This window comes from Crotalus tigris, unplaced genomic scaffold, assembly GCF_016545835.1.
Source record: "Crotalus tigris isolate CLP2741 ecotype Arizona unplaced genomic scaffold, ASM1654583v1 scf7180000017742.2353718, whole genome shotgun sequence".
Classification (NCBI taxonomy): Eukaryota; Metazoa; Chordata; class Lepidosauria; order Squamata; family Viperidae; genus Crotalus; species Crotalus tigris.
In genome coordinates this window covers 2,243,223-2,314,939 of record NW_024096609.1, presented here as the reverse complement: position 1 = coordinate 2,314,939, position 71,717 = coordinate 2,243,223, and the positions used below count along the sequence as shown (strand labels likewise).

General features: G+C 42.6%; 2 protein-coding genes across 7 annotated transcripts; both read right to left on the bottom strand.

The window, feature by feature from the left end:
• Positions 1-32,604: 32,604 nt before the first annotated feature.
• On the bottom strand, positions 32,605-47,417 carry LOC120306659. Its single transcript, XM_039340275.1, has 9 exons — positions 45,708-47,417; positions 44,843-45,066; positions 38,162-38,250; positions 37,896-38,013; positions 37,512-37,613; positions 33,968-34,171; positions 33,610-33,698; positions 33,345-33,462; positions 32,605-32,858 (listed from the first exon to the last, which is right to left on the bottom strand). The coding sequence occupies exons 2-9, from the start codon at positions 44,970-44,972 to the stop codon at positions 32,731-32,733; spliced, it is 978 nt and encodes a 325-aa protein (XP_039196209.1). The 5' UTR covers positions 44,973-45,066; positions 45,708-47,417; the 3' UTR covers positions 32,605-32,730.
• Positions 47,418-47,551: 134 nt separating this feature from the next.
• ARAF (A-Raf proto-oncogene, serine/threonine kinase) lies at positions 47,552-68,270 on the bottom strand. Of its 6 annotated transcripts, none has more exons than XM_039340269.1 (16): positions 68,205-68,270; positions 61,805-62,036; positions 58,501-58,607; positions 57,267-57,369; positions 56,625-56,779; positions 56,428-56,514; positions 55,596-55,743; positions 54,713-54,740; positions 53,562-53,704; positions 53,070-53,272; positions 52,338-52,514; positions 51,044-51,090; positions 50,644-50,762; positions 50,352-50,483; positions 49,733-49,867; positions 47,552-48,607 (listed from the first exon to the last, which is right to left on the bottom strand). In XM_039340269.1, exons 2-16 carry the CDS (start codon positions 62,024-62,026, stop codon positions 48,515-48,517), a joined length of 1,899 nt encoding a protein of 632 aa, XP_039196203.1. In that variant the 5' UTR covers positions 62,027-62,036; positions 68,205-68,270; the 3' UTR covers positions 47,552-48,514. The 6 variants fall into 6 exon arrangements, with proteins under 6 accessions (XP_039196203.1, XP_039196208.1, XP_039196204.1 ...); XM_039340274.1 differs by having other exon boundaries at positions 53,070-53,269; XM_039340270.1 differs by lacking the exon at positions 68,205-68,270 and adding an exon at positions 68,042-68,156.
• Between the last annotated feature and the right edge of the window lie 3,447 nt (positions 68,271-71,717).

The following is a 71,717-nucleotide window of genomic DNA, read 5'->3' as shown; positions in this document are numbered from 1 at the left end:
AAGCTAGATACTAAATATTGGAAGTGGAGCAGATTTAATTTCTTGGATTACCTGATTAAGAATATCAGCAGACATGTCATCTATTCTTCTGCAGACAGTGTCGTTAGATAAGGAAATTGCACTCAATTTCATCACAAATTCATCTCCGATCATAAGTCGAACAATGTCTTTGGCTGCTGGCAACAGTAACTCCTCTGCAATGGTGTGAGGTTTCATAGCTTAGTGCCATCACATATGAAGCTTCAATGGCTGCCATGTTGTGTTTGTAGTACTTGCCACCAGTGTCAAGTCTGGCTTTCTTGAGTCCATCAGCCTTGCATCTAAAATATTTGGTATCCTTGCCAGCAAAGCTCAGATGCTTGCTCTCAAAATGTCGTTTCAGTTTGTTCGGCTTCATAGATTCAGCTGATAGGACTTCACAACAAATGACACATTGTGCTTTCTCATTTCCAGCTGCAATTATTGACGTAAAACCGTATTGTAGAAAATCCTCACTATATTTTCTTTTCTTCATGTTCTTCTCTACATGATCCATTGTCATGGGATGGTTTGCTAATGAAAGTAATATATAACAATAGCTTTAATAATACAAAAAATGATACATGGTGTAGTTCTGTCAATACAGTTCATTAAAGTTTCCTATGATTTACCATTCTCTGTGTTGTTATTTTTACATACCTGTTACTATAACCCAGTGTTTCTCAACCTTGACAATTTTAAGGCATGTGGACTTCAACTCCCAGAATTCCACAGCCAGCAATGTATAACCCAAAATAAATGCTTAAAGTGATGTTTGAATCCAGTCATTGCAAAGCAACATTTATGACATAGTGTATGTCTTAAATAAGTCAGTTTGGGGCATGCTCAGGAAACTATGGCCTAATAATATGTGTGAACTTATATAGAATATCCTCCCCTTCTGCTTGCAAGGAAATCTGATCTTAACTTGTACTGAGGAAAGCCCAAGTCTGATCCGGGCCTGACTCGGAAGCCCCTCGGACATCCCTGGAGCAGAGAAGCACCCAGCCACTTGTGGGAAGCTCAGCTTGGCCCCATGGGGGTCATCAGCCTCCCCTAACTCCCTTCAGGGTCTGGGTGGAGCCCTTAAAGCCTGGAGACTTTAGCAAGGTGGTCTCTCTCCACGGTCAGTGGTGCCGCTCGCCCCGGGCTGCCGAGAGATGCCCAAGAGAGGCCAGTTTTTGTTCGCGCCCCGGGAAGCCCAGCTTGGCTCGGCTGGGCTCCTGAGAGGGAACCCCCATCCAGCATTGTCAGCCCGGGAGGGGCACAGGTGGGGTCCCCTTGACGTCCCCCCAGCTTTGGCCACTCTCTGCTCAGCAGCAGCACCGCCGCCACTCTTCGGCAGAGCCTTTCCTCCCGTAGGGCATTGGCCGCGGCCCGGCACTTGCCTTCCTGCCTGCCTGCCTTCCTCCATCGGGGACTCACGGGAACCCAACCTGCGCCGTCAGCTCACCAGGACCGCGGCCCCGATGCTGCAGGCATGGATGATGCGGAGCTTGGCTGGCTGCTCACCCATCCGCCGTGCCCCATGCACACCGCCTTCCCACCCAGCACCTGCTGCTGCCCCACCAGCACCACCTCCGCCACCGCCTGTCCCGTGAAGCCCCACTATGTGAAGCAGGCCCCACAGTTCCCATTGTGCCACCCGCACGCCACACGATGGCGCAGCGCTTGCATTTTCCGAGCCAGATGCCAGTGGGGGGGGGGGCGGCAGGAGGGTGCGAATGGCAGGCAGGCCCAGGCGGCAGCAGGCGTTGCGGGCCAGGCACTCTCAGGCGGCCATGTAGGCACAGGATGAGGCAGCGGCAGCACAGGTCCAGCACCGGCCAGGCCACCAACTGGCCCGGCCCAAGGAAGGTCAGGCATCTGCCGTGCTCCATGCGTGCCACCTTTGCACCCAGAGTCAGCCGCTTCCCCACCAGCACCATCTCCGCCTCCGCCTGTCCCACAGAGCCCCGCTGTGTTAAGCAGGCCCCGCGGCTACCACGACACCACCCACACACCACACCGATGGTGCACGAGGTGAGCACGAGGCAGGAGTGCACATGGACTCAGGATTAATAATAGGTTAAAACAGGATAAAAATAGGTAGGTTAAAAATGCAGTGTTAAAAGGGATTAAAAAGTTAAAATAAAAATAAAAGACCCCGTGAAAGAAAATTTAAAAAGACGTAGATGATCAATTTTTTTATGCTGGTGTAACAAATTAGAACAAGGCACTGTACCCAAGACTGGACAGGTGCAAGAAGAGGATACTATTAGATTTGAGATCTCAGTGGATTATGTTCTTAATGTAAAGGTAACTGAGGGCAAAAGATAATGAGTTATGACTATGTTTTCTTTACATAATCATTCTTTGGTGTGCCCCTCATTTCTCTGTGTGCTTGGCCTGCATCTATGTTGGGGAATAGATTATATGGAGTAAGCGGTTCTTTTTCTTTTTTCTTTTTCTTTTTGCTGATTCAGGCACCTCATCATTCTCTCTTGTATCAGTTTGATTTCTCAGAGCTCAGACCCCATGAATATAAATGTTGGTTCCCAGGTTATGACTTCTTGTTCAGCAACCATTTAAACTTGTGGCAGCATTGGGCAAAGGGTCCTGGTGATGGGTCTTTAGTATTCCAGCCATTGCAATGTCCCAGCGGTCAAGTGATTGCAAGTAAGTCTCTTTCTGATTACAGCCTTACATATTAGCAGAAGAATCCTTTTGCTACCTATCCTTGTATTCAGTTCTCTCTCCTTAGAAGCCTCGGTGCACAGGTTCCATATATCCTTCAGAAAGACAGCTCAGTTGCTTATTGAATGTTTGCACTAAATTGCACTGCTGAATTTTCATTGTACCTTGGATGCCCTTGTAGACATTCTTCAGATGTTCCAATGTTACAGTAGATACAGAAAAGGAGATCTCCCTTTCTTTGCTGCCAGTAGCTGGGACACGATGACACATGGAAGGAGACTGCGATACGCCCCCTCTTTAAGAGCCACAGCCCACATCTGGCCCATTAGAAAACCACCCCATCAGAAGCATTCCTTTGTGGGTGTAAATACTGACAAGGCAACCACAAAACTCTGGAGAAACTGCATTTTTGGGAGGGTCCCTTTCAGTCAGGATTTATTTCCAGGCTGGGGACAGGAACAACATTGGTTTTATAGTTAATGACCTTTTCCAGGACTTTGTTTGGGGTAGTTCCCCACTTCTAGTACTGTTGTATTGCTCATTAGCTTGGGTTATTATCAGCCTGCTATCCTTTAGATCACCTGCAAAGTTTGGGACTGTTTTACAATAGTTTAACTCCTATCTTAGGCAGTTGCCGTGAGAGGGTAATGTGTTCAATGCCCTGCACAAATTACTGATAATTTTCTGAGTGAAAATCCAAGGACTGGTTTTGTCTAGTAGAGCCCCACATGGTTGGTGTTGTGTCCTGAGCCTGCAAAGGCAGGCTCGGGACGTTGCAATGGTCCTGGGCAGTTGCAAGCTGCCCGGGACCAGACTGAGTGGCGCCGGCTTCGCGCGCATGCATGAGGTGCAGAAGCACACCAGAATGTTACCTTTTTGTGCAGGGATTCTATTAAAGGCGTCAGAGAGGCCTGCGAGTCTCAGAGCTGTGACGGAGAGAGAACTACTGAAATAAAGGGCTGTTGGAATTACAGAATGTTCTCTATTCATTCATCGTTGACTCGAGGATACAACACTGGCGACGAAGGTGGGATGGCTTACAAAAACAAAAAAGAAAAATTGTAAGTTTACCCCCAAGAGTCCTGGAGAGAAGATGGCGTTAAACTTAGCACCTGGCCTGCCAGTGCAGCGTTGCTGGAGGTAAGCTGGCTGATAGACCCCTTCCTAGCATAGAAGCAAGAGTGGCGAAGATAGTGAGACTGTCTGAATTCGATGTCACTCACCCAGAAAGATGGGAGTCTTATGTGGCCAGAGTAGAAAATTACTTTAGAGTAAATCAAGTAAGAGAAGATGGCTTGAAGGCCGCTATTTGCTGTGTGTTTGTGGTCAAGATGCATTTGAATTTGGAGAAAATTTGGCAGCCCCTGCTCCTCTTGAATCTGTCACTTACACAGATTTTAAAAAATTATTGAAGGAACATTTTCAGCCCATGTTGTCTGTTATTGCGTGGAAACACACTTTTGAACAGAGGGATCAAAGAGCTGGTGAATCAGCTAAAGAATACATTGCAGCCTTGAGAAGAGCAGCTGAGCCTTGTGATTTTAAAGATTTAGAAGAAAGGTTGAGAAACCGATTTGTATGTGGGCTTAGGAACAGAGACTTGCAACAGAGACTCTTTGCAAAGGAGGACATTTCATTCCAAGATGCCTTGAGAGAGGTCACTGCAGAAGAGGCAGCAAGTAGGGCAGTCAAGAACATTAGGCCTATCAGGAACAACCCAGAAGCCATCTCCATGCACCATGAGGGAGTCCAGGAGAGCTCGGAAGAAGATCCTGAAGATGAGGTGGATCATCTTTACCCAGCCAAAGAAAGAAAGCAGAAGGAAGGCAAAGAAAAGTCTTCAGCTGTACCCAAGTGCTTCGGGTGTGGAGGTCGCCACAAGAGGACTGACTGCAGGTTCCGTTCTGCAACCTGTAGAGCATGTGGAAAGCAAGGCCACATAGCAGCTGTGTGTCTGGGCCGTCAGAAGGTACAACCCCGAGAAGAATTGCGCCTGAAAGGTACCTGGGTCCCCAGCCAAAACAGGGTGGGTTTTTGTGCTTCACGAAGAAGCATTTATAGGACAGGCACACATAGGCCACTTAAAAAGAAACTGTCACTTAAGGTGAAGTTGCAAGGAGTTCCATTGGTTATGGAACTAGACACTGGGTCTACACTTTCAATTATCTTCATTCACACATTCAGAAAGATTTGCTCTAGCAGTGGGTTCCAGGCCAAGCTTAGGCCATCCAATATAGTCTTAACGGACTTCCAAAATTCCAAGGTATGTGTTAAGGGGGAGGCCACCCTTAAAGTACAATACAAGGATTTTGAAGGTCCATTAGATGTATTGGTAGTTGGGGGTGAACGAACGAGTCTCATTGGACTCGATTGGTTTGAGGCCTTGGGAATACAAGTTACACAATTTGCAAACATTAGGTCTACAAGAAGTCTGCAAAGAATTTGCAGATGTCTTCAGCCCCCAGCTGGGAGAATACAAAGGCCCCCCAGTTTCCTTGAGACTGGACCCCACTGTCACTCCCATTAGGGTGAAAGCAAGGAGTACCCTTTGCTTTGAAAGGAAAAATTGATGCTGAATTGGACAAATTGATTTAGTAAGGTGTTTTAGAACCTGTTGACTCAAGCCCATGGGAAACTCCCATAGTCACGCCTCTCAAGGCTAATGGGGACATTCGCATCTGTGCAGATTACAAATGCACACTAAATAAGGCATTGCAACAGCATGCATATCCTGTACCTGTAGTCAGCCACATTTTGGCCTCCCTCAAAGGGGGGGGGGGCGTGTTTTTGCAAAGCTGGATTTAGCACAGGCTTATCAACAGTTACCTGTTGATGAAGCTGCTGCTGAAGCACAGAGTATTGTAACCCATAGGGGAGCATTCAAGGTCAAAAGACTACAATTTGGAATAAATGTAGCTCCTGGAATTTTCCAAAGTGTAATGGAAAACACTCTGAGAGGTATACCAGGGGTTTGCCCCTATTTTGATGATGTCCTGATAGCAGGACAATCCACTCAAAATTTAGCTGAGAGATTGAGGGCTGTTCTGCTGGGTTTCAGGAAAACAGGTCTAAAACTTAAAAAAGACAAATGCAAAATTGGATTGTCTTCTACAGATTTCCTGGGATTCAGAATAGATGCCAGGGGTATTCACCCTGCTGTGTCTAAATTAAAGGCTATACTGCAAGCTCCTAGGCCTAAGTCTAAAGCTGAGTTACAAGCTTTTCTGGGCCTCTTGAATTTTTACAATGCATTCATACCTGATAAAGCTAATGTAGCAGAGCCACTTCATAGATTCTTAGACAAACAGGCAGTGTGGCAGTGGTCACAAGCACATGAAGAAAGGTTCAATGAGGTCAAGGCCTTACTTACATCAAATGATGTGCTTGCACATTTTAATGAAACTCTTCCTATGTGCATCGCTTGTGATGCTTCCCCTTATGAGGTGGGGGCTGTACTTAGCCATTTAAGAACTGATGGAACTCAAGTTCCAATTGCATATTACTCCAGAACTTTGTCCTCTGCTGAGCGAAACTACGTTCAGATAGACAGAGAAGCCTTGGCCATTGTTGCTGGAATTAAAAAATTCCATGATTTTCTATATGGCAGACACTTCACGATCTATACTGACCATAAGCCTCTGTTGGGGTTGTTTACTACAAACAAACAAACTCCCCATATCATTTCTCCTAGAATGCTGAGATGATCCATCTTTCTGTCAGCCTATGACTTTTCTTTGGTTCACAAACCTGGCAAGGAAATGGGCCACGCTGATGGTTTTAGTAGATTACCTTTACAAATAGTAGAGGCTGACCCTGCCCCTGCCATCAACATTCTTTCCATTCAGGCGGTGCCTGAGTCACCCTTAAATGCCAGGGATGTGACTACTGAATCAGCCACGGATCTCATACTCACTCATGTATTGTCCTGGGTTTTGTCTGGATGGCCTGAGAGTTGTTCAGGTACTGAGTTTCAGAGTTTCTGGCTCAAGAAGCATGAGTTATCCACTTTTCAGGGTTGTCTGTTGTGGGGCAGCAGAGTTGTTATTCCTACCTCAATGAGACCTAGGGTCTTGGCTTCCCTTCATGAGGGTCATCCTGGCATTGTCAGAATGAAGGTGCTTGTGCATACCCATTTATGGTGGCCAGGGTTAGACAGGGAAATAGAGGCTCAAGTGCATGAATGCCACTTGTGTCAGCGCTCACGCCCTGAAATGCCTCAGGCTCCTGTGCATAGATGGGAGGATACACAGTCACCTTGGACTAGGGTGCATGTAGATTACGCTGGGCCCTTTCAGGGTCAATTCTTCTTGGTCCTTGTTGACAGCTATTCAAAGTGGCTTGAGGTTGTACCTGTCTCTTCCACCACTGCTGCCAAGACCATTCAAGTACTGAGAGGGATTTTTGCTGCACATGGGCTCCCAGATTTCCTGGTGTCTGACAATGGTCCTCAATTCACTTCTTTCGAGTTTCAGGCTTTTCTTGCAGGCCAACATGATTTGTCATGCCACCTCTGCACCATTCCATCCTTCCACCAACGGTATGGCTGTGCGGATGGTCCGCATCATGAAGGATGCTTTAAAGAAACTGACCTACGGGGACTGGCACCACAGGTTGGCAGACTTTCTTCTTGCTTACCGCACCACACCTTCAACTTCCACTGGGAAGAGCCCAGCTGAACTCCATTGGAAGCACAAACTGATCACTAAACTTGACAGGTTGCACCCGGACAGACTGCCTCCTAAGGTCACCCAACCCAGGGCACCACAGTGTCTGCAAGTGGGTGCCCCCATATGGACCCGGAACTATGGGCCCGGTCACTTGTGGGTTCCTGCTGTAGTATGCAAGGTCACTGGTCCATTGTCCTACGAGGTCTCCTTGGACGACGGTCGTGTCCTTTGGTGGCATATCGATCAGCTGCGTACGAGACTGGACTTACCCTCTTCAACTCCTGGGCTTTCTGCAGGGGGGGAGGGGGACCACTATGGGCAACGGGAAGGGTGTTGGCAGCAGCCGGGGCCAAACGGAGAGGCCGAAGAAGGCCTGTTCCAGGGTTCCGCAAGTGTTCCAAACAGGAATTCAGGGGAACAAGAAATAATACAGGCACCAGTGCCTACTCCAGCCAGGGAGTCACCCAGGGGGCATACTCATCACTCACAACTACCATTCATCACTCCAATCAGGGAGAATAACCGGGAGCATCCAAATAACCCAAACATTGCAAGAGAACTGGCACATAAACAGTCAAGCTGGCCCAGTACTGCTACTGCTTCCAAAAGGAAGTCTTCACACAGGAAAGGTAGTCAGAGAGGCAAATCCTGATTCTGGCACCTCCGGCATAGAATGGGGGGCAACTGAGTATTGGGGCACTGCAGAAACCCCAGACAATCCCATTACGGGGCTTGGGAGTGAAGGGATGCATTCCCTTGATAGGTCCATTATGGACTTGGAGAATTCTACAGCAATGCCAAACATTGGCAGGCATATAGAGGGGCCCGAGAGCCTACAGTTAGGCAGGTCAACCAGGTTCAGTGGGGAGCAAAGTCCTGGTCTGACGAGCCCAGTGGGCAAGCAAGCAGACCAGGCAACACAACACAGTTCATGGGGACTACCAGGGTTTGAAAGAGGGGGCAACTCCACTCCATCCGCTGCACAAGAGGAAGTAGGGGGTTCTCAGAATCTGAGGAGGTCACAGAGAGTAAAAAGATCTCCCAAGTACCTTGAGAACTTTGTAACCCTGTTGTCAAAGCAAGGAAAGTGAGATGGTACCTGCCGTTGTTGGAAAACTGGGAGTGTGAGTATTGGGCAATTAATTCCAAAACAATAGCCCGGTACCATTCTGTGGTATGGCTAGTGAACAGCTGCAACAGATGTGCAGGTTCTTGGGTTGGCACACCACGCTTGTGTTGAGGTCGCGTATAACTACCTATATAGTTAATAAGTCTCATCCGGGGGGGAAGGGGTGTTGTGTCCTGAGCCTGCAAAGGCAGGCTCGGGATGTTGCAACGGTCCCGGGCAGTTGCAAACTGCCCGGGACCAAACTGAGTGGCGCCGGCTTCGTGCCCATGCGTGAGGCGTGGAAGCACGCCATAATGTTACCTTTTTGCCCAGGGATTCTATTAAAGGAGTCAGAGAGGCCTTCGAGCCTCAGAGCTGTGACGGAGAGAGAACTACTGAAATAAAGGGCTGTTGGAATTACAGAATGTGCTGTATTCATTCGCCGTTGACTAGAGGACTCAACAGCTGGCACTACAGTATCTTCAGGACCACCTTCTCCAACCAGGATTGACATCTACAATACATAGATCATAATCACAGCAATCCCAGATTTCTATGAAGTAAATGGGACTGAGGGGAGATTAGGAGATTATGTCTTTCCATCATAGCACCAATCCTAGGGAACATTTTCCCTTTGGAGAAAAGATGGTTTCTCCTACTTCACCCTTACAGAAAGTGATAAAACTGAGCTGTTCCATACTTGAATGGCACCTTGCTATTCAATTAACTTGTGAGTTGTTGGGAAATTATCATAGTATTGCTGTATTTCAGAAAACTATTTTTAAGATAATAAATTGTACAGTGTTTGTTTACCTGCCTTATCAATGATATTTACTCTGGATGTTTTATCATTTGTATATAACAAGCTGGAACAACATTAAGAACATACACATCTGATAAATAAATGACACTCTTAAATCAATATTTTTTTCATTTCATTTATTAGATATATTTGCTGCCCATCTTGTTTAGAACATTTGCTTTCTTTTTTTTTTTATTAAAGAGTTTTATAAATTTTACAGAAAATAAAAGACAATACAAAAACAAAAAACAACATATACAAATAAAAAACAAACATTACCCAACAAAACCCCCCTTCCCCCACCCCTACCCAAACCCCCCCTTCCCCCCCCAGGGCCTCCCAGAGCAGAATATAGGCTTAATTAAAAAAGTTAAAAAAATTTATATTTATAAAAAAAAGAATATAAAATAGAAAATATATATATATATAAGTTAAAAATTATGAAAAAACTATATAGTATTTTTTATATCAAATTTAAATTGTATGAATTTTATCCATTTATCCCAAACAGCAAGAAATTTCTCTTGCGTTTGACCCTTTAAGAAAGCCGAAATCTTTGCCATTTCCGCCAAATGAGACACTTTAAGAAACCATTCCTGCAATGTAGGCAAAGATTCCTTCTTCCAATATTGTCCTACTAACAGCCTCGCAGCTGTAATCAAATTTAACATCAATATAACCTCCTTTGTATCACAATCAATAACTATACCTAACAAAAATAATTGTGGAGTAAATTTTACCCTCCTTTTAAAAATTCTCTGGATATTCCACCATATCTTAATCCAGAATGCTTTTATCTCTCTGCACGACCACCAAATATGATAATAAGTAGCGTCCATACAACCACATCTCCAACATTTAGGTTGTAAGTCAGGGTACATAAAAGACATTTTTTGTGGATCAAGGTGCCATCTATAAAACATTTTATAAAAATTCTCCCTTAAGTTCTGTGCTTGTGTAAATTTGACATTTCTCACCCAAATAGTTTCCCAGGTGTCCAATGGAACTGGCTCACCAAAATTCTGCGCCCATCTAATCATACAATCTTTAATTAGTTCCGTTTCTGAATCCAATTCAACTAAAACCCATAAATCCTCTTAATGTGGGTTTGTCTTTGATCCTTCACTTGCTTAATAAGATTTTCATCTTCTCTGAGAAAACCCACCTTACAGTCCATCTTCCATCTGTCTAATAATTGCCTATATTGGAACCAAGAATAAATAATATTTTCTTGTGCTAACTCTTCCCGTGATTTTAACTGCCAGTTTTGTCCATCCCATTTAAGTAACTGTCTATAGGACACCATATCCATTTTAACCCCTCTTTTTATTCCTTCTATTGCATGCCAAGGTATAGCCCATAATGGTACTTTGAAATCACTTTTATAATATTTTCTCCAAACCCTAAGTAAAGAAATTCTTAAGATATGAGATTTAAAAGCCCAATCCATTTTTTTATTAAATATTAAATAGGCATGCCACCCAAAAAGTAAATTCCATCCCTCTAAGTGAAGTATATCAGAATTTGTCAAATTTACCCAGTCACTAACTAATGTTAAAACCACCGCATCATAATATAATTTCAAATTCGGCACCTTGAGTCCTCCCCTCTCACGGAAATCTTGCATAATTTTAAACTTAACCCTTGGCTTTTTCCCTGCCCAAATAAATTTATTAAGGCCTTTCTGCCACTCAGTTAAATTGATCTCATTCTTCAAAATCGGTATCATTTGGAACAAAAAGAGAAACTTGGGTAGAATATTCATTTTTATCACTGCAATTCTTCCCATGAGGGATAATTGCAACTTTTCCCAATTCTTCAAGTCTCTCTGTACCCTAACCCACAACCTTTCATAATTATTTTTAAATAATTTTGCATTAGAAACAGATAGCATCACCCCCAAATATTTTACCTTATTAACAATTTCAAAACCCGTCAAATTAACCAAAGTCTGCTTCTCCCGACTAGTCATATTTTTAGGTAAAATTTTAGTCTTATTAACATTAATCTTAAAACCCGAAACCAAACCATAATTATGAATCAACTGTAATAATTTTACTACAGAATAAGTAGGTTGCGACAAAGTGATAACCAAGTCATCCGCAAAAGCTCTTAACTTATACTCTTTTTTATTAACTTCTATTCCTTTAATTTCCTGCGACTCTCGAATTTTGATCAACAGTATTTCCAGTGTTAAGACAAACAGCAACGGTGATAATGGGCAGCCCTGTCTAGTACCTTTCTCTATTGTAAAAACCTCTGACAAACCTCCATTAACGATAAGTTGTGCCGTTTGTTTTTGATATATTACCATAAGAGCTTGCAATATCTTTTCACCAAAATTCATCTCTTCCATTACTCTTAACATAAAATGCCAATTCAATTGATCAAAGGCTTTTTCAGCATCTAAAAATATCAGCCCTGCAGGAACTTGGTTATTTTTATCTAAATATTCTAATAAATTAATAATTTGTCTGACATTATTTTTCATGTACCTTCCAGTTATGAACCCAGATTGATCTTTATGCACAAGGTGGTGCACCACCCTCATAAGCCTATTTACTAAGATTTTTACAAATATCTTATAATCCACATTTAAAAGAGATATAGGCCTATAATTCTTTGGTAAAGTAAGATCTTGATCTTCCTTTGGAATCAATGATATAAAAGCAGTACGCCATGAGGGAGGAATCTCTTGACCCTGTAAAATGCCATTGAAAAGATCACCTAATGGTTGAATCATCTCCTCCAATAAGGCTTTATAATAAACAGCTGTTGGCCATCTCCCTTGGCCCGCAGCCTGGAGAAGACACCTTGGAGATCTGAAATTGCAACATGTGTTGCATGACTCTTGGGTCTTGCTCCTCCCACCAGCGGTGATACATTTCCAGGAGAAATCTCTTTGGCCTCTTTCTTACGTTGCTCCTTCTCTTTACGTTTATAAGCTACACGAGTCATTCTCTGCTCTTTAACCTCTGTCTGGCGTTGCCCTTCAGCTTGCAGCATCCCAGCAGAAACCAAACCGAATGCCTCAGACTGCTGCTCCGCCTCTTTGCCACTCAGGGATTTCTGAACAGGTAAAGTTGAGCCTGCACCTAGGACTGAAGTATAGAATTCTCTAGCTTTATCAACCGTATTCAATCTATAACGTGTCCCTGCATGGCTCAAAACAATACCCATCGGGATTTCCCATCTAAATGGCATCGATCTAGCTTTAAGCTCATTAGCTAAGAAAGCAAAATCTTTCCTGATTCTTAAAATTTTTGATGGGATTTCCTTTAGTATGATGACATCTTGGGCAGCTATCTGAAATCTTTTATTATAAAAGGCTTGTATGATCTCATTACGCAGAGACTTCTTCGTAAAATAAATCACCACATCTCTAGGCAAATTCTTCTGCTTAGCAATCCAAGAGTTAAGCCTGTACACTTTTTCAACTTCTCTGCGTAATTCTCCTTTATCCATATCCAAAACCACAGCCAAATCAGTAAGGACCACCTCCATCAGATCTTGATTCATATCTTCCTTGAGGCCTCTAATCCTCAAGGCATATTCCATCTGCCTATACTGAAACATCAGAATATCTTCTTGTGAAGTCTCCACCTTCCTTTCCACATCTTGAATTTTGTCATCAAAGGAATCAACTTTATCTTCAACTTCCTCGAGTCTTGCATCCAACTTAACCACCACTGTAGCCAAACCTGAGACTGCTGCAAGTATATCTTGTCGCAAAATATTATTGTTATTTTCCAATTGATCCTTTATCCCACTTATCTCTTCTTTGAAGTCAGATTTAATTTCTGATTTAAGCTGTATAGAAAATTGCTTCATTTCCTCTCTCATTTGAGCTACAGCCTCTCCCATTATACCTCTAACCTCTTGTGCTGAAAGTCCAGGCAAAGGAGGGGAGGGTGGTGGCTGTGCCGGTGGTGCATGTTTAAGTTGTTGTTGTGGTTGTGCAGTAGAAGTTATAGGAGAGGAAATCACCTTGGATGTTGTAGAAGGCGGCTGTCTCTTTGAAGCCATTTTAAATGACACAGTTCTCACTTCCCTTCCCCCCCCCCAAAAAAAAGAAATGAGGGGGAAAGAGAAAAATTTTTACTTTTAAAAGAGGCAGCAAAAACACTATAATCCTTGAAAATCCAGAGAAAAAAGACCAAGAAGAAAAAATCAAAAAAGAGAATTCAATACCAAAAGCGAAAGTAAAGTCCAGTCCTTAAAAGGAGAAAGTAAAACAAAAGACAAGGGAAAAAAAACTCCGTCACTTTCAAAACGCCATCTTAATTCCTTCTCCACAGTAATAAAAAGAAAAAAAAGGAGAAATAATCAAAACTAAATAAAAAAATAAACACCTAAATTATATAAGAAAAAATCCTTTAAACTGCTCTGTCCAGTTTTTTAGGAATTACTCACCAACTCTCTATAAGCACGGAGATAGAAGCGGCAGTTTCTTTTGCTTCCTAGGAAGCAAAAACAGCTGGGAGGCGGAGACAACAAGAGCTCCGAGGGAACACTCCTTTCACCCCCTCTAGAATTAAATCCAGAGAGGGTTCAGGGGTTCTACCTCTACTCTTGTACTCTCTGTCCCTTCCCTTTGCCCGGGAAGGGAATTCAGAGCCGCGGGCCAGCTGATGCGCGCTGCGCTCCGCGGCTCTAACACTTTCCCAGCTGGACGGCTAAAGGATAGCCGCCATCGCTGTCGCTCCGTACCGGAAGCCCCGAACATTTGCTTTCTTGTAAGAAGCATTCAGCTTCATTTGTTTTATTGTCTTTCTCCAAGCATTGGCATATTGACAGCGATGGCCTTGAAGTTTATAAGTTTGCACAACTTGTACTGCAATCCCTACCAGAGAGGGATTCCTTTTCTGTTTACCACTTACTTGATCCCACGGTTTTGCAAAGCTGCACATTGAGATTTCAAGACGATTTTCATAAACTGTCCCTTTTGAAATAGAAAAGATACATAAAAATGGAGTCAATATGTGACTAAAGATTTGTTCACAGTGACTTGTCAAAACCTCTTGAAAATTTGTTGGTGTTTGCTCTACATGTTAAGTAGGGAATGATGTCAGTTCCAAATAAGCCAAATTGCTCCTTTTCTCAACATTTATTATTTGTTTAGCATATGGCATACAATGTCAGGGAAATCTACGCATACTAGACTCAATGTAGGCCTGGCAGCTTAGATTGCTAGCTCATCTATTTGATGCTTGAGTGCATATCCTTGGTGGCAAACTAGCTTTACACCAGCAAAGAAGCAGTGCTCGGGTTGCTGGCTCTTCTGGGCTCATCCATTGGTCTCGCCTCACCTCATGTCACAATGGCTTGCATCTGGCCAGGTCCAGCTTTGACTTCTGCTTTCTGCACACAGAAATGCAGGTTTCCCACTGAATGTTGTACACTTTTGAATGGCTGGGTGTGAAGGAGCTAGGGATCTAGTTATGGGATCTCACTCTGTCTCACAGAGCTGGACTCTAACCACCGGAGTGCAGACCATTTCTGGCCAGCAGTTCCAGTGTCATTAAACCACTGTGCCACCCCATCCACTTCTCTCAGAAAATCTGTAGTCTTGTAAAGCAAGCTTCATATCTCTACAAGAACTGACAATACCTCACTGACACTTGCTTATCCCTCCAAAAATGGGATGGAAAGTGACCAAGAAATAACATAGACTAGATTAGGAATAATGATAATGTTGAAAGTATTGGTATGCAATGTGCCATCCTTTTTAATTTATATATGTATTAATTGTGTTGTTACTAGTTTATTGGTATTCTCTACCTGAAATTAGGTAGTCATCTTCTTGGAACGGACCATCATGTATATATCCACACAAAGAATCTGATTCTGGCGAGTAGAGAACCCGTGCATTTACTGCTCTCCCTGAATCCTTGAATACCTTCAGAAAGAAAAATAATTCAGGGCAAGAGTAAGTCAAGAGAATTTGTCATGAGAGGGACAATATCCCTTCACAAAAGATTGAATATCTGCCAACTTGCTCTTCGTCATATGTTTCAGGAAGATGAGAGGCTTACCTGAACAGGCCGAATAGAAAATTTATTTATGTCTATATACGAAGGAGAGTCAGGATCCCGCTGGACACCCATAAATAGGACCCTCATCACTAGAGAAGGAAGGAGAGAGAGAGTGTGTGAGAGAGATTTTCCCGTAAGAGGTTTTAAATTGCAGATTTTTCAATACAGAACAAACTCATTGGTGCTGGTTAGTCTTATTCACAAAGGATTCTGAAATAAGAAAAATATTCGGCTTTCATGACATAGGAATGATTTTGCTACAACTGGAAGAATTTATGTTGTCAGCAAAACCTACAAAGTAGAGAAATGGGGAGTGATAAGGGATGGGAGAAAAATATTCATTTTCAAAACTCACCAAAGTCATGTTGGCAACATGCTTTCCGCAGACTTAGTGGCGCACATGTACAGGCCTCAGTGAGATCACCCAAGAGCATGAGGACAAGGAAGCTCGCTAGGAAAAATCCATATGATTTTGTAGTATCCATTTCTTGCTTTGCATGAAGCCTCTCGCTTAGGACAGAGGTAATGTTTCCTTTCTGCAGCAGTCTTTCTGGAAGAGCGTTGAATGAGAGAGCACCAACTACAGATTAAAGACAAATTGTGACTCCTAGTTGAAAATGGTCCTACAACTGGTCATAGAACAGGATGATTCAAGTCCTAAAATATAAGGGAAGGTCATGGGTGTTTCATCCTGTGGAACAACTTCAGATTTAAAGGTTTGGCCCTTAGCAGAACCAAAACACCAAGTCTGAGTTGTAAAGAAGAAAAGTGAGACAAGTTAGGCTCAAGGACACATCAACTCTCAACAAAAGCAGAGCTTCCTATGCCAGCCCAGGAAAGACAGTTTTGCTACTTACGTCTTCCTAGGGCAGGGGTAGGCAACCCAAAACACTCAAAGAGCCACTTGGACCCGTTTCCCACCAAAAACAAAACACCGGGAGCTGCAAAACCCTTTTGATATCTAAAATGAAGATAACACTGCATATATCCTTTTTTACCTTTATTATAGGTGTGTGTGTGTGTGTGTGTATGTGTGTGTGCATGCGTGTGTGTATGTATGTATGTATATGTATGTATGTGTATACACACACACACACACACACACACATTAAAAATAAAAGTAAAAATATGACTCTTGGGAATATCCATACTATTAAAACAATGATCACCAAGAGAATGCTTTAAGAGAATAAAATTACATACACACAAAGGTAAAAAAAGGATATATGCGGTGTTATCTTCATTTTAGATGTCAAAAGGGTCTCTCCCTCCCTCTCTATCTACCCTTGGTCTGCCACTCCTCTTCCCCCACTCTCTTTCTTTCTCTCTCTCTCTCTCCCCTCCCTCCCTCTTTCTCTCTCTCTCTCTTTCCCCCCCCCTCTTATCTGCTGCTCACCTGGCAAGCTTCAAGCTGTTGTCCAACAAGCTCAGGGGTAAGCAACCTCGTCTCTTTTATGACTCATGGACTTCAACTCCCAGAATTCCTGAGTCAGCCTAGCTGGGCTAGCTAGCACTCTCCTGCCCTTCCTGCTTCCTGCTTCCTGCAGAGATGCAGCAAAGGGAGGAGCTCCGCCCAGTAAGCTTTTCAGCTCCTCGGAGAACACTGTGAGTGCACTCTCTTTTACACACACACACATACACACAGAGAGAGAGACAGAGAGAGGGAGAGAAGCAGGGAAGCGCAATTGCCTCTCTCTGTCTCTGTCTCTTTCTGCAAAGGCAGAGGAGGCTGGGAGCCACAGGGAAGGCTCAAAGAGCCGCATGCGGCTCCGGAGCCGCAGGTTGCCGACCTGTGTCCTAGGGCATTATTTTATTTCTTTATTTATTTTGTGTCCAAAGCAAACCTTAAACTACACCTTTTTAGTTTTCTTGTTTGCCAGGAACAAATCTCTTTTGGTGCACTCTATTGGTAGTAATGGACACAACAACAAATGGACCAGATTCTTGTCTCCCCCATTCACACTGCGTGTTGTTATCCTGCTGCAATCTCTATTTGAGCATATTGGTCTTACATTTAGGCACTCCCATCCTCAGCCTATTCAATGTCCTCCAAGTAACATAAGGGATATCCTACCTACTTTGCCCACTACACCAAACTGGCACCCCTAGAGAGTTTGCTACAAAAGAAATTGGCTGTTTTTTCCTCACCTTATTCTCTGTTGCTCCTGGGTCCTTCTCCAGAGGCAAACTTTGTTCCCTAGTGTATTCTCCTGGTATTTAAAGCTTCCCCTCACCCCTTCGCCCAAATTTTCTCTTGCCTTCATGTTAATAGTTGCCATTCAAACTGGCCACACTTGATTTCTCAAAGAACTGGCAGCATAATATGTCCCCATTTGGTTTGCTGAATAGATTAGATTTCTGGAAGACAGGTTTGGACACAGCACATCTTACCTTATCTGACCATAAAAATCAGCCATTTGTGTTTCTGGCATCAGTTCTTCTTTTCAGTAACTATTGGGGTGGGGGGAGGATGAGGAAAAAATATCTCTGCTAGAGAGAAGTTCCCTGTGTCCGAAAGCTTGAAAGATTAACCCTCTGCTCCCAGTGACTGAGCCAGATGGGATCCTGCAACATTATCCCGGGACACGTACATTCACCTTCATTAAAAAATATACGGTAACTGTCCAAAACTTTTTCAGACTTCATGATATAGGGATCTTGGCTGCCAAACCTATTTCTTTATTAACAGATGAGCAGTTATGTTTTAATCCCAAATCATATGAGAAACTGAAGTTGTGGAATAACCAGATTTGAAAATGACAGAGAGGTTTTGCTAGAAATCTTGGCCTAAATAAGAGATCAAAATCAGTTGATTTCGAATGTTTTAACAGTTTGAGTGATTCTGAGTTGAATATTATCTACTGTACAATCTTTGCTTGGCTAGATATGCAGCTGAAACATAAGCATTGAACAGTATGGCCCAGATCTTTAAATAGCCACTTGCAACTTTAGAAGCCTTAAGAAAATTTAAAAAGACATAGATGATCAATTATTTTCATACTGGTGTTGTCATAAATCAGGTAACTAATTCATTAAAGTTCCTTTTAAAAGGCTCTGTACCCAAGGCTGGACAATTGCAAGAAGAGGCTACTATTAGATTTGAGATCCCGGTGGATTATATTCTTAGCATGAAGGTAACTGGGGGGAAAAGATAATGAGTTATGACTATGTTTTCTTATCATAATCATTCTTAGGTGTGCCCCTCATTTCTCTGTGTGCTTGGCCTGCATCTATGATGGGGAATAGATTATATGGAGTAAGTGGGGTTTTTTTTCTTGCTAATTTAGGCACCCACCATTCTCTGTTGTATCAGATCAATTTCTCAGAGTTCAGATCCCTTGAATATAAACATGGTTCCCAGGTTATGTCTTCTTGTTCATAAGGTGACCAACCGTCCTCTTTTAGGGAGGACAGTCCTCCTTTTGTAAGTTCTGTCCTCCCTCAAAAAGTTTCCTCCTTCATGTCCTCCTTTTCGATATTTGAAGACTAATCTGCAGGGTTTTTTTTTTCCCTCATAGAACACTCAGAACGGCATTCCGGCACCTGTTTTTGATGGTTTTTTTTTTTCAATTTTTGCATGAGCTGTGCTACTCCCACTATTGGCTTTCGAAAGCCAACAAGAATTGCTGGTGAGCGCGCCAAAACACCCGGCTGGCAAACTTTGCATATGCACGTTGTCTGTATTATTGTTGCAATGAATAAAATGTTTCTTTTATTTACAATTTTTTTTCTTCAATTTATTTGTGTCCTCCTTTTCATTGTAAAAAAGTTGGTCACCTTATTGTTCAGCAACTGTTTAAACTTGTGGCAGCATTGGGCAAAGGGTCCTGGGGATGGGTCCTCAGCATTCCAGCCATTGCAATATCCCAGTGGTCATGTGATTGCAACTAAATCTCTTTCTGATTATGACCTTACATATTAGCAGAAGAATCCTTTTGCTACCTATCCTTGTACTCAGTTCTCTCTCCTTAGAAGCCTCGGTGCACAGGTTCTGTATATCCTTCAGAAAGACAGCACAGTTGCTTATTGAATGTTTGAACTGAATTGCACTGCTGAATTTTCATTGTACCATGGATGCCCTTGTAGACATTCTTCAGATGTTCCAATGTTACAGTAGATACAGAAAAGGAGATCTCCCTTTCTTTGCTGCCAGTAGCTGGGACACGATGACACATGGAAGGAGACTGCAATATGCCCCCTCTTTAAGAGCCACAGCCCACATCTGGTCCATTGGAAGACCACCCCATCAGAAGCCTTCCTTTCTGGGAGAAGGTACTGACAAGACAACCACAAAACTCTGGAGAAACTGCATTTTGGGGAGGGTCCCTTTCAGTCAGGATTTATTCCCAGGCCGGGGACAGAAACAACATTGGTTGTATAGTTAATGATCTTTTCCAGGACTTTGTTTGGAGTAGTTCCCCACTTCTAGTACTGTTGTACTACTCATTAGCTTGGGTTATTATCAGCCTGCTATCCTTTAGATCACCTGCAAAATTTGGGGACTGCTTTACAATAGTTTAACTCCTGTCTTAGGCAGTTGCCATGAGAGGGTAATGTGTTCAATGCCTTGTGACTTGGGCCTGATGAGGAAACACAGCAGGCCCAGAATTGTTGCAAATGGTCCCAGGCATTCTAAAATCTGCCCAGGACCAGACAGAGCGGCGCCAGCCTTGTGCACATGCGCAATGTGCGAAGAAAGAAGAACTCTTATTGGTTCAGTCTGTCCAGGTTTCAAGCCCTATAAAAAGGTCTGCATGCCTTTTGCTTGGAGTTGGAGTAGGAGAATAAAGCATTGTTAGTTGTCACCATGTGTCTTCATCATTCGCACATGAACGAAGGATTTAACAGAGATGGAATTCCTATGTAGCACCGGTGGAGAACTACTTCAGAGTAAATCAAATTAGAGAAGATGGCCTGAAGGCAGCAACTCTTTTGTGTGCCTGTGGACAAGAAGCTTTTGACATCGCAGAAAATCTGGTGGCCCCTGCACCTCTAGAGTCAGTAACGTATGCTGACATAAAGAAAATGTTGAAGGAACATTTCCAGCCGAAGTTATCCGTCATCACTTGGAGGCACATGTTCAAGCAGAGAGAGGCCGGGTGAATCTGCTGTGGACTTTATTGCGGCCTTAAGGCAAGCAGCCAGACCTTGTGAGTTCAAGGATCTGGAAGAAAGCCTGCGAGATGGCTTTGTCTATGGCTTAAGGAGCAGAGACTTACAACAAAAGATTTTTGCAAAAGAAGTTTCCTTCCAAGACGCGTTGCGAGAGGTGGTAGCTGAGGAAGCAGCAGGCGGGGCTGTAAAGGCCTTGTGCCTCGCCAGGAATCCTCCAGTCACATCTACCATCCATCAAGAGGATGCTTGAGAAGTGTATCCTGAAGAGGAGGTTAACAGACTTCACCAGCCAGCTGAGAGGAGGCAGAATGGATGTCGGTCGTACCAGGGTCCCCAGCCAACACTGGGTGGGTTTTTGCGCATCGCGCAAGAGCATTCTGAGAACAGGGACACACAAGCCCCTTAAGAAGAAACTTTCCATTAACATAAGGTTGCAAGGGGTTCCCTTGCTGATGGAGTTGGACACTGGGTCCGTTCTTTCCATTATTTCAATTAATACCTTCAAAAGGATTTGCAACAGTAGTGGCTTTCGAGTTAAACTCAGGCCATCGAATCTAATGCTCACTGATTTTCAAAATTCTATAGTGTGTGTTAAGGGGGAGGCCACCCTTAAGGTACAGTATAAGGATTTTGAAGGTTCCCTAGATGTGGTGGTTGTTGGGGGTGAACGTACAAGTCTTATTGGACTCGATTAGTTCAAGGCTCTGGGAATCCAAATAACTGGGCTGCACAGCTTGCAAACGCAAGGAATTTGAAGATGTGTTTAGTTCAGATCTAGGATCCTACAAGAGGCCTCCCATTTTGCTACGGTTAGACCCAACCATCACATCCATCAGGGTTAAGCCTAGGAGGGTATCTTTTGCCCTCAAGGGTAAGATAGATGCTGAGCTGGACAAATTGCCCCAGCAGGGCACTTTAGAACCTGTGGATTCTAGTCCATGGGAAACCCCCATAGTAACACCTTTAAAGGCTAATGGAAAATACGTATATGTGCAGACTACAAGTGTACACTGAATAAGGCATTGCAACAGCACGCTTATCCAGTCCCTGTTGTAAGCCATATCCTGGCCTCCCTCAAGGGCGGGGGGGGCACATTTTTGCGAAACTTGACCTGGCACAGGCCTATCAATAGCTACCTGTTGATGAGGCAGCTGCAGAGGCCCAGACTATTGAACTCACAGGGGGGCATTCAAGGTCAAGAGACTGCAATTTGGGGTCAATGTAGCCCCTGGCATATTCCAAAGTGTCATGGAGAGCACACTTTGAGGTATTCCTGGGGTCTGTCCCTACTTCGATGACGTCCTCATTGCTGGGGAGTCATCTCAAAATTTAACAGGAAGATTAAGGGCTGTCTTGCTTCATTTTTGAAAAGCAGGCCTTAAGCTAAGGCAGGATAAATGCAAGATAGGAGTCACTTCCACTGACTTCTTAGGTTTCAGGATTGATGCCCAAGGCATTCACCCTGCTGAAGCTAAACTACAAGCTATTCAACAGGCCCCAAGCCCCAAGTCCAAGAGTGAGCTGCAAGCCTTCTTGGAGCTCTTAAATTTTTACCATGCATTTCTCCCACACAAAGCTGCAGTGGCAGAACCGTTACATAGGCTCTTAGACAAGCAAGCTCCTTGGCACTGGACTAAAGTCCATACAAGAGCTTCAATGAGGTTAAGGCCTTGCTCACATCTAATGCTGTTTTAGTGCATTTCACTGAGCAACTGCCTGTTTGCATCGCATGCGATGCATCTCCTTATGGGGTGGGAGCAGTATTTAGCCATCTGAAGGCTGATGGGACACGTCCCTGTGGCCTATTATTCAAGGACTCTGTCATCTGCAGAGAGGAATTACGCCCAGACTGACAGAGAAGCCTTGGCCATAGTGGCTGGCATAAAGAAATTTCATGATTTCTTATATGGCTGCCACTTCACGGTCTATACAGACCATAAGACTCTGTTGGGTTTGTTTACTACTAACAAACAGACACCACATATCATTTCTCCTCGTATGCTGAGATGGTCCATTTTCCTGTCAGCATATGACTACACTTTAGTTCACAAACCTGGAAAAGAAATGGGCCATGCAGATGGCCTAAACAGATGGCCTTTAACTCAGGTAGAAGCAGACCCTGCTCCTGCCATAAATATTCTTTCCATTCAGGAGTTGCCTGAATCTCCCCTCAATGCTAGGGACGTGGCTGCTGAAACTGCCACTGATCACACGCTTACACGCGTGCTGACATGGGTGTTGTCAGGATGGCCTGACACATGTCCAGATGCGACATTTCAAAGTTTTTGGCAAAGGAGACACGCACTGTCTACTTTAATGGGTGCCTTTCATGGGGTAGCAGGGTAGTCATCCCAGCCTCACTGAGATCTAGAGTCTTGATCTCTCTGCATGAGGGACATCCTGGGATAGTCAGGATGAAAGCGCTTGCGCGCAGCCATCTTTGGTGGCCTGAGCTTGATTAAAACTATAAAGGCTCAGGTGCACGGGTGCCAAGTGTGCCAACAATCACGGCCTGAAATGCCTCGGGCCCCTTTACACAAGTGGGAGGAGACACACATCCCTTGGTCTACATTTAGATTATGCTGGGCCTTTCCAGGGGCAATTCTTCCTTATCCTTGTTGATAGCCATTCCAAGTGGCTAGAGGTTGTTCCTGTTTCCTCCAGTACTACTGCCAGGACTATTCAGGTGTTGAGAGGAATTTTTGCATCACATGGACTTCCAGATGTCCTGGTTTCAGATAATGGCCCTCAATTTACCTCTTCTGAGTTCCAGGCTTTTCTTCAGGCCAACCTGATCCAGCAGGCGACGTCAGCTCCCTTCTACCCTTCCACCAACGGGCAAGCTGAATGGATGGTGCGCACCACCAAGGACGCACTCAAAAGACTAATGTTTGGTAGCTGGCATCACAGGTTAACTGATTTTCTTCTTGCACACCGCACCACACCTTGCGCTACCACTGGGAAGAGCCCAGCTGAACTCCGCTGGAGTCGCAGACTCATTATTAAATTGGACAGGTTTCATCCAGACCAGGTGGCTTCACAGCTGTTGCAACTGCGGGCACCAAGGAGACTACAGTTGGGTGATCTGGTCTGGGCTAGGAATTACGCTCCTGGTCATCTGTGGGTTCCTGCCTTCATCTGTAATATCTCTGGACCTCTATCATACGAAGTGACCTTGGGAGATGGCCGCGTCCTGTGGCGTCACATCGATCAACTAAACTGGCGGTTATCCCTTGTAGATTCTGACCCTGCCTCTGCTCTCAGGGGAGGGGGCCCAGGAACCACGTCACACTTCAGGTCAACCTTCTGAGACACAATCTCACTGTTCCTGGGAAGTACCACAGGTCGCTAGGCATTTCCCAGGGGAGGTGCAAGGGCATCCTTAGAGTTCAGCTATTGCGTATCCGCAAGAGCTCCAAACAGGAATTCACCTGAGGCAGGGTTTGCCATAGAGGCGGCTCCTGACTCTGGCACCTCAGCCACAAGGAACTGGGAGTATTGGGGCACACCTGTAACGCAGGTCACGTCCGAGACTGGTCACGGGCTCGAGGGACTAAGTTCCCTGGAGCCATCCAGAGTAGTTGGGGAATCCTCAGCCAATTCAGAGGGTTGGGAAAATTCAGCTGCTCTCACGGACCCTGGGGAGAGCTCTGGCAATTCTGCCGGCACGCCTCACCAGGGGTCACCTGCAAAATTTGTGCATAAAAGTCCTGGTCTAGCGAGCTCAAGAGATGGGCTGGAACAAGTCCTGGTCTGCCTAACTGGACAGGTGAGCTGACACGCCAGCACCCTCCCTAATCTTGCATAGGCCACAACGGGCTAAGGCCCCTCCTAATCATCTAGGTGAATATGTGAGGTTATTGTCAATACAAGGGATCTTATAGGTCTAGGTTGGAGATGGGACCTATGTTGGGTAGAGGATAGACACACAAAGTCCACATTAGAGAGTGGATTGGTTAGCTAACTCTATTAGTTATAAGAAGGGTGTCTGCATGTGAGCAGACTATTATTTTCTTTTAATTTATTTTATTATTATTATTGTAAAGAAATTTGGAATTGTGTGTGTTCTATCCAGCGGGGAGGGGTGTTGTGTCCTGGGCCTGATGAGGAAACTGAGCAGGCCCAGAATTGTTGTAAATGGTCCCAGGCAGCTCTACATGTTCCATTTCCTTATGCAGTTACATCCATCCATCCCTTTAAGAACATAGCAATATAAAAGACATGCAAATCTATTAGAACAATCACCTACTTCCTGAGATCTTTCAGGAAGTCCAGCATGAGAATAGGAAGGCACCGTTTTTTTTAGTGCTTCTGATCCTGGAATATCTATATAGCATCCATTATTTGGTTAGTTGTATACCTTCATATACAGTACTATTTCTGTTCTCTTATAGAAATTTTAGCAAAAAGTTGTCACCATGTCATCCAGTAACAAACTCCAGTAACTTCATTTTATTTCTAGGAGCAAGTACCTTTCTTTTATCTGTCCTGAATTTGCTGTCGATCAATTTCACATGAGGATCCCAAGATACACTTATTATGATCAAGGGAGCGTGCAGTGTGTTCTCTCCACATTTTTTCTCTCATGTTCTGTACCAAGCACATTGGGCTACAAGAGTACCCCACAGTTCTTGGTCCCCAGTTACAGTCTCCACATCCTTCCATTTAAAGCTGACGTTTTTCAGATCTTCCTGAAAGGTTTTCTTTGTCCTTCCTCTTTTTCTCCATTTGATCCAATTAATTGCTGTCTTGGTTGGGCATTGTTCACTCCTGCAGAGCTCATTTTACATCCTGATTATTTTAGTAAACTTTTATATCTACTTCAGGTTTTTTGAAATCACTCACAAGCTTGTCACCATGGATGGTAATGGAGAAAACTGGGCTGTTAAACCTGCAGGTACAATTAGAAGAGAATATTTGTAGCTCAGGGTTGAACTGTGGGGTCCGTGGTGCTCTTGGAGCTTGGTTTTTCTCCAGCATGATTGGATGGAGACTCCACTAGTGGGTTGTCTTAATCTTGCTGCTCCAATAAGACTAAGTCAGAGTTAAAGTCACGCCTCTACTGTGTCCCCATGTCCCAGTTTTAGACTGTCTTTTGCTCCTAAGATACGTTTTTTTCATAGCTCAGACTATTTCTGATAAATAGTCTATCTATTGAAGAGAAAACTATTCCTTTCTTTCCCAATTAGCCTATTCTGATAAAATTCTTATCTATTCGAGAGAGAACTATTCCTTTCCCACTTAGCCTCTGCCCTACAGTTAGATCTTAACCAGGCCAAATTGGGCTCCTCGTGAGCAAGGAGGCCTCGGCCTCTTAGGCCTGGGAAAACAGAGCATCAAGGTCATCCAGAGACCAGCGCAGCAACAGCTTTGAGGGACATAGAGATATTCAGGTCCGATTCCAATTACCATTTAAAAGAGCCCAGACGCTTCCTGGTGGAGCAGGGCTCGTTTCTAAAGGCCTCATCTGAGCTGTGTTTCACAGTTTGAGGCAGTTTGGCCTGGAGAAGTTTTGGCCTCATCTGAGCTGTGTTTCACAGTTTGAGGCAGTTTGGCCTGGAGAAGTTTTGGCACAATTCTTACAGCCGCTATTTTGTTTGCAGCATCCATTTTATATTCAGGCCTAGTCATCGGCTGCAATCCGGCCTGGGGAGGGCAAGCTCGTCCCTGTAGGGATGCATGCCTTATTTGACCCCCCTCACTTGGGTGCAACGTTCATCGGATCGGATCTTCAGTGGCTGATTACAACACTCGAGGGGGGGGGCGCTTCACCACTGAATTGATCTACCTGAGGCCTGTTACTTCAGTTATTAATCTTAACAGTAGATAGGCCTAGGACTATGGCAGTCAATTCTTATCCCTCATCCTCACAAGATAATGCAGAGCCCCTTCCAAAAGTGAGACAAAAAGCCTCTACTGAGGCAACAGGGTGGAACACATCCAAACCCAGGGCAAAGTCCTCCAGGAAGCCCAAAAGCAGTAGCAGAGAGAATCCTGCCCCTCAGCAATCTTTGGAACAGGATTCATCTAGGTCTAGGCCAACTATTCCTGGGGCTGTGGACACCATCCCTTCTAGAGAGTCCATTTTTGAACCTCTGTCAGCTCACTGTAATTCTGCCCCAGGGGCCTGGTCTCCTCCTAGAGAAACAGTGCAGTCTGATCCTGACAGGGCAGCATTGAAATTAATGATACAGGGGTCTGCTAGCCAGTGCAGAATGGGACCTTCAGCCACCTTTAAGCCCATGGTAGCAGGACTCCGCTCCATGGAGGTTCAACCTTTAGGAGCGGAACAGGTTCAGGCCATGATCACTCAGGCTCTGAGTCAGTTCATGGCCACTTCTGTCCCACACCATCTGCCTCAAGCATCAGCCTCACAGCCTCCGCTTTGCCCAGGCTCACCAGACCTCATAGAGGATACCTCATCGGAGTCAGGATCAGAGGACTATGACTCCTTTCGTCTGATCCTATCGGATGATGAGGTCACTCCAGCACTGGATCCAGTACCACCTACCGGACTCTTCAATCACTCCCTCTTCAATTCCTTGCTTCTCAAGGCTTGCACCACAGCCAATCTTACACCAGAACAGGGGGGCGCAGCCCCTTCCACCTCAAAGGGCCCAAATGCCATATATGCTGAACCAGTGATACCACAGAACCATGTTCCATGTCCCCCCTTCTTCCTCAACGCGGTGCAGAAGCAATGGGATAATTTGGGTTCACTTCCCAATCCGGGATCCATTGAGAAGAGCATGTTCAATGTAGCCCCTGCCCTCGCCTCCTTGCTGGAGGTCCCGCAGGTGGGTGAGCCTCTGATGTCACTGTTCCCCAACATCAACATACCAGGGGACATACCCAAGGCACTTAAGGCTGAGGATAAAAGGATTGAAACGGCGTTACGCAGATCACATCAGGCGACGGCCTGGGCGATTAAGGCCTTAACATCCATGGCCTTCTTCGCCAGAGCTTTGATTCTATGGCTGCGCGAGCTTCAGGGCTTGGTTCCGCCTGACCAGCTTCGCATCCATCAGAACTTGGGCAAGCTAGTTGCCACTTCTCAGTACTTGGCTGATGCCTCATTAAATTCCGCCAGGTACTCCACACATGCCATTGCAGCGGATGTTTCAGCCCTCAGACTCCTGTGGCTTAAAAACTGACAGGCAGACCTCAAAGCCAAGTGGTGTCTCGCCACTAAGCCTTATGCGGGGGGTCATCTCTTTGGTGCGGCCCTAGAACCATACCTGATTGAAGGTAAGGATAAGCGCAAGTGTCTAGTTAATACTAATAAGGAGACAAGCGCACAGGGGCCGGTTCAACCCAGGTCTTCCATCGCAGACAGTCCTTTCAGTCCAACCCTAGTTGGGACTGGTCTCAATCCAATCACTCCTTCTATCAGAGGTCAGAGCAACATCAAGATCGTCCTGTACCTAGAACCCGACCACAATTCCAGGGCAAGCGGCCATTTCGAGGCCAGAGAGCTTGCCCCTTCAGAAGAGGCAAGTGATCCCACAAGCATACCTCCCATAGGAGGCCGGCTGTCCCTTTACTATAACGCATGGGCAGCCACAACTACAGATTCTTGGGTTCTCAACACTATATCACAAGGTTTAATGTTAGAGTTTCGGGCACATCCTCCAGACCGTTTCCGGAGTTGCCTCGCCCCCATTAGTAGGAGTAGAGCGGCCCTCATGTCGGAGGCCATTTCCCACCTGTTACAAATACGGGCCATAGAACCGGTCCCGCAAGACCAGGCAGGGCAGGGTTCTACTCAACACTGTTTGTTGTTCCTAAGTCTTCAGGGGGCTGGAGGACAATCCTTGATTTAAAGAAATTAAATCGTTACTTGATGTACAGGAATTTCAAAATGCAATCATTACAGTCAATTTTGGCCAGCATCCGGCAGGGAGACTTCCTAACATCAATAGACTTAACTGAAGCCTAGCTCCATATTCCTATTCTCCCTGGGCATCACAAATTCCTCAGATTTTGCTACAATCACCAGCACTACCAGTATAGAGCCTTACCATTCAACCTATCCACAGCTCCTAGAGTTTTTACAAAGGTACTGGCAGTGCTGGCAGTTCACCTCAGCCAGATCCCGGTCCGTGTCCAATGTTATTTAGATGACATTTTAATACAGTCCTCCTCCTTCTAGAGGGCCCAGTCTGACCTCGCCCTCGCTATTAGGACCTTTCAGGAGCACGAGTTTTCTGTAAATTTCCAGAAAAGCCATACTATACCTTCAGCTCCTTCATTTAGGGGCAGTAATAGACATCAGCAACTGCATGGTCTATTTGTCCCACGACCGACAGGACAGCATCAGGGCCCTTGTGCAGAGAATTCGCCAGGACAAGGTAGTCACCTTAGCCTTATTATCCCAGCTGTTAGGGAAAATGGTATCCTGTGTGCACATTATACCGTGGGCCCATCTTCATGCCCGGGAACTGCAGTGGGTCCTTCTTCCCTTTCAGAAACTACACATCAGTGCTTCCAGGCAGAAGGTTCGAGTTCCGCAGTGGGCATTGAACTCCCTTCGATGGTGGGCTTCTCCGGTACTGGCACAGGGCACAGAGTTCAAGGAACCAGTCAGAACTGTCCTCACCACAGACGCCAGCCCATTTGGCAATGGGCTCAGGGTCGGTGGTCCCAACAGGACCTATTAAACAATATCAACTGGCTGGAACTCAGAGCCATTCATCTGGCACTACAACATTTCAAAAATGTGATAGCGGGTCAGCACATATTAGTGCTTACGGACAACATAGCTGCCAAGGCCCATGTAAATAGATGGGGGGGGACAGATGGGTCCACACCCCTTATGCAGGAGGCCAGATGATTGGGGTCTTGGGCAGAGCTGAAGCTTGCTTCCATCAAGGCGGAGCACATATCCAGGGCGACAAATCACCAGGCAGATTCGCTAAGCAGAGCCACAGTGGACCATGGCGAATGGCATCTGGACCCGGGAGTGTTCAGGGAGATCGTGGACTGGTTTGGTGCCCCAACCTTAGACCTTTTTGCCTCCCCAACCAACTCACAACTACCAAGGTTCCTTTCCAGGTTCCTGTCTCCATTAACAGAGGGGACAGATGCCCTCCACAGTCCCTGGCCCAGGGAACTGCTGTATGCCTTCCCTCCCTTTCCGCTCCTTCCAGCCACGATCTGCAGGATTTTACATGAGCGGGTGGAAGTTCTCCTGGTCACTCCTCATTGGCCACGATGACCGTGGTTCGCGGACCTGGTGGAGCTATCCGTCTCACCCCCATGGAGGATTCTGGCAGGTCATATCGCCCTCACACAAGGGGATATCCAGCACCCGGACCCACAGTGGCTCAATCTAACCGTTTGGCACTTGAGAGGCAGGCCTTGAGCCATGACTCATATTCGTTGAGGGTGATAGCTGTGATTCAACAATCCAGGTGCATCTCGACGAATAGAATATATGATGCCACTTGGAAGAGTTTCTGCAATTGGTGCGCAGGACATAAAGTGGAACTCTCGGGTGTCTCGGTTCCTATTGTGCTGGAATTCCTGATGGATGGGTTAGATAAAGGGCTATCCCCGAGCACAATCCATGGACAGGTTGCTGCTCTCGCTACTGTCCTCATGTGCGAAAATGCCCCTCTGACTCACCATCCCTTGGTTCGTTCCTTCTTGAAGGGAGCTAACAATGCCAAGCTATCACCAGTTCATCAATACCCCTCGTGGGACCTACAACAGGTCTTACAAGCTCTGATTGCACCCCCCTTTGAACCTATGGAAACATGCTCACTTGATTTGTTATCAATGAAGATGGCATTCCTTGTGGCAATCACGTCGGCCAGGCATATTTCGGAGCTGGTTGCTCTTTCCTTCAGGGAGGACCTATGCATTTTCTTCCCAGACAGGGTAGTCCTCAGGCTTGACCCTTCCTTTGTTCCCAAGGTGAACTCTCTGTACCATAGGTCCCAGGAAGTGGTTTTACCAGATTTCTGTCCTGACTCATCCCAGGACACTGAGAGTCAGTGGAGCACACTGGACATCCGCAGGGCATTGCAGTGTTATATCAAGCGGACTTCAGTTTTCCGAAGGTCCGAGGCCTTGTTCATCTCCTTCCAACCTTTGGCCAAAGGTCAGAAACTGTAGGGAGGTGGATCAGGTCTTGTATTGCCCTGGCATACAAGAACCAGTCATTACCGGTCCCTAGAAATATTACAGCCCATTCCACTAGGGGTGCTGCTACTTCCGCAGCTTGGGCGACACAGGCTTCTATAGGGGAAATTTGCAGGGCGGCCACGTGGTCTTCCCCTTTGTCCTTTATCCGTCATTACAAAATTTACCAATATGCATCTTTGGATTCCTCCTTTGGCCTCAGAGTTTTGCAGAAAGTATTGCCATCTAGAATGTCACAGGCCCAAACTGACTCCCTCCCTTAGGGACACAGGGCTTTGGTAAGTCCCACTAGTGGAGTCTCCATCCAATCATGCTGGAGAAGGGGCGTTGTCTTACCTGAACGCCTTTTCTCAGCATGATGATGGAGACTCCACCCCCTCCCAGATAAGGTCAGTTGGTCCTGATTCCAATAATGGAAATGCAATTGCGTGGGCTAACATCTGTACATCGACTCAGTCTCAAACTGGGACATGGGGACACAGTAGAGGCGTGACTTTAACTCTGACTTAGTCTTATTGGAGCAGCAAGATTAAGACAACCCACTAGTGGAGTCTCCATCATCATGCTGAGAAAAGGCGTTCAGGTAAGACAACGCCCCTTTTCTTACAGATGTTTCATTACCAGACTAACATCTTCACTTCTAGAAGGTAGTGAGGCATGCTCTTATTTTTAAAAATTAGTCGATTGCCTATTCAGTGTTGGTGGAAGTGGCCTTGGTGGTTACTTGATTAGGCTATTGTTTACAATTAGCTTGTTTTAATTGACAGTTCCTTGTTTGGAGTATTGTTTACTGCCAAACCTATTAAACCTACACATTTTGTAGACTATAAACATATATGAATATTAGCTCCAATCACAGTAGGTTGCTTTTGAGACTGGAATTTGCAAAATTAGGTCTGGAAGTGGGATGGATGGTTGTTTCTGTTTGAAGAGGGAATAGAAATGAAAGATGACCTGTTTAAGGCTTTGTCTTGTTTTGTTCTCTCTGGGATTTGATTTAGGTTTTGGCAAGGTTTGTAAGAAACATTCTGCATTCTTAATGTAAATATAGCACCTCCCCCGTTATTGACGTAGCAACTCATCACATTATATAATAAGCCTCTATTCCATTTTTAAGAGTGCTACTAAAATAGTTTCAGCAGCATCATTTAAGGATAAGGGAAGACAAAGACAATGTTTATTATTCTTTAGGATTCTTAAAAGTTACTTTAAGAGTAAATTTAAGGCAATCTTATATTGCTCAAACTCAGATTTGGTAAATAGTTTGTTGAGGCCTTAGGTAACATGCTCCACGAACTGTAATACACTGTGCAATGCTATCCCAAGGATGCAGATATTTCAAAAAGGGGATACAGATTGAAGCTTCCTGGGGCATGTTTTGCTGGTCTCAGAGGCTCCATTGTCTACATAAAACTGAGCTTTTCCATACTTGAATGGCACCTTGCTATTAAATTAACTTGTGAGATGTTGAGAAATTATCATAGTATTGCTGTATTTCAGAAAACTGTTTTTAACATAGTAAATTGTACAGTGTTTGTTTGTTTACCTGTCTTATCAATGATATTTACTGTGGATGTTTATCATTTGTATATAAGAAGCTGGAATGACATTAAGAACATACATATCTGATAAATAAATGACACTCTTAAATCAATATTTTATTTCATTTCATTTATTAGATTTATTTGCCGCCCATTTTGTTTTGAACATTTGCTTTCTTGTAAGAAGCATTCAGCTTCATCTAGTTTACTTGTCCTTCTCTAAGCATTAGCACAGTGGTTCTCAACCTTTTTAATGCCGTGACCCCCAACCGGTCGTAAGTCAAGGACTACTCAACCAGTCGTAAGTCGAGGACTACTCAACTGGTACAGAATGGGACTTTTGGCGGGCTCAGCAGGGCAGAGACAGCCTGGACAATTCCTATTGGCTTTTAAAAGCCAATAGAATTAGACTCTATTCAAGAGAGTCTATTCTATTGGCTTTCAAAAGCCAATAGAATAAAAGGGAGTAGCACAGCTAAGGAAAAGGGGGTGGAAAATGGTGGACTGTGTTGTTTGGCGACCCCCGTGAAATGGTTGTTCGACCCCAAATGGGGTCCCGACCCACAGGTTGAGAACCACTGCATTAGCATATTGATAGCGATGGCCCTGAAGTTTATACCTTTCAACACATGGCACTGCAGTCCCTATCAGCAAAAGTGTAGAGGCTGATTTTCTGTCTTTGAGTTACTTGAGCCCACGGTTTTGCAAAGATGCACTTTCCGATATCAACATAATTTCCATTAAATGTCCCTTTTGAAATAGAAAAGATACATAAAAATGGAGTCAATATGTGACTGTAAAGATTGCACGTTTCCCACTGAAGTGGTACCCATTTATCTACTTGCAATGTTGTACACTTTTGAATGGCTGGGTGTGAAGGAGCTAGGGATCTAGTTATGGGATCTCACTCTGCCTCACAGAGCTGGGCTCTAACCACTGGAGTGCAGACCATTTCTGGCCAGCAGTTCCAGTGTCATTAAACCACTGTGCCACTCCATCCACTTTTCTCAGAAAATCTGTAGTCTTGTAAAGCAAGCTTCATATCTCTACAGGAACTGACAATACCTCACTGACACTTGCTTATCCCTCCAAAAATGGGATGGAAAGTGACCAAGAAATAACATAGACTAGATTAGGAATAATGATAATGTTGAAAGTATTGGTATGCAATGTGCCATCCTTTTTAATTTATATATGTATTAATTGTGTTGTTACTAGTTTATTGGTATTCTCTACCTGAAATTAGGTAGTCATCTTCTTGGAACGGACCATCATGTATATATCCACAGTCAAACACTGATTCTGGCGAGTAGAGAATCTGTGCATTTGCTGCTCTCCATGAACCCTTGAATACCTCCAGAAAGAAAAATAATTCAGTATTTGATAAGGGCAAGAGTAGGTCAGGAGAATTTATCATGAGAGGAACAATATCCCTTCACAAAAGATTGAATATCTGCCAATTTGCTCTTTGTCATATGTTTCAGGAAGATGAGAGGCTTACCTGAATAACCCGAACAGAAAATTTATTCATCTGCAAATACGGAGGAGATTCAGGATCCCGCTGGACACCCAAAAATAGGACCCTCATCACTAGAGAAGGAAGGAGAGAGAGAGGGTGTGAGAGAGATTTTCCCGTAAGAGGTTTTAAATTGCAGATTTTTCAATACAGAACAAACTCATTGGTGCTGGTTAGTCTTATTCACAAAGGATTCTGAAATAAGTAATATACAGTATTCGGCTTTCATGACAGGAATGGTTTTGCTACAACTGGAAGGATTAATGCTGGCAGCAAAACCTACGAAGTAGAGAAATGGGGAGTGGTAAGGGATGGGAGAAAAATATTCATTTTCAAAACTCACCAAAGTTATGTTCGCAACATGCTTGCCGGAGACTTGGTCGGTTACATTGGCAGGTCTCAGTGAGATCCCCCAAGAGCATGAAGACAAGGAACCTGGCTAGGAAAAATCCATATGGTTTTGTAGTATCCATTTCTGGCTTTGCATGAAGCCTCTCGCTTAGGACAGAGGTAATGTTTCCTTTCTGCAGCAGTCTTTCTGGAAGAGCTTTGAATGAGAGAGCACCAGCTAAAGATTAAAGACAAATTGTGACCATTGTGTCCTGTAATTGTGACAATTGTATCCTATAGTTGGTCATAGAACAGGATGATTCAAGTACTGAAATATAAGCTTTTTTCCAAAGTGTCTGAAGGCAGGACAAGAAACAACAGATGGAAACTAACCAAGAAGAGACGCAACCTAGAACTAAGGAGAAACTTCCTGACAGTTAGAACAATTAATCAGTGGAACAACCTGCCTCCAGAAGCGGTGAATGCTCCAACACTGGAAGTTTTTAAGAAGAGACTGGACAGCCATTTGTCCGAAATGGTATAGGGAAGGTCATGGGTGTTTCATCCTGTGGAAAAACTTCAGATTTAAAGCTTGGGTCCTACCTGTCTTGCCCACTACACCAAACTGACACCCCTAGAGAGTTTGCTACAAAAGGTATTGGCTGTTTTTTCCTCACCTTATTCTCTGTTGCTCCTGGGTTCTTCTCCAGAGGCAAACTTTGTTCCCTAGTGTATTCTCCTGGTATTTAAAGCTTCCCCTCACCCCTTCTCTCAAATTTTCTCTTGCCTTCATGTTAATAGTTGCCATTCAAACTAGCCACACTTGATTTCTCAAAGAACTGGCAACATAATATGTCCCCATTTGGTTTGCTGAATAGATTAGATTTCTGGAAGACAGGTTTGGACACAGCATACCTTACCTTATCTGACCATAAAAATCAGCCATTTGTGTTTCTGGCATCAGCTCTTCTCTTCAAGTAATTAATGGGGGAGGATGAGGAAAAAATATCTCTGCTAGAGAGAAGTTCCCTGAGTCTGAAAGCTTGGAAGATTAACTCTCTGCTCCCAGTAACTGAGCCAGGTGGGATCCTGCAACATTATCCTTCATTCAAAAATATAACTGTCCAAGACTTTTTCAGACTTCATGATATAGGGATCTTGGCTGCCAAATCTATTTGTTTATTAACAGATGAGCAGTTATGCTTTAATCCCAAATCATATGAGAAACTCAAGTTGTGGAATAACCAGATTTGAAAATGACAGAGAAAATGTTTTGCTAGAAATCTTGGCCTAAATAAGAGATCAAAATCAGTTGGTTTCAAATGTTTTAACAGTTTGAGTGATTCCGAATATTATCTACTGTACAATCTTTGCTTGGCTAGATATACAGCTGAAACATAAGCATTGAACAGTATGGCCCAGATCTTTTAATAGCCATCTGTAGCTTTAGAAGCCTTAAGAAAATTTAAAAAGACATAGATGATCAATTATTTTCATGCTGCTGTTGTAATAAATTAGGTAACCAATTCACTAAAGTTCCTTAAAAAAGGCTCTGTACCCAAGGCTGGACAATTGCAAGAGGAGGATGCTATTAGATTTGAGATCCCGGTGGATTATATTCTTAGCATGAAGCTAACTGGGGGAAAAATATAATGAGTTATGACTGTGTTTTCTTTACATAATCATTCTTTGGTGTGCCCCTCATTTCTCTGTGTGCTTGGCCTGCATCTATGTTGGGGAATAGATTATATGCAGTAAGCGGTTCTTTTTTTTTTTTTTTTTTTGCTGATTCAGGCACTTCACCATTCTCTCTTGTATCAGTTTGATTTCTCAGAGCTCAGACCCCATGAATATAAACGTTCCCAGGTTATGACTTCTTGTTCAGCAACCATTTAAACTTGTGGCAGCATTGGGCAAAGGGTCCTGGTGATGGATCCTCAGCATTCCAGCCATTGCAATGTCCCAGCAGTCATGTGATTGCAAGTAAGTCTCTTTCTGATTACAGCCTTACATATTAGCAGAAGAATCCTTTTGCTACCTATCCTTGTATTCAGTTCTCTCTCCTTAGAAGCCTTGGTGCGCAGGTTCCATATTTCCTTCAGAAAGACAGCTCAGTTGCTTATTGAATGTTTGCACTAAATTGCACTGCTGAATTTTCATTGTACCTTGGATGCCCTTGTAGACATTCTCCAGATGTTCCAATGTTACAGTAGATACAGAAAAGGAGATCTCCCTTTCTTTGCTGCCAGTAGCTGGGACACGATGAGAAGAGATTTGGAGAATTTGGAAAATGGTTGTAGTCCCAGAGTCTCCTATACCCCAATTGAAAATCTGTAGAGATCAGTTTGAGAGTTATTCTAAATTAGGACCACCAGATATGGGCAAAGAGTAGGCAGCAACAAGCAGTTGTCACTTTCTGTTTTCTTCTGCTGCTGAGAGCATTGAATCCAGAAAGTGGTGAATGACTCATTGTGGGTGGGAAACTTTAAGAGCCACACCCCACATCTGGCTCATTGGAAGACCACCCCATCAGAAGCCTTCCTTTCTGGGAGAAGATACTGACAAGACAACCACAAAACTCTGCAGAAACTGTGTTTTTGGGAGGGTCCCTTTCAGTCAGGATTTATTCCCAGGCCGGGGACAGAAACAACATTGGTTGTATAGTTAATGACCTTTTTCAGCACTTTGTTTGGGGTAATTCCCTGCTTCTAGTACTGTTGTACTACTCATTAGCTTGGGTTATTATCAGCCTGCTATCCTTTAGATCACCTGCAAAATTTGGGACTGTTTTACAATAGTTTAACTCCTATCTTAGGCAGTTGCCATGAGAGGGTAATGTGTTCAATGCCCTGCACAAATCACTGATAATTGTCTGAGTGAAAATCCAAGGAGTGATTTTGTCTAATAGAGCCCCACGTGGCTGGCACTACAGTATCTTCAGGACTACCTTCTCCAACCAAGATTGACATCTACAATACATAGATCATAATCACAGCAATCCCAGATTTCTATGAAGTAAATGGGACTGAGGGGAGATTAGGAGATTATGTCTTTCCATCACAGCACCAATCCTAGGGAACATCTTCCCTTTGGAGAAAAGATGGTTTCCCCTACCTCACCCTTGAAGAAAGTGACAAAACTGCACTTTTCCATACTTGAGTGGCACCTTGCTATTCAATTAACTTGTGAGTTGTTGGGAAATTATCATAGAATTCCTGTATTTCAGAAAACTATTTTTAAGATAGTAAATTGTACAGAGTTTGTTTGTTTGTTTATCCTGGCTTATCAATGACATTGTACATATTTTATCCTTTAGTATATAACAAGCTGGAATGACATTGAAAACATACACATCTGATAAATAAATGACAATCTTAAATCACATTTTATTTCATTTCATTTATTAGATTGATTCACTGCTCATATTGTTTTGACCATTTGCTTTCTTGTAATAAGCATTCAGGTTCATCTAGTTTATTTCTCATTCTTTAAGCATTAGCATATTGACAACAGCCATGAAGTTTATGACTAAGGACAGGACACATTGCAGCCCTTACCATCACCACTTTTCAGGATTTCTTTCTGTTTAGAAGTTACTTTATCCCATGGTTCTGCAAAGCTGCACATTGAAATTTTGAAACGATCATCTGAAATTGACCCTTTTGAAGTAGAAAATATATATAAAGATGATGTCAATATGTAACTGCAAGGATTTGTTCACAACCCGAACCCAAACCCTTGAAAGCAGGTTTCAGTCTCTGCAAGAACTGACAATATCTCACTGATACTGGCTTATCCCTCCAAAAATGTGATGGAAGGTGACCAAGAAGTACTATAGAGCAGATTAGTAAAAATGATAATGTTGAAAATAATGTTTTGCAATTTGCCATCTTTTTTAATTTATATGTATTAATTATTACTAGATAATTGGTATTCTCTACCTGAAAATACATAGTCATCTCCTTTAAGAGGGCCTTTGTGTAAATATCCACAGTAGTCATCTGAGGCTGAGCTATATAGGAACTGTGCTTTTCTTAGTTCCTTTGGACCCTTGAATACCTTCAGAAAGAAAGATAATTCAGTATATAATAAAGACAAGAGTAGGTCAGGAGAATTTGTCATGAGAGGAATAATATTCCTTCACCAAAGATTGGATGTCTGCAAACTTGCTGTTCCTGATAATGTTTCAGGAGGAGGAGGGGCTTACCTTGATGGGCTGAATAGTATAAATAATTTTTGGAGAATACGATGGAGATTTAGGATCCGGCTTGACACTCATAAATTTTGCCCTCATCACTGGAGAGAGAGAGAGAGAGAGAGAGAGAGAGAGAGATTTCTAGTAAGAGGTACTTGCAGATTCTCAGTACAAAGCAAACTCAATAATGCTGGTTAGTCTTATTCACAAAGGCTTCCAAAATAAGTAATAAGTTCGGCTTTCATGACATAGGAACGATTTTGTTGCAACTGGAAGGATTAATGCTGGCAGCAAAACCTACAAAGTAAAGAAGTGGGGAGTAGTAAGAAATGGAAGGGAGAAAAATATTCATTTTCAAAACTCACCAAACTCAATTAATTTAATTGAGTACTTAGAAAAGAACAATCAAATCCCCGCGGCTTTGATTTTTTTTAGATGCTGAAAAAGCTTTGGATCAATTAGATTGGCAATTTTTATTCAGAGTAGTAGAGGAAATGAATTTTGGGGATAAATTTTTATCTGCCCTTAAGGCTATATATCAACAACAATCTGCACAAATTATAATTAATGGGGGATTAACAGAAGCATTTAAAATTAAAAAGGGTACAAAACAGGGATGTCCTTTATCACCATTGTTATTTGTTTTAACAATAGAGATTTTTACTTATCAAAATTCAGGAGTCACCTTGTATAAAGGGAATAAAAATAAATAAGAATGATTATTTATTTATTTATTTATTTATTAAAATTTATAAACCGCCCCACTCCCGCAGGACTCCGGGCGGCTAACAATAAAAACACAATATAACTTAACAAGACAAACAATACAGTAACATTCATCCAGGGATCAGATTTTATAAACCCCAGGCCTGCCGGAAAAGCCAGGTCTTAAGCAGCTTGCAGAAAACCAACAGGGTGGAAGCGGTCCTAATCTCCGGGGGGAGCTGGTTCCAAGACGTAGGCGCCATCACAGAGAAAGCCCTCCCCCACAGCCCCGCCAAATGGCACTGCTTGGCCAACGGGACCTGAAGGAGGCCCAGCCTGTGGGATCTAACCAGACGAAGGGAACTATGAGGTAGTAGGCGGTCTCGCAAATAGCCTGGCCCAGAGCCATATAGAGCTTTAAAGGTAATAACCAACACCTTGAATTGGACCTGGAGACCAATAGGCAACCAGTGCAGCTCGCGGAGGATAGATGTAATGTGGGTATACCGAGGAACACTCGCTATCACTCGCGCGGCTGCATTCTGGGCCAACTGTAGTCTCCGAATACTTTTCAAGGGTAGCCCCATGTAGAGCGCGTTGCAGTAGTCCAAGCATGAGGTGACAAGGGCATGAGAGACTGTAAGGAGAGCCTCCCGGTCCAGGTAGGGTCGCAACTGGTGCAACAGACGAACTTGTGCAAAGGTCCTCCCAGCCACTGCCGTCAAATGAGGTTCCAATTTCAGCTGTGGATCAAGGAGGACACCCAAGTTGCGAACCCACTCCGAAGGGGGTATATTTTCCCCTGCTAGAGTCAACACTGGACAGTTAACATGATCCTTGGGAGGCAACATCCAAAGCCATTTGGTCTTGTCAGGATTGAGCCTGAGTCTGTTAACCCCCATCCAGACCCTCACGGCTTCAAGGCAACGGCCCATCACATCAGCCGCTTCACTGAGAGAGCTCGGAGAAGAGATATATAGCTGGTTTATCATCAGCATACTGATGAAACCTCACCCCGTGCTGTCTGATGATCTCACCCAGCGGCTTCATGTAAATGTTAAATAGGAGGGGGGAGAGGACCGACCCCTGCGGCACCCCTCATTCAAGGGGCCTTGGGGTTGACTTCTGCCCCCCCCACCAGTACTGATTGCAACCGGCCAGAGAGGTAGGAGGAGAACCACCGTAAAACGGTGCCTCCCACTCCCATCCCTCCAAGTCGTCGCAAAAGGATACCATGATCGATGGTATCAAAAGCTGCTGAGAGGTCAAGTAGCACCAAGACAGAGGAATAACCCCTGTCTTGGGCCCGCTAGAGATCATCCATCAGCACAACCAAAGCAGTTTCTGTGCTGAAGCCGGGCCTGAAGCCAGATTGAAAAGCATCTAGGTAATCCGCTTCATCCAGAGACCATCGGAGCTGGAATGCCACCACTCTCTCTATAACCTTCCCCAAAAAGGGGAGATTGGAGACTGGACGGAAGTTATTTAAATCAGCCAGGTCCAGGGTAGGCTTCTTGAGAAGGGGCCTCACAACTGCTTCCTTCAAGGATTGCAGGAAAGATCCCTCCCTCAACGAAGCGTTGATCAACACCTGGAGCCAGCCTCGTGTCACCTCCTTGGCTGCCGAGACCAACCAGGAAGGACATGGGTCCAATAAACAAATGGAGGCGCTCATCGCTCCCACCGCTCTGTCAACATCCTCAGCGATCACAGACTCAAATTCATCCCATAAAACTGGGCTAAGACCTGCCCCGGTCATCTCAGAAGGCCCTGCCCAATCGGAGTCTAGGTCTGTCTGAATCCGAGCAATTTTGTCTGATAAAAACTGCACAAATTGTTCCGCCCTACCCTGTAAGGGCTCCCCGGCTTCCTGAACATTAAGTAGGGAACGGGTCACCCTAAACAGGGCGGTGGGGCGAGATTCTGCAGATGCAATAAGTACGGAAAAATGTAAACATTTTGCCGCTCGTATCGCCACTAAATAAGTCCTAATATAAGCTCTTAAAAGTGTCCGGTCGGGTTCGGAGTTACTAGCCCACCAACGTCGCTCTAGACGTCTCTTCTGATGCTTTATCTCTCGTAGCTCCTTAGTAAACCAAGGTGCCCTCCGGGATCCACAATCACGGAGAGGTCGCAAAGGCGCAATCCAGTCTAACGCCCCTGATGCCACCTTATTCCAAGCAGCAACCAAGGACTCAGCCGGTTCGTGGAGGAGGGAATCAGGAAAACCCCCAAGCACTATTTGGAACCCCTCCAGGTCCATTAAACGCCTGGGGCGGAACCACCTAATCGGTTCTGCCTCCCTGCGGTGGGGGAGTAGGACCGAGAAATCTAACCTCAACAGGAAGTGACCCGACCATGACAAGGGAGAAGTAACTATACCCCTTAAATCGAAATCACGTCTCCACTGCCCCGAGAGGAATACCAAGTCGAGGTGTGTCCTCCCCTATGGGTCGGACCCTGAATTATCTGGGTCAGATCCATGATTGTCATGGAAGCCATGAACTCCTGAGGCGCACCGGAGGATTCATCGAGTGACGGAAGATTGAAATCCCCCAGCACCATAAGCCTGGGGAATTCCACCACCAACCCGCTACCCCCTCCAGCAGCTCGGGCAGGGCTGTTGTCACATAGCTGGGAGGCAGGTATGTCAGCAACAAGCCCAACTGAACCCTTGAATCCAACCTCAAGAGAAGGGACTCACACCCAACAACCTCTGGGGCAGGGATCCTGTGAGGTCTCAAGGATTCTCGGACAAGAATCGCCACTCCCCCACCCCTTCCCTGGAATCGCGATTGGTGCATTATCTGAAACCCGTTTGGGCACATCTCTGAGAGAGGAACACCTCCCTCTTGGCCCAGCCAGGTCTCAGTGATACATGCCAGGTCGGCCTCCTCATCCAGTATCAGGTCCCGGATGAGGGGAGCTTTATTAATAACTGACCTGGCATTAAGAAGCAGCAACCTGAACACTCCCCTCTCCAGGTATTGGAGAAGAGTCCAAGGGGCCGGAACAAGTAATCGTTTTGATGCGAGTCCTTGTTCCCCGAAAAAGGCCCACCCCTTGGCTCCCACCATATCTACCTCTCCCTACGATAACCGGGATGTTCCGGCCTACCTCCATCCCCGAAAACTCCCCACCCACCCAGCAGGTCTCCCTCCCACCATCCCTCCCTCCCGGCAGTCCACATCTCAGATTCATATCGAGCCGGGAAGTACATCCGCCCCCTCCCCACTTCTGTTTACACATTCAGCAGAGGGGGCACCAGTTCTCAATCCCAGCTCCATCACTCACACCCGTACAAACCCTAATACAATAAAACTAAAAAATAAAAACAGTCAATCATACATCATCATAAAAGTTAAGTCTCCTGCAGATATACTCATTCCAAGAATGGCGGAAGATATTATGGACTTACAGTCCCAAAATTTGAGGACAGCTGGCCAACTGTAAACAAGACCGGGCCCGCGGCTGTGTATTAAAACCAAATAAAACCAAGGTCCAATGTCCAAAGCAAGGTCTATAAATAATCATAAATAAATAGCACCATCCATTCAAGCCTCGGTCTCAATCTCAAAGTTAAATAGTGGTTTAGTTCTTGTCGTAGTCTCATCATACCCCTAGAACTGCTAGACAACCAAGTTAGGTTGCCAGATGGAACAAGACAGGTTACCAGATGGAAACAAAAACCTCCGACCGTCTGAAAGCCAGAGCAATCACAGAGACCCGTCACACATCCCATCGGGTTCCTCCTTTTATCCAAAAATTGTAAAAAGGGTGGAGATGAGTGTTGAGAAATTCTGGGAATTGAAGTCCACAAGTCATCAAAGGGTCCTAATTCCCTCATGCCGGCCAAGGAATTCTGGGAGTTGAAGTCCGCCAGTTGTCTTCCTCAGTAGAATGAGCCCCCTCTGATATGTAGATTTCCAGCTTGTGCTTGAAAGGTAGACATCGCTGAAATTTGATCCTCAAACAGAGTCTGATGAGCGTGGCCAGCGAGCAGTGGGGCACGGTGGGCGTGAAGCGGATGGTGATCAGGCTCTCGCCCAGTTGAGAGCCTTTGCTGATGATTTGGTTGTGACATTATCTCAGCTGACAGATTCGGTTAGGGCTTTGGTTGAAATTTTAATTCAGTATGGGAAGGTTTCTGGTTTTAAGGTAAATAATAATAAGACTAAAATATTAGTGAAAAATATGTGTATGAAGGAAAAGGATATTATGGTCAAATTAATAGGTTTTGAAATAGTGAGAAAGGTTAAATATTTAGGAGTATATATAACAGCTTCTAATGTTAAATTGTATAAAAATAATTATGAGACATTATGGGCAAAAGTGCAAAAGGACTTAAATAATTGGAAAAAAATTACAATTATCTTTGTTGGGGAGAATATCGGCAGTTAAAATGAATATACTTCCAAAGTTTCTTTTTTTATTTCAGATGATACCTATTTTGAAAAAAGATGCTAATCTGGAGGAATAGCAGAAGGGGATTAACAAATTCATTTGGGCAGGGAAAAAGCCGAGAGTTAAATTTAAAATTATGCAGGATACACGAGAAAGAGTATTAAAGGCGCCTAATTTAAAATTGGACTATGATGTGGTGGCTTTAACGCTGATTAGTGATTGGCTCAACTTAACAAATAAAAATATTCTTTCTCTTGAGAGATGGGATTTATTATATGGATGGCACGGGTATTTAATTTATGATAAAAAAAGTTGATCAGGTTTTTAAAACCCATATTTTGAGAAGTGCCTTGTTGCGTGTCTGGAAGAAATATTATTATAGGTTAAATTATAAAATTCCAATTTGGGGGATTCCTGGACACGTGATAGAGAGAGTATCTAGGGGAGTAAATTTGGATAAGATTTCTTACAAGGAATTACTTAGTTTGGTTGGGCAGCATTGGCAATTAAAGCCCTTAACTGAATTGAAGCAAGAAAATATTGTATATTCTTGGTTTTATTATAATCAATTGTTAGTGAGGTGGAGTATAGATCAAAAGGTTGGTATTACTTTAGAGGATGTGAATTTGGTAAAACAGATTAAAGATCAAAGTCGAGCTCATATAAAAAGAATTTATAGTGCCTTAATAGAATTGGACTCTGAAACGGAGTTAGTTAAAGATTGTATGGTCAAATGGGCTCAAAATATTCAAGATCCGATTTTATTGGATACATGGGAGACAATTTGGGTTAGAAATGTAAAATTTACTCAAGTGCAAAATTTAAGAGAAAATTTTTATAAAATGTTTTATAGATGGCATTTGGATCCCCAAAAGTTGTCTCGCATGTATCCGAATTTACAGCCCAAATGTTGGAGATGTGGAAATTTAGATGCAACTTATTTTCATATCTGGTGGACCTGTAGGGATATTAAAGCCTTTTGGATTAAGATTTGGTGGAATATTCAAAAGATTTTTAAGAGAAAGATAAAGTTTACTCCGCAATTATTTTTGTTGGGTATTATGTAGATTTTGATGTTAAAGAAATTAATTTGATGCTGAATCTTATAATAGCTGCAAGATTATTGGTGGGGCAATATTGGAAGAAAAACTTACTGCCTACTTTGGAAGAATGGATACTTAAGGTGTCTAATTTAGCAGAAATGGCGAAAATCTCCGCCTATTTGAAGGACTATTCACAAGAAAGATACATTATGGTTTGGAGAAAATGGATTGATTATATTCAAAAGAAATATGAAACTGAAAAGTATTACCTTGCTTTTGAGTAGATTTTAGATAATTATTAATAGTTTTAATTATATTATTATTATTGTTTTAATTTGTTAATATTTGTTTTGAGAAGGAGTTAAAGTGTGTTATGGTTTTGATTGATAGCATAGTTGGTTTATGTTAGTTAGATTATGTTTGTTTATTTGTTACCCTGTAATCAGCTCTGGGAAGTGGGGGAGGGGGAGAAGGGTTGAGGGGTGGGGGGGTTTATATTGTAATAAATTTGTAAAACTTTTAATAATAAAAAAAAGCTCACCAAACTTAGCTGTACGATATGCTTTCTGGAGAGATACTTGCACACATCTGCAGGCCTCTGTGAGATTCCCCAAAAACACGAGGACAAGGAAACTGGCTAGGAAAAATCCATGTGCTTTTGTAGAATCCATTTCTTGCTCTTTATGAAGCCACTCGCTTAGGACAGAGGTGATGTTTCCTTTCTGCAATAGTTTTTCTGAAGAGGGTTGAGTGAGCGAGCACCAACTGTGGAGTAAAGGCAAATTATGACTCTTTGTTCAAAATGGTCCTAGTGTTGACTACTCTGCTTCCAGCAAAGTGATCAGTGGGATGTTTTGTGGGTTGGGAAGACAAGGCAGGCTCCAAACTCAGTACAGGAAGATTCAAATATTGAAATATAAGGGAGAGCCATGGGTGTTTCATCCTGTATGACAAATTCAGATTTAAAACGTTGTTCTTGTGTGAATCACTCTTCCCAGGAACAAAGACTTAGCAGGGCCAGGATACCAAGTCTGGATTATAGATAAAAGAAGTGTAACAAGATAGGCTGAAAGATGCATCAACACTTAACAAAGGCAGAAGGAGAATGGGGCAGAGGCATGAAGGAAGACATTAGAATAAGAATTATTGTCTGGTGTTTTATTTTTATAAGCTTCAAATCAATCATGCCATTTTCAATTCCATGCATTTTCTTGATAACCTTTTCCAGAAATATTTTGCTATTGACTTCTTCCTGCGGCTGAAAGTGAGGGAATGACTTATGGTCACCAACTAGTTTTTATACTTCATTAGAACTCTAAGTTCCTAACCTACCTGCCTTGCCCATTACACCAAACTGGCACCTCTAGAGAGTTTGCTACACAATAAATTGGCAGTTTTTTCCTCACCTTATTCTCTGTCATTCCTGGCTCCTTCTCCAGAGGCAAACTTTGTTTCCCAGTGTACTCTGCTGATATTTAAAGCTCCCCCTCACTCCTTCCCCACAACTTTCTCTTGCCTTGATGTTCATAGTTGTCATTAAAACTATCATACTTCATTTCTCAAAGAACTGGCAGCATAATATGTCCCCATTTGATTTGCTGAGTAGATTAGATTTCTGGAAGACAGGTTTGGACACAGCATAACTTACGTTAATGTTATGTTAATGCTGACCATAAAAATTAATGTATTCCTTATCTACTTGTTTAATTTTGTTAAATGTGCACTCTAGCTCTAGAATTTCTTCTTGAGACAGAGAGAACAAGATATAAAGTGCAGGAATATAGAAATGGTATTTTCAATTTCCAAAGGCTCTGTCCCCATTGATCATAGCGCAATCATATCCTAACAATCTGGTCTTCTGGTTTCTCAACACTGCTCTCCTCTCATCCCCTGCTATGAGGTAGCCTTAAGTTACTATTAGATAGATTTGACAGTACTGTAGTATCTTCCTCCCTAAATTGACAGAACTCTTAATTTTTCGTCCTACCGTTTGTCGCTATTTTAACTATTCCAATCCATTTCCTCCAACTCCATCTGGCCACTTCTTTTGAGCCTCCCACCTCATTCCCCCAGTGTCATGGCCTCTGTAATCCTGAGGTGCCATGTCTTGTCATATTTATTTTGGAAAAGCTGTACAGAAGCTGGTTTCTTGGTCATTGGTGGCCATGACACCCTATGTATTATGTCTTTAGAATTTCAGGCTTCCTGAACCTTTCTGTCTTTTATCATTCACTTCTACACAGCTGCAGATCCCTAGCAACCATTTGTGTTTCTGGCACCAGCTCTTCTCTTCATTAATGGACTTCTGTCTAATGCAGTGGGGGGTGGGAGAAAACAACTGCCCAAGACTTTTGCAAACTTCAGGATATAGGGATCCTGGCTGCCAAACCTACTTGTTTATTGATAGCTAAGCAGTTATGCTTTAATTCCAAATCATACAAGAAGTTGAAGTTTTGAAATAACCAGATTTGAAAATAACAGGGAAGATGTTTTGCTCAAACTCTTGAGATCAAAATCAGTTGATTTCAAATGTTTAAATGCTTTGAGAAATTCTGTGTTGAATATTATCTACAATGTTTGCTTGGTAATACAAGCAGCCAAAACATCAGAATTAAACACTATGGCCCAGATGATCTAACAGCCTCCTGTAACTTTAGGAGCCTTAAGAAATGCAGTGCTTGAACCAGCAATTCATTTGTATACAGAAATTAAAAAGTTGAATGGAAAAATTAGTTATGTATCTGAATTGCGGAATGTGGAATTGGAATATCCAGTTTTGGAAAGTCAATGGGTCCAAGTGTTAAGAAATGCCAAATATACTCATGATTTAAACATGACCTTAACTCCACAGAAAGTATTATTTTGTTTATGGGACTTCCTGAAAGAAAGTTCAAAAAGAGATAATCATTTTTTCTTTTGTGCTGGTAAGAATTTCAAGGACCCTGAACTTGGAGAATGTGGTCTTTCCCACCTATGGCTATATTGTTTTGGTTTGAAATTATTATGCATGCTAGTACAACTTTGGAAAGAGTGGATTCTTTGACTATATTCTTAAAATGTGAAGCTTATCATCTCATGAAGTGCTCTGGTTTAATTGAGCCTGAGGTATGACAATATGATATTATACAAGATAGCATTATACAATATTATATAAAGCAGCTTACCATCTTGATTTTAAGGAAGGATCCAATAAATGAATCTGTTGTGTATTTTTGATAACATTCTGTGTTCCAAAAATGAGAATAGGAAAGAAAATTCAGATGTTTTTTATTTCTTTTCCTTTTTTTGTTACCATAGTAGCTCTTACACCAATTATAGAAACGGTTTATGAGAGCTGGCTTTATTTAGCAGTGTCTGAGCTTGGAAATATCACCATATGGCACCAGATATTTTGTTTTCATGGGGTAACACAGTGATTGCCACATTCACTAAACATATTATTTCATTTAGGTGCATGTACATGAAAGGCCTTGGTATTTGGAATAGGGGGCAATAGTCAGAAACACTAATTATTTTGAAGATACCAAAGCCTACAAACTACAGTAGAATTTTAGCAGCATCTCCCTAATGCAAATTTTTACTGTCCAGAAGCTCTTGAAATGAAGGACCGGTTAGCAAGATTTTGTTGTTGATACATTCTTAAATCTGTAATTTGATATAGGACTGAACACAGAGAAGAAGTCTCTAAACCAGACAGGTCTTAACCTTCTATGATATCATTGCTTGAGAATTCTCCGCTTTGCTTCTTATAAGGAGTGTCTACAAACCCCACATGGTAGTTACTTTTATCGTTATTGCTTTTTTTAATTATCATTATCATGTTTCTCTTTTACATTTATCTTCTAACTTTCAAAACAGACAAGAGTTCCTGAAACAGGTTGAGCCCCTTAAAAAAGTGCTCCTGGAGATGATGGAGCCCAAATCACCTCACAGTGGGCTCTTTACAAGACTGCAGCTGCTGCTTGGGAATTCCTTGGAGCCATAGGGCTAAGGACAGGATAAAGACCAGTCCACACAAAACTCCTTGGTGGGACTTCCCTCTGTCCGTTGGTGTAGAAAAAGACAATGCGATACCAGGTGCCCCCGACTGCACTAGGTTCCCGACTTTACGGAAGGGCTGAGCGCAGTAGCTACTGGCCTCAAGGACTGCATGGCCCTCAGCAGCCCCACTTTTTGCATTCACATCAGCCGCAGAGCCACAGAGTTAAAATGGTCAGTTGTGGGCCACACGGTGCAAAGCAGGTTCAGAGGCGCTGCGCTCTATCTTGGGCAAAGAGTGCTGAAGTGACTCAATAGAGGCCAGAATCTGAAAGAGAAGAAAGAGAGTTTCACTCAGAACTAGCACCTCACAAAATGCTATCTTAGTGGAGTTGAGTTCTGGAATCCTAACTCTAGTAGTGATACAGTAACAAGAACACCTAACGCTGCCAGAACGAATCTCAGTTTCCTTTCACCTTTTTTCAGAAAAGCAAAATTCCATCCTTTGAGCTTGCTATTCAACAGGTATAAAATATGCAGACTTGAAGGCCATAGAAACTCAGCAGAAGGCCTCTCTTTATGTGACAAGATGAAGAGAGAAAATGTGTAAATATGCACTTTATTGTTCCTATTTCTTTTCCCTCCCTCCACAGCTCCACGAAGTAGAATGATATACATTATGTGAAGATCTGCATGATTTATGTTTCTAACTTTTCTCTGAACTTGGAGTTTTGGCTTAGAAAGAAGTTATATGTTAAAAAGAACACAGAGATACTGCAATTGCGTTGGCCTGCCTCAGAATCAAAAATCCTGGGAGGAAAACATGAAAATGAAGCCAGGTATGGTAGCAGCTTATATAATTCTATATGGAGATGAGAAGGTCAAGAGAGGAAAATGAATTTTTCTCTTTCATAACACTATGACAGTAGTGTTAATCAGTAGCTTTAGGACACATGAAAAAAAAAGCATTTCTTCATATAAAACTCATAATTACCTTTAGAGAACTTGATGGACAAGAGTGCATGGAAAGCCGAATAGCACCAGCCTGAAGGCTCATCCTAATCCAGCCAGCATCTCTTGTCCACCAAAGCAGGAGATAAGAGTAATTAGTATTTCTGGCTTGCATTTCTCAGCAATTGAAAGTCAAATAAGAATATATTGAAGAATATAACTGTTACGATTAGTTGCTTTATCTTTCAAAGATTTGCCCATTGGCTTTCATGACAAAAAATATGGAACATCTTCAGAAGAGGAAGAGGCAAATCCATGTGCACGTGCTCGGCACCTCTGTTACTACTGTTGCTGGAGATACTTTCTGCCATGACATTTGGCTGATTAGTTTCTCAGAGATGTATGTTTGGCCATCAGCTAAAACATCATCCCAACTGATGGATCTTATATCCCGAGGGGCTTCAAACACTGGTATCCCCATCCCCATCCCTTATGGCCTCACCTGAGGGAAAAGGGGTCTTTCTTCACGACTGAATTTAAGGCAATCACTCATTAGCCTGCGCATGGCTTTGGGGCAATTGCTTGGCACCTTGCTAAGGTCAGGAGACAGATACCCCCGACCAACCATGAATATGATCTAGAAGAACAAGAGAGATGCAGTGTGATTTAAAAATTATGTAGGAAAACTACGCAGAGTTTCTGACATTGTTTCCAAGCCCCCCTCCCCTCAAATAGCTCCACTCCGAATCACGTGACCCGTAGAGAGGGAAGCTTGAATGGAGGAGTTGGCAGCATTCCACACCATGGCCCAAAGAGAAGCATTGGAGGAATTTTCCAAGTATGTTTCTCTCTTCAGTTTTGGGCTGGATAAGGCCCAATTTTGAACATGAACTTTCTAGTAAAAAGTGGGACTCTCTATCTGAATAAGATAGCGTCTCTCCTTGAAGAACACTTCAGAGGGAGAAGAGACTACAGGAGACCAGCAAAGATCTTGGCTGCTTTGAGAGTCACTTGAGCCCCTTCTGTTGACTGCACTGAATAGTCAGTGAGGACCATTTGGGCAAAAGAGTTAGGACACAGGATGTGGCTGAATCTCAGAATTCCCTTTCTTCCTTCCTTACCTGGTCCCGGTTGTTGATATGACTATACGGAAGAGTCCCGGAGAGCAGCTCATAGAGGACAACTCCATAGGAGTAGACGTCTGACTGGAAGCTGTAAGGATTGGGGTCCTGCATTCGAATCACTTCTGATGCCTGAGGGAATCCAGTGGGAAGGCATTAAGACTTGCAGATGGGGTAAGCCAGACCTTTCTATTTTCTAGAGAATAAACACCATCCGTTTTCTGCTACCCATATCTTCTTCTCTCCCCCAACCCTGGCCCTGTTTCAAAGCTTTACCTCCCAACATACACACCATCCAGAGGATGGAACCACTGGGTTGTTCCACTTGCTGTGAGCCACTCCAGCGTGTCTTCACTGTGGCAAGGCCAAAGTCACCAATCTTCACTGTCAAGCCTTCATGCAGGAAAATATCTGGCAGCAGCAGGTAAAGGAACTTCACAGGTATCTTGGCCTGAGTAGGTAATCACTTGTCCAACAAGAAGCACCAGTTATCTATTCCTGACCTCAATTCCCCAAGGTCTAACTTTTATCTCATGCAGCATCTTGGAAATATTTATAGTTTTGGAACTCCAACAATGTAGTGCAAACCCTCTTTTTCTGCTCTGACATGCTGCCTCTTAGGTAACTAATTCACTTAGGTTTCCTAAAAAAGGATTCCCACCCAAGACTGAACAGCTGAAAGAGAAGGATACTATTAGATTTGAGGTCCCGATGGATTATGTTCTTAGCATGAAGGTAACTGGGGAAAAGAGACGAGTTATGACTATTTTTTCTTTACATAATCATTCATAGGTGTGTTTCCCACTTTTCTGTCTGCCTGCATGTATATATATTGGGCATACATTATATGGAGTAAGTGATTTTTTTTTTGATTCAGGCATCTCACCATTCATCACAGGACTATTTCTGTTGCACCAGGTCCATTTCTCAGAGCTCAGACCCCATGAACATATGTGTGGTTCTCAGGTTATGACCTCTCATTCAGAAACCATTTAAACTTGTGGCAGTGCTGGACAAAGAGTACTTGTGTAGGCTCTTCAGCATTCCAGCCACTGCAATGTCCCAATAGTCATGTGACTGCACCTGGGTGCTTGGTGCCTGGCTCATGATGTTGTTTAGCAAGCCACAGTCACGCAATCACAATTTCTGACATTCCCTGCTGGCTTCTCCCAAGCAAAATCAATGGGGATGCTGACAGAAAGTCAGAGGTCACAATCACATGAGCACCTGGCATGATGACAACAGGACTGCTGCAATTGCCATTGTTAAGTGATGTGGTCATGTGACATCACATTTTATAATACATTTGTTAGGAATAGCAATTCTGATCCTAACTGTTGTTGGATCTGTGATATTTATTTCAAACCCAGTGGAGTCTTAGGACCTCTGCCTACAGTTGGCTGGATGTTGTGGAGTTCAACCTAATCCTACAGCTCAAGTGCTGATTCTCTATGGTGTGCCTGTAACACCAGGAGTATTGTAGTCCAGCCTTCCCCAACCTAGTTATTCTGGGAATTGCAGCCCCAACACAACTGGCAGATGCTTGGCTGAGCAAAAGTGTTGCAGACAGTGTGGGCTGAAACTAATGTTGGTTCTGGAAGTCAAATGATTTCAAAAAGCCAATCCTAAACCTGGTCTGCAAGAGTTCTTAACTGGGTTGATGCACTGGGGTTTTTGGTAGCACATTTAATTAGTTCTGCTCTTTTAATGATTGGTAATTGGTGGATTTTGTATTGGTTGGTTATGCTTTTATACTGTTATCACAAGAGTTGTGATTATTTAAAGTGTTGTTTCTTGAAAGATGTCCTACAAATAAATTTATCATTTATTATTACTAAAAATCCTATGGATTATTAGGTTTCCACCTCAATTAGCCGAGAGGCTCTGAATAGACCATAGCCAGGAACATTGTTCACAGTCTGCTTTCTTCCTTTGCAACTGCTCTTCAAAACATGCTGCCTTAAGACTTGGTGGCTCTACACTCACTCCATGCCCTGTGCTGTCTGTCGGGCCACATCAATCCGTTGCACCATCTCTAGGGGTGTTTCTTGTACATGCAAATGCTGATAAAGGCTGTTGCCTTCACACCACTGGGTGATGATGGCGAAGCTGGGTCGAGTCATGAACCCCATAAAGAGCAGTATGTTCACATGGCGTGTCTTCCTGAAAAGTAGGAATGAAACAGGTGTCAAAGACTTCCTAGGCTTAAATAGATTAAATAGATTATGTTTAATATGTTTGCATAATCCTGTATTTTGCTCTGGGAAGTTGGGGGGGAGGGGGGGTAGATGGGTTAAAGTTTAAGTAGTTCAGATAAAGTAGAAATAGTCTTATTGTATATAATATTAATGTTTTAATTTTGAGAGAGGAACTGCTCGGCATTTCCCCTGGACCGCATCAAGAGGGAGGAGAAGAAGGTGAGAAGTATGTAGGAAGGTTGAGGTGAAGGAGGAGAAGGGATGACTGAAGAAAAAGAGGGAAAGAAGTAAGTTGGTTTGAGGTAGGATGCGGTTTGGGGGGAAATGGGCGGGCAAGACCGAATGTGGCATGTATCAATTTATTTTATTTTTTATCTGAAGTATTTGCAAGATTGTTATGTATTGTAAAGTTGAAAATAAAAAAAATTACCAAAAAAAAAAGACTTCCTAGGCAAAGTCTCCAGGGTCAGCCTTTAGTTCATCCTTCCCCAATATGGCTGCCAGAACATACTTGGCCTACCTAAGCACTTGCATCTCATTTTTGAAGGCTTGCACTTGCTCATTGGTGGGGTTGGTGACCTTGAGGATCTTGATTGCCACGTCCCCATGCCAGCGGCCTTTGAAAACAGTGCCAAAGGATCCAGCCCCAATGCGTTTCTGCAAGGTGACCTCATTCGGGGAAATCTCCCAGTAGTAGCTTGAGTCCCGATAGCCCAAGGACTTCTATGAGAAGCAAGGTGGCACCAAGGAAGAGGAGGAGCCATAGAGAAAGACAAAATGTTTTCAGTCAAGCGTCAGCCATTACCCCAATGAAACACTGTTCCATGTATTACTCCTGTTAAAACACCCTTGCTATGAACACGGTAGCACCTCTTTGTCCACCCAAACAGCCCAACCATTACTGGTACTGTACTTACCGGTACAGATATTATCACTTCTTGTGGCTACCATTTTGAAATGTCCAGTCAAGAACCACTTGCCAAATTACCTACTGTCCCACCTCAATACTCACAGGTTTCTTTTTGTCTTCAGAAGGCATCTTGCGCTCTCTTGGAGACTCGCCTGGGGATTTGGGGTGTGGAGAACGTCGACCAGGAGAAACAGCAACTGAGGGGGTTGGTGGGGTGTTAGGAAGTATCTCAGGCCCACTCATTGCTGTGGCAAGAGGAAAAGAGGGATAACCCCTTCACACAACCTTTATTATTAAGGAACTTACAACTATTAACAAAAGTTAACTAAAAATCAATGAGTATCTAAAAGAATTCACAGAAAGCATAGATTGGAAAATCAAAAATTTGTCCTTCTCATAACAGAGTTTAGGATCATCTTAGGAACTGGACTGATATCAGTCTCTGCACTAATGAAATGGCATGTTTTTTTTACACAATGCACAACTAATTTATGGAATTCATTTCACATATAGGAAGACACAAATTGTCAGCCAGGATTTGTCCAGTATCAACACATTTGTAATATCAGGTACAGGTTGAAAACAGACTTGGTAAAATAAAATACAACCACAAACATCAGTGAGACTAACGTAAGATAAAATAAAATACAACCACAAACATCAGTGAGACTAATGTAAGATATCTCTAAGTCCAATTAATAGATTGTCTCACCTTCCCATGAATTTGTCTGTAACTTAGAAAAGCGGGCAAATATTAATGTTGCAAGATTAGACTGCATATTACAATATACTTTTGCATCTTCCTATAACTGGAAGCTTGATTTTTAAACTAGCGTTTGAAAAGAATCACAAGAGTCTTTGCAGACTGCAGAGGAGTGGAAGATAGGCTGTTCAGATACTACTGGACTCCACGTTTTAATAGTTTCTACTAGCACAGCTAATGGCCAAGTGATGACAGCTGCAGTCCCAACATGTAGAGAACTACATGCTTATCATTGGTGGTGATAAATCATCTGGATCCCTAGCAGTCTTTCTCATTACAAGCAACCTGGTCCTGTTAATATTTAGAATCTGCAGCTCTGGTGCAGCTGCTGTTGCATGACATTGACTTGTCAATGCAAGCAAAAATCATTCTCAGAGATTATTATCCCCGCCCTCTGACACTTGGTCCCTACACTACAGACCACCCCATACAGAACAGTCATACACCCACAAGGCACCCCATTCAATTATTACTTTGTTGAAAAACTCACCATCTGTGTTGTGGTTCCTGGCTATGACCTGGAAAAGGAAAAGGAAGACTCTGAACTCAGTAGCTGTCTAAATAGAACTGGATTCTCAACATAGTAAGGTTGCTTGCTTGCCTGCTTGCACATCACTTTTTCTTCAAAGCATTAGGCCTACTACATACCATGACATCAAACAGATAGGACTATACAATGCAGTTGCAGAAGCCTCCTCTGGGAATATTTCTTTATTCAATCCTATCCCCAAAGCACGCCTGAGTGGGTGAAGGATCTTCTCACATAAAAAGTAGAATGTTATGGATTCACCAAATGAATTTGCAATCCTGATTTCACAACATCTAATTTTCTAGGTACAGAAAATATGTGATGAAACATTTCACCAAAATAGAATCTACCTATAGGCTGAAAGATAACAGCTCATGACCCTTTTTAAAAAACTGAATTTAAGCATCTTATTTTAAAAAAAGACGAATGCAAAAGTAAACTTGATCAGAATAACTATGTTTTAGATCTACCTTTCAGAGGTTGATGGATCAATAAAAAGGACCTCAAACTATATGTCAGAATAAGAAACCTAGTTTATAGGCCTACTATCTTTATGAGACCTATGATCTCTTAACTGTCTAGATACATTTTAAGATATTTAAAAAGGAACCAAATATTCTGAATAGATTAATTTATAATTATGCCACAAAACTCATATGTTTTCATATCTAGACTAATTTTAACCAATAGATGTTAGCTCGCTAAGACCAGTCTCTGGATTTCACATTTGCTGCAAAGCCATACGGGTACTAATATCTAGATGACACGTAGCTGGTAAAAATAACCTGAGAAAGAGAGAAACATTTTAAAGCGGAGCTCATGCTCCAGGTTCAGATGGTCTCACCTCAAGGATGCTGCTGTCCACAGGGCTGGTGGTGCTGATCATATGGACATTAGGGGTAGAAGTTGAGCGATGTCGTTGTAGACGCCCATCACTATGAAGGCTGGGAAAATTGAAGGCATCTTGATTGAGGGGTGACTGTTTGTCTGAGCTGCAAAGGAAAAGGAGGATAAGAGTTTACACTTTCCAAATGAAAATTCTTAAATATTAAGATTAGTTATTCTTAAATGTGTCATGTGAGTTCTCCTCAAGTTTTATTTTTCTTTCAGTAGGGTATACATTTCTGTCCTCCATAAATGAAATCAAGGAATTAGTCTATAAATAAATGCCACCAATGTTTTCTTGAAATTCTCAAGCATGTGTTTTGACAGGGTCACAATTTGCCTGGATGGTCTATATTTTTTCCTCTCTACAAAGATGATGAGCTGGTGAAGATGTATTTTATGTCCAGGTTCACCTATCATGTTAAACTAATAAGCAGAGTTTCAGATAAATAACATATGGGTTCACACAATATGCTAAGCTAACATCAAATAAATCACATTATATTTTAGCATAATGCATGAACGCTTAATGCAACAAAACAATTCGGTGATGTATTAACATGTGCCTCCCTCTTGCAATTACCTACAGCAGCCTAGAAGTTTTTATCTGAATACTTTCCAGATGTGTTGACTCCAAGGATTGCTAATGACTGTGCTGCTTTTATAACACATGTTGACATTACTAGTGGAGTGCAAATTAGGCACTGTTCCCTCTGGCTTCATACAACTCCCTGGTGGAGATTTCAAGATCACCTGCCCCAATGCAGTTGTCTAACGAACAAGTAGCTTACCTGACTGCTTGAGGGGTCATGGGTTTGTAGATAGGCTGGAAGAGGATTGTGGGGATATTATCTTGACACAATTCATGGCTGTAAACACTACAGGGGAGAAAAAAAAATGTCTTCAATATCAAACTAATGAAACCAGTTTTTATGAGCTGATCTTCACAGCAGGTGAAAGGGGAGGCCCCCAAGGGAGGGATACTCACGGTTTGTGGGTTGTAGCCAGGTCCACACATACTGTAGGCACTTTGCTACTGCAGTGTTCATGAAACTTGTAGCCACATGTTTGACATCGAAAGCCATGGAACATGAACTTAAGGCAGAAATCACAAAAGGCCAAATTGAAGTAGGTCTTGCGAACCTGTACAAAGGAATGGATTAGGAATATGAGAGATGAAATGGAGGAAGGGTTGGTATGTGCCTGACGGTGTGTGTAGTAGGCTGTGAGATTATATGACAAGATTTGGAGAAATTATCCAAAGTCCTATTAATTCAGAAACAAATTCAATTCAGACTATCAAAGTCTTTTTAATGCTCTTGGCTCTCGTAATAGAATCCAGTGATTTTGCAGAAAAGCAGAGGACCCCTTGAGTTGCTGCAGCTGATCTTGGGGGCAGAGAAAGTTAAAGCACTTTTATAAGATGGGAAACCTCTAGCCATGTTGCTGGCCTCCCATTCCCATCACTCCCAGCCAGCCAATAAGACTCCCAATCATCAATGAGGAAGGCTTTGGTCCAAGAATATCTTCAGGGCTGCAGATCCCTCATTTCTTTCTACACATTATTCTGGGAAAGAGCAACGGCACTCAAGTATAGTAATGTGATGTTGTGGAGTTTTACAGGACTCACAAAATTGTGCATAGTAAGAGGTACATTCTCCAGAACCTCTACAGAAAGCGCAGCCCCCTCCAAATTGACCAAGTCTGTCTCCCAGTCTGTGATGGTTTTTCGCCTGCATAGAAGAAGAAACAACAAGAAGACACTAAGCATCATCTAACTTTGTGACCCCCCCCCAAGCCTACCAATCTAACATTCCTTCCAATTCAGCTTTGAAATCAGAGTCCATAATTGCTCCTCAAGAGCAAAGCAATCCATCTGAGAGAGAACCATTTAAAATATGTTCACATATAAATATGTTCCATGTAGGTCACTAGGACACAAGGTACAGATTAGGAGAACCAAAATATTAAATTGCCTGAAGTATTACCTAAACATAATAAAACTATTAATGGGTAAACAACCTTCAGCAGACAGTGAGGAAAACAAGATCTTTTTTTCACATATTATAAGCCCTTTATTCTATATTTGTGTCCCCTAATTATTCTCCACAGTAACTGTTTATTCCCCAAATTGTGATTGGGAAAATGATGGGAAAAGCTTTGACCTCACGATGGAATGTTGACAAATATTACAATGGCTCAGGAAACAAAACGTGCCAAATGTCGGCACACAAATTCTGTGAAAGAAAGGGGAATTGTCAATTACTGTAGATGGAATTAAAATCTCACATATGCCCAGAGAGCAAGTGTGCCTTTAGTTGAAGGAGAAGTTTTTCTAAAAGAAAGAAAGTGGAATGTGAGGAAAGACTGTGTGGAATAGGGACAGGGCAGACAGGCTAATTGGAAAGGTTGCAAAGCAACCCTTCTTCACCTTAAAAATAGGGATCAAATTCCAGATTTAATCTGAGCCTCAGAACTTACCATACTTCAGTGACTAGACTGTTTTCTTGCTTTCTCTTTACAACTAAAAACCAGAGCTTTGTGGCCTCATTAGTGAAAGCTGGAGATGGAGTTGCTATTAGTATGCAGACATTTGGTCCCGCTTCACAATTCCTTGTGAAAACATGTAAACTTTGGAGTGAAACTTTGTTTGGAGTTTGGAGTTGGTTGGAATTTGTTTCTAGATATTTATTTATGCTACTTATGAGGAATGCTTGCAAAAACCACAGAGAATGAAACAAACTGAAGATGATCTGCCCATTTTTAAGAGTGGCAGGAGACAGTTTTTGGTCTATACACAACTAGCTCCGCTCATGCTTCCCTCAATTCCTTCTCATATCAACCTCCTCATTGGGGTCACTTACCCATCACCCCTTTTCCTGTAAACCACACAGCAGTCCTGGTTAAGTCCACGCACTTTTAGGGCCTTGTCTAAGGAGTCATATACAGTCAAACCTGGCCGGACAGTGACCTAGAAGGAAACAGCAGAGTAATCATGCGATCAAGGCAGTGTGAGGGTCATGTTGCCAAATTGATCCTTCGATCCCTATTTCCCACTGAGGTTCTAACTGCTTTTAAACTATCTCCTCTTCCCTGATCCCTGCAGTATAGATCTCAGCCTACTGGTCATCTGAATAAGAGTAGGGACCACAATCCTAAATAATGCTGCTAAAATGAAATTCATTGTGATTCACTGAAGCAGGAGAGAATCCTGGCACATAATGACTAAGACATTGATTAGGGCAACAGTTGTAAACGATCCTACAGGAAGTGGTTTATCTTTCTGTCAGGATTCAGATCTGAATAAGATGGAAACTCCTGTACATTGATTGCTATGATACCGTAGATAACCTCAGTAAAGACTCATACAGAGAAACCGTGGCCTTCCAGATCTTATCAGACCTCTTGGCAGTATTCACGGCCACTAATCAGGGTGTATTCTTGGACTGACTTTTTGGTATGATTTGGGAGTGGAAGACATAGTTTTATAGCGGTTCCATACGATCCTGAGCAGCCAGTTCCACAGGGTAATTAAGAGGGAGGAGTCACTCCCCAAAGCCCAGCTATCTGTCCCATATTATTTAACATCTCTATCAGAAGTCACCCATCATTTTGGGAGGTTGGGCTAAGATCTAGTGATTGGACCAGAGTCACCCAGCTCATGCCTAAGGGAGGACTAGAGCTTATGGCCTTTCAGTTTATAGCTGTACACCTTAGCTACTATGGATTCTGATGATAACAGTTAAATGAGGAAATTGGTAGGGTGGGGGAGGGGTTAGTGTCACAAAGCTGAATGGTGCTCTTATCACGTTTTTTTTTCTGTGCAGGCAAAAAACCACAGAGTTATACATCTCAAACTTTCATTAAGTCACAGATGTAATGGAGATCCTTATCTGATGTTTGGAAAGGGTGTGCATGAGCCTAAACAAGCAGAAATTGAATCCTAACAGGATGGAGGAACTGTTTGAACATACCTACTCTGGCTTGATCATGGCTATTATGTTGAGCTTAGTTGCATTTACCTTGAAGGATGCCTATGACATGGGTGTCCTCCAGCACTGTCAGATTCTGCCTGATCAGCAGGTGGAGGTTGTGGTCAGAAGAGCTTCTGCTCAATTCAGATGACTAACCAGCTGTGGACAATGGTCCACGGAAGTTTATGCCACTAATATTAATGAAAGACACTCATGTTGTTTTCTTTTTAAAGAAAAGCACTTTAGGGTACCTAAAAACAGATATGGGTTGTCAAGGGGGTTCCGTGCTAAAGCTCAGAGTTTGTATATTTTCAGTGTGTACCTTTTCTCTCAGTAGATCAATATAATTCTCAGTGGCTATAGAAGGAACGTTTAAAAGGTATGGTAATACCAGCATAAAGTCAGCCTAATCCAGTTTTCTACAGCTGTCTTGTGGTATTATCTATGAGAACTGGAACATCTTCCTGGCAGTGAATGTAGACATTAGATGGATCCTCTATCCAGCCAGGGCAACCAATGACTATACCTACTCAAGTACTTCCTGTTTGCCCTAGGACTTTATCTAAGCAATTCCTTGATCAATCATTGCTTCATCAATGACCCTGAAATTTGTCACAAAAAGGAAAAGCTGCATTGAGTCCAAGTTCATAAAATCGTCTTTAAAATCTCCTCAGACAGCCCCCTTGCCTCATTCCCAATGTTGATATTCAAGGCTGGCTAAAGATTTGACGTATAGCTATGTCTCACCTCCGTATTTGGATTGCGCTATTTCCTGGCTGAAATAGGATAACATCAGGACTTTTTGTAAGAGGCACAATTTAACTGAATATATACAGATTTACAAACACAACCAGGACTGGAATTTCTGTAACTAAGGGATATGGCTATTAAGTGTGTCATCACTTGACTGCATCTGGTTTTGCAAACTTTTTTGCTGTGGTCATTAAGGGAATCACATGGTTATTAAACCAATCCAGCTTTCCCTAGGTTGACTTTGCTTGTCAGAAGATGGCTGGCAAGGTTGTAAATGGCAAAGACATGACCCTGGGATGTTGCAAACATTGTAAATACATGCCTGTTGCCATGCACCTGAATAACAATCACATAACTGTGGGGGACACGGTGGTGCAGAGGACCCATCATAAGTCACTTTTTTTTTCAGGCAGGTTGCAGGTGAACAGCAGGTGACTAAAAATGGTCTGAATTTACTCTTCACTGGGGAGGACTTGTGATCCCAAAAGAACATGAATGATGGTGTAGTTGTTTTATCAATGATGGCTTGTGGCATTGTGATATTAAGTATTTAAACACAATTATTTTTAAAGAGAATAGCTAACAGATCTATAGAACTCATGTTTGATCAAATTTTAAAATGAAACTTCAAAGGCAAAATCCACAGCTTGATATTTTAGCAAATTTTATTCTCTTAAAGTACTAGTTTTGTTCCAGGTTTAGTTGTGGTGGGATTGTGAACTCTTCTAGCTCCCTGCTTTCACTGAATAGTTGGGCTCAGCCTCAGTTCCCTTTCAATGCAGATAAAAATGTAGTTCTCATCCTGTTGAGTCTTTGGCTGAGCATTTATTAGAATTACTTAAGAGCTTATTTTGCTAAATTTTAAACTGTTTGCAAATTACCAAAATAAATTGCCGTTGTTTTAGAACTATCATAAAATTAAAGCTGATTATTTAAAAAAAAATAGAACAAAGCAACTGATTCATTATGAAAGAAACCAACAAGATTTACTTTCAATTCTAACTCACAAACAATAGAATGTACATATGTTTGTTACCACATATATCCTCCTTTGCCTCTTTCACTCTTCCTCTTTGAGATTTTCCTTCTCCTTCCTTTCTGTCTGATATTCTCTCATTCTCTACCTCCATATTTTTCCCCTTTCCTTAAAAAAGGTAAACAAACATAAAAAGAGTGGGGATTTTACTGGGCTAAAGCACAGCCTACTTTTGATCGGAGGGAGGGGGCCCCAACTCATCATTTTCATGCAGATATAGAGAACCTGAGACTCCAGTTGTTATTGGACTCCATCATTCCTAGCCAGCCAGGCCAGAGATCATGTTTTGTAGTCCAAAACATCTGGAAAGTGAGAAGTTCTGTTTCCCTGTCTTATAGAATATCAAGCATTTCATCAACAGGCAGCAGCAATGCTCTTCAGTACGTTCTGAATGGCCAAACTTACCACTGTTCGCTGTTGGTTGGGAAGATCCACCTTAATAGTGCTCCGATTCTCAGCCATGGCCCTCCCTCCTAATCTTCTCCTGCAAGAAGCAATCACCGTGGACAGGCTCCCCGAGAAAGGCAGGATGTCCTCACTGCTACCCCCATTTGAAGGGTCTTGGTCTGGAGAAGGTGAAGAGAAGCCATTGGAGAGAGAGCCGGAGGAGTGTGGGTTGCGCCTCATGTGGGCGATTCTGAGGAAGAAAAAAAAAAAGACAACAGACTCAAATGGATACTGGAGACGTGCTTTCATCTGTGTGCATGACCTACAATACTACAGAACATGTCCAGTCACTGACTGGCAATAATAATAATAATAATAATAATAATAATAATAATAATAATAATAATAATAATAATAGTAAAGTTGGAAGGGACCTTGGAGGTCATCTAGTCCAACCCCCTGCTCGGGCAGGAAACCCTACACCATTTCGGACAAATGGCTGTCCAGTCTCTTCTTAAAAACTTCCAGTGTTGGAGCATTTACTGCTTCTGGAGGCAAGCTGTTCCACTGATTAATTGTTCTAGCTGTCAGGAAGTTTCTCCTTAGTTCTAGGTTGCTTCTCTCCTTGATTAGTTTCCACCCGTTGCTTCTTGTCCTGCCTTCAGGTGCTTTGGAAAATAGCTTGATTCCCTCTTCTTTATGGCAGCCCCTGAGATATTGGAATACTGCTATCATGTCCCCCTTGTCCTTCTCTTCGTTAAACTAGACATACCCAATTCTAGCAACCGTTCCTTATATGTTTTAGCCTCCAGTCCCCTAATCATCTTTGTTGCTCTTCTCTGTACTCTTTCTAGAGTCTCAACATCTTTTTTACATCGTGGTGACCAAAACTGGATGCAGTATTCCAAGTGTGGCCTTACCAAGGCATTGAAGAGTGGTATTAATACTTCACGTGATCTTGATTCTATCCCTCTGTTAATGCAGCCTAGCACAGTGTTGGCCTTTTTGGCAGCTGCAGCACACTGCTGGCTCATATTTAAGTGATTGTCTACTAGGACTCCGAGGTCCCTCTCACAGTTACTACTATTGAGCATGGTGCCACCTATGCTGTACTTGTGCATTTGGTTTTTCTTGCCTAAATGTAGAACCTTGCTTTTTTCACCATTGAATTTCATTTTGTTAGTTAGTGCCCATTTGTTTGTGCCTTCTTGATTGAAAGAGCCAAACTAAATGAAACTTGTTTAATCTCAATCCCCACTTCATACACACACACGCACACAGACATGAACACATGGAGTAAAACCCACAAATAAACTGTCCAACAGGAAATTTGAAGTATTAGTACACATTCCTCCCATTCTTGTGGGGAGATCCTAATGACCCGAGAAGAGAGGAGGGAGTACATATATTGTGCTCTAACTCAACCTCTTCACCAGTGGGGTCCCTGCCTTGTTACTTCTGGTCAGCTAAGAGACAAATCAGGAAGCATTTCAACCTTTTTTGGGATACTGGGGTGCTTGTTTGTCCCATGCCAAGTTCAATGGGAATTACCATTGTGTAGTCAGATGTAGATGAATTATAATTTCCAACAGACTAAAATGTAACTTGGTCTTTCCAGATGAAGTTAGGGATTGACTTTTTCTGAAAAATCCAAAGAACCTTGGATGAAGCCAGTGTGGATGAATCAGTAGTCTGAGTCAATGTAATGCAGCAGCTGAGATGCTCTCTAATTGTCGTATTCACTGAATATTCATTACATCATAGATATGCTATAGTGAATTTTAAATTACTACATATTATAAGAATATGGCTAAAAAATTAGAGACTGCTGCCCCATTATAAAGAATGTAGATGCATCACTCAGCTAAAGGATCTGTTTAGATCTGCTCCTCACAGGCACTTATAGTTTAATGGTTTAAAGATATAGTACAAGGGTCTCCAATTGTTTGGGGCCTGTGAGGGCATTTGAAATTTATTTTAAATTTATTAGAATGTTTAAAAACTATAAAATATAAAGAATCAAAGGAACAAAAAGAAAGAAAAAGAAAATATAGAATTATGACTTCTGTTCTTTTTATCAAGTAGTTACATTTTACTCTTTCCCCTCCCCCCTTTTTCTGTCATCAACTTCCTTTATAGTCCCCAAATCCATAAATGTCTGTGAGATCATTTGGAAAGTTGAAGGTATGTTAGAATCATTCTTATAAATTAGGTTGGGCAGAAATATTGATGGTAGCCAAGGAATACAGTATTTCAGCAGAAAATCTTGCCTCCAGACATCATGCAAGGGACCAAAAGACTGTAGAATGTACTTGAACTCTTGACCTAGAGCAATAAAAATAGTCCTCAACTTATGACAGGTCACTTAGTGACCATTCAAAGCTATGGAGGACCTCCTCCAAAGGTACTTAAGACCCAGTTCCAAAGTTCCAAGCCTCCCACATGGTCGGGTGCTTGGCAACCGGCCTGCATTTACAAATGTTTGCAGCATCCTGCAGTCATATGACCATGTTTTATGTTTTTGCCAACAACTGTTATTTATATCCAGTTTGGGGCAAAAACAACCCATAGTGAACAATGGGTTTGCTTTACAACTGTGGAAGTCACTTTACAGCTGCAGAGTTCACTTAACAACTGCCGCAAAGGTGGTCATAAAATTGAATGGATGAACCACTTTATGACTTGTCATGATCAATGACCGTAATGGGAAGGTTCCATTACAGTCAGTCAAAGACTAGCTGTATAGACAGAACTTCTACAGCTGTGGTAGAATCAGGGACAGTCTAGGTCAGGGGTAGTTATGCTGGCTCAGGAATTCTGGGAGTTGAAGTCCACGAGTCATAAAAGAGCCAAGGTTGCCTACCCCCCCTGGTCTAGGTCAATCAGTTCCTCTGAGCTATTGGTAATTTCTCATCCTCAAAGAAGAATGGGAAGAAGCTTCACAAAAAAACTAGGACTACTGGTAGTCTATAAGTATTGAAAAATTGCACACTTGAAAATGACAGACATCAAAGAAGTCAAATCCTCTTGCATAAAGAGACTGCATATTATACAAACTGGTCTACTGAACTATTAACTTCACTAACAAAATAGTGATCTACTTTTGCAAGACAACTGATCCTTTAATTCATAAGTCCCTTTCTTTTATCCTCCAGACTTTGGATTACATCTCTTATCATCTCTTAACCATGCCAGCTAAGGCTGAAAGGAACTGGAGTTGTACATTAATTGGGGGAGCATGCCATACAGCACATTAGAAAATATATTTGTCAAGATCCATTTGTTATTTGCCTGATTAAATGGAAGAATAATGGCTCTGAAGCACACCAGCACATTAATGATCATATGATAAATTGATTGTTTAATTAAATGATATTGTCTTCCTCTGGGAGAAAATGTAAGTGGTCACATAGATATATGTATAGTATTCAAGCTCTCTATTCTATACAAAGAGAACAAGAAGACACCAACATAGTCAGACCATAAGCAGCTTTGGTAAAATAAATGTATACCCTGCTACAACCAGTAACTCAAATTCTGAGCAGCATTTGAGCTTCAGCATTAAGAACTTCAAATTTCAACTGCTGTACACACTATATGTATATTTCCATGTATGAAATTTATGATCTGTATGTGTACATATATTGCTCTTTATATACACTTTTACCGTATTTATAGCTCATTTGCTGTCAGTCAAACTAGTCCATAGGGAGCAGCATACAGAAATAAATTAGGGTTAATTTTATCTCAGGTCACAAAATTAGACCCTCAAGGGTAAATGCAATGTCCCTGCTATTCTTTATCCAAGAGTTTTCTGCTCAGCAATTAATTTGCTTCAGCTCTAGGGACTTGCTCCTGTTTAAAGCCTAACCCTCAGTAGTTGCTTTCACTAGATGACAATTTTCTGCTGTTAAATTGTTCTCTAATGACGTAGGAGCCATATCCATAAGAAGAAACAAATGAGCAGTTTTGTCACTCAAGTCCATGTTAATCATAGGTATCATAAGCAGCAAACTACTATCTCAAAGTAGAAAAGCAAGATAGGCATGTGAATGGAAAGGGTAATTACAAGGCTCACCCAAATCAAGAAGAAACTGGCTCTTGGATAAATGTCCCTTTAGCAGCTCTTCTTCAATCTGTTTGTAATCAATAATCACAATCCCTTTTTTCTATTAAAGCCAATTAAGGCAGTTTACAATCAGGATTAGGATACAAAGTCCATCTTCAATACAAAATAAAGATCCTCAGTGTATCCATCAAAAAGGAAATAATTTTGCAACCTGATAACTTGCAGGTATCAACTCTCATATCCCCAGTGACTATCCCCAATGTTTGGAGATTCTGGAAACACATCTGGAAAGTAACAGATTTGTCATCCCTATTTAAAAGCAAGGGGGGTCCAGCAGACATCCTATGCATTGTCCTGCAGATTTCAGATATACCCCAACATTTCATATCTGACAGTAGAGAGGAGCAAAGTTGCACTGCACCTGTCAATCAAGCCAAGGCTCTACTTAGATGCAGCTGTGTCTGGAGTGGAGGCAGATCTTTATACCAAGATTTTTTTTTCCTTATTAAAACTAAAAGGAAATGAGACCTGGAATGAAGAAAAGTTTGTTCACAAAGATATCTCTTCAGTCTTGAAATGCAGGTACTACAAACAGAATAGCAGTCTAAGTTAAACAAACTCACTTGCTGATTAACCCCTGGTTTTTACTTTTATCATCTCAATCCTTCTCAGTAGATATACTAATAGAATACCGTTGATCCATACTGACACCTTCTTTTTTCCCACCAAACATCAAGTGAATGTCTTCTGAGGGTAAGCAAGGAGTCTCAAGCAGCCAAATCCACTCTAAACACAGTCCAGCTAAAAGAAGCCATATTCATGTGGCTTCCACAGATGCCATTTATATTTTTACCATGCAGAATCTTGGACATATTACATTTTATTTCTCAATTTAGGGATTTCTTTCTCAGCATTCTTAATGTAAGAAATAAATGCCTTAAATGTTCCAGTCACTCAGCAAAGCAAGCAGCTGACTCAGGTGGACCAATTTCCCATGCTGCTAAGATGCACCACAACAGTGTTCTCTCCCATGAAAGCCCAATTCCAACGAACTATTCATGCATACTGAAATGCCCTGAAGCACATGTTCTCACTGCAAGAAAACTGGCCTAGCAAAACTATTGTTTTGGATAGCCATTAAAACCTGGTTTATTCAAAAGCATTTGAGACATAGATTCAGCAAGAGGGGGCCTTCTGCTATGGGGCTTGAAGTTGTTGACTACGGTCTTAGGTGCTGCTGTTTTGTTTTGCTACTTGTGGACTGTTGTTTCTATCCAAATGTTAGTATTATCATTTAAGGCACTTAGAGCCTTTTTTGGATTAGAGTACCCTTTAAACTGTAGTGAAAATAAAATAAAATAATCTAGAACAGGGTCTCACTGACAGACAGAAGCACCCTTAGGACTTCTACCCATCATCAAATTATCTTGGGCCACATTCCACCAGGGTCCTATCTTTACCTCTTAGCAGGTATAAGGGACTGTTCTGCTTACTTTCCCCCACTAAGGGGAAATTCTTCAAAGAAGCATTTCTTGGACAGGCAGGAGCAGGAACAGGAAAAAACCTCTGGGGCAGCTGGGTTTTTTTTTTTTTTTTTCATCAAGGCATCTCCATCCAGAGAAAGAGGGACCACTGCAGAAGATGTCCAGGCTCTCTTGGTTCCAGCTGAGGCTCAAGGCTTACTTAGGGAAAGGAATCCACGACAAGGTGGGCGGGGAGACTTGCGGAAGAGAAAAATCCACCGACCTGTAAATGGAATCAGAGCCGCAGGCCAAATCCAGGCCGGTTCGGCAGCATTCCCGAGGCACAGAGGCTAGTCACAGCGGGTCGTTTGGACTCTTGCTCTAACTGCCGGGCCACGATCCGCCACACCTTTTCCAGCGCGACGCCGGATTGCCCCAACCAGTCCCCGAAATGCAGTAGAACCCAGGAAGTGGCCCTCCCCGTTCACCTGCTCAAGCCCGAAAAGCTCCTTGGGCTAACGGGAAAAGGGCCTCGAGGGCATTGACAGATTCCTGCACCCACAAAAGCGACCTTAAGGCGAGGAATGGGCGGAGGTCCATCAGAACGGCTCGGAAAGGGGCAGACGGAGGGAACTGAAGGAGCTCCAGTTCGTATTAGAGCTCCTACTACATGGGAAGATACCATAACCGGGGGGGAGGGGGGACCCGTAAGGAAGGGCTTACCTCTGTCCAGAAAGGCACGGGGAAAACCATTATGCATGACTGAAAGAGGCACGCTCCAGCCGTTCCCCCGCCCACTTGTCTACCCCCGAGGGGTGGAGCCGAACCAGACAAACGGAATGAAAGAAAACGTAAAAGAAGGACCAAAAAACTTTCCCCTTCCTACCTGTCAGAGAGAAAAATCCACCATCTTGTATGAGCGCTCAGAAGGGGCGTGGCCAACCATGTAACGTCACAATGAAGGGAAGGAATCTCCCCGCACAAGGAAAGAGTTTTAACTCCTTCCGTGCTTCACGCTGGAGAACTGAAGGTGACGAGAAGAAGGTGCTAGACTGGAGATAGAAGATCGAAGGACAGGGCATCTAAAGAGAGAACCAGAACCGGTTGGCAGCCACCGGTTTCTCAGAGGCTTGAGTAAAACAACATTAAATATAATACATACTGTGTTTCTAAATTAAAGGTTACACTGTATGCACGGTCATCTCAGACTTTCAAGAATGAGTCTATTCAGTATTACAATAGCACTTTATTTGTTACACAGTTGTTGCAAAAGTTGCTCAAAGCGGGTTGGAATCTCCTAACTAAGATTTGGGCTACAAAAATCCAGACGATTGCGAGATGGATGGTAATAGGATTCCAATTTTCCTTACCTCTGTGTTTCCTGGAGATAGTTGAAGTTCCCCTAAAAAGCAGTCACCGGTCTGTATCTCAACAGAATCTGATGTGAGTGAATAAAATCACCTGACTTCTTTGCTCAAATCTGTTGTGGTGAATTAAATATTAAAGGGAGGAATTCTAATACAGTCTTTTTTTTTTTTTTTTTTTTAGTCCTGACATATCAGTAGTTTGGAAAAATTCTACCTTATAGTTCTGCATTTGTAACTCAAGATCCAATGCAGACACAGAGGGGGTCTATTCTGATAGCTAAGAAATGGGTTCTGGTGATTTAAGATGAGACAATTACTTGCCCCATTGACAATGGCAGTGTTCACACAACAAACTTAAGTCAATCTGGGCTTAGTAAATTTATTCACACAGCAAACTGATCCTGGTTAGGGTTAATTCCCAGTTTCATTTGGCTTAGTGGGTTACTGAAGACTGAGACCTGGTGATATTACGAATATATCTGCCTGAAGATTTCTTGTCAACAGTGCAGAAGATGCTTGCCATTGACTTTTTTTTCTTTTCTAGTTTATTTCTCAAGTTAATATCCCATAATTCTGAGATTACTGTCGTGATCCCACATCTAAATGCTATACAGTCATTTGGAAAAGGCCAAACCTGACCAGCTGCTGCCACCTGGTTGAGTATACAGACCCAGAAAATTCATTTATTAAGTAAGTTGTATGAATGTAGCCAGTGACATTAAAACTGAGGCTTCAGATATCTGTGCAAAACCAGGCCAAAGCAGCACTGCTCCGGCAAGTATTTGTCTCTTAGGATGCTGCTGGTACAGGAGGGTTTTTATTGTTGACTGCTAATTATAAATTTTGGTAATGTGTTTTGTAAAACTTTGTTGTTCTCTATCCAGAGTTTGTTAAGATTGAGATGGACTATCAATATTGTGAAATAAAAAGTTCCATGTATTCACATATATATTACTATATTTACTTGGCTGAGAATAAACATTTCCAGAGTACCTGTTGGCCACTATTATATAAAAAACAAATGTAGAAACTTTCTATCAACTACTTCATGATAGAATGAGTAGACCCCACTGATACTCCATTATCTGCCCCCCACAGATGGCCAGGTAGTCCTCAACTTACTATTTGTTTAGTGACTGTTCAAAATTACAACAGTACTGAAAAAAGTGACTTACAATGATTTTTCACACAACCATTGCAGCACCTCTCAAAATTCAGATACTTGGCAACTGTATGTATTTATGACCGTTGCAATGTTCCAGGGTCATATGATCACCTTTTGTGACCTTTTGACAAGCAAAGTGAATGGGGGAAGCCAAATTCACTTAACAACCTTGTTACTAACTTAACAACTTCAGTGATTCACTTAACTGTGGCAAGAAATGTCACAGGGGAAAACTCACTTAATAACTGTCTTCCTTAGCAACAGAAATTTTGGGTTCAGTTGTGGTTGTAAGTCAAGGACTAGTTGTATAGCAAAGCAAATGGCAAGTACAAATATTTCAGCAACTTGGCCAAGTCAAGCTTCATTATTGGGTGTTCCTTTCCATGGATATATTAAAAACAATCAAAACTAAAAGCAGAACACATCCATTCCCATTCCAAAGAAAATCAGTCTTCCAAAAATATCAATAGAGAGCAAAAGTCCTCTCCAAACTTTCCAGATTAAAAAGACAGGACATGTGAAGTAGCTCAGAAGGATGATAAAATGGATTTCCTCTCAAACTTGACTTTTTTTAAAGGTTCCAGTGTGATAAATGAGAGATGGTGATTTAAAAAAAAAAAAAGGCTCTTGTGGCACACAGCAATGTTTTGCTAGATCCAGCTGCAGAAAATAATCTTTTGGAGCTGATAGGCATGTTAGTAAACCTGGGAGCAGATCAGCCATGGATGATCTTAAGGATTGATGAGGAGTGAGGAAAAGTAGACTATTCACAAAATGTATAGCTATCAGAGGACAAAGTTTCCAGATGCTGATAGACTCCAAAGTTGGAGGATTTATGAAATGTTTCCAGCCTTGATTCATAATATAATTAAGATTCATAATTCTCAGTCTTCCAAAGACTTAGGTGACCCTTTCCTTCTTGGAACTTAAAATCCTTGAACTCAGTACTGTAAAGCTTTTGTCATCCATGGGTGTGATCACTGAAAGTAGAAATTCTGATCTATATCAGTCTCTTCCAGACTGCTGCTGCTTAAAAATGTTGAGGCTACAACTCTCAGCCAGAAGTAGTGTATCCACAGCCAAGCAATCAGATTGGATTGGATTGAGTGCATTACTAAAACAAGGAACTATGTGAGTACAAAAGGAGACACAAATTTGCTTGGAAATTGGTGTAAAACTCTGAGGAGTGTAGGTGTGTCTGCACTATTTCCTGCCTAGGCACTGTTGGTGAATAACTCCAAGATCTTTGCCTTCCCTTCTTATAGATTTTTACCTTTCAAGTGGATGTGGACAGCTTATACAAAAGCTGTCTTTTATACAGGAGGACACAGCCAGTTTTGCAGCTTAATCAGCATGTACACAACCATCTGCCTTGGCTGTTCCTGGAAGGAGTGGGAACAGTAAGCAAACAGAGCACATTTTTTGTGAGAGTTGTTCCTCCAAGTAACATTTCAATACCGGAACAATTGGTTTAGAGTTTTTGGGTTGCATAATATATTTTTTTTTTCAGGCTCACAAAAATATCTCCAAGTGTTTTCTTTTAGCTTTTGAAATTTGCAATATTTTGATGACTGTGAAAAACAAACTAGGTAGGTGAATGACTAAGTAATGAGATTCTTAACTGCTTGTCAGGCTTTAAAAAACAGCTGCTGATCTCATATATGGTGAAAATAGTTTGAAAAAGTGTTTGTCCTTTTGATCACCTTAAGGTGCATCTCTAAATGATACTGCTACCAAGTTTCCGCAAAAATAAGACCCAACCGGAAAATAAGCCCTAGCATGATTTTTCAGGACACTTGTAATATAAGCCCCACCCCAAAAATAAGCCCCAGTTAAGATTGTCAGCCAGATGGACGCATTTAGTACC

Bases quoted from the DNA above. Each gene is read 5' to 3' on its own strand.
- LOC120306659 (XM_039340275.1), bottom strand. From the start codon at position 44,972: ATGGATTCTACAAAAGCACATGGATTTTTCCTAGCCAGTTTCCTTGTC. The intron at 38,014-38,161 runs GTAAGCCCCTCC...TTCTTTCTGAAG, and splicing joins ATACTATTCAGCCCATCAAG to GTATTCAAGGGTCCAAAGGA. The intron at 34,172-37,511 runs GTAAGGGCTGCA...TCTCATTCAAAG, and splicing joins AATCCTGAAAAGTGGTGATG to CTCTTCCAGAAAGACTGCTG.
- ARAF (XM_039340269.1), bottom strand. From the start codon at position 62,026: ATGAGGCGCAACCCACACTCCTCCGGCTCTCTCTCCAATGGCTTCTCT. The intron at 55,744-56,427 runs GTAAGCTACTTG...TTTCCTTTGCAG, and splicing joins ATGACCCCTCAAGCAGTCAG to CTCAGACAAACAGTCACCCC. The intron at 48,608-49,732 runs GTGAGGCCATAA...CTTCTCTTTCAG, and splicing joins AAAGACCCCTTTTCCCTCAG to ATTCTGGCCTCTATTGAGTC.